The sequence below is a fragment of the Macrotis lagotis genome, chromosome 4 (genome assembly GCF_037893015.1).
Source record: "Macrotis lagotis isolate mMagLag1 chromosome 4, bilby.v1.9.chrom.fasta, whole genome shotgun sequence".
Lineage (NCBI taxonomy): Eukaryota > Metazoa > Chordata > Mammalia > Peramelemorphia > Peramelidae > Macrotis > Macrotis lagotis.
In genome coordinates, this window is record NC_133661.1 from 21,691,722 (window position 1) to 21,752,669 (window position 60,948).

General features: G+C 39.4%; 1 protein-coding gene across 3 annotated transcripts; it reads left to right on the top strand.

The window, feature by feature from the left end:
* The first annotated feature begins 16,921 nt into the window (after positions 1-16,921).
* On the top strand, positions 16,922-59,120 carry CDK1 (cyclin dependent kinase 1). Of its 3 annotated transcripts, none has more exons than XM_074232312.1 (9): positions 16,922-17,155; positions 20,838-21,000; positions 44,090-44,149; positions 47,045-47,201; positions 47,981-48,104; positions 50,183-50,353; positions 53,289-53,452; positions 53,554-53,695; positions 58,786-59,120. In XM_074232312.1, the coding sequence occupies exons 1-9, from the start codon at positions 17,147-17,149 to the stop codon at positions 58,882-58,884; spliced, it is 1,089 nt and encodes a 362-aa protein (XP_074088413.1). In that variant the 5' UTR covers positions 16,922-17,146; the 3' UTR covers positions 58,885-59,120. The 3 variants fall into 3 exon arrangements, with proteins under 3 accessions (XP_074088413.1, XP_074088414.1, XP_074088415.1); XM_074232314.1 differs by lacking the exons at positions 16,922-17,155; positions 20,838-21,000 and adding exons at positions 38,510-38,580; positions 39,606-39,817; XM_074232313.1 differs by lacking the exons at positions 16,922-17,155; positions 20,838-21,000 and adding an exon at positions 38,503-38,580.
* Positions 59,121-60,948: the final 1,828 nt, after the last annotated feature.

Consider the following 60,948-nt stretch of genomic DNA (forward strand, 5'->3'; position numbering starts at 1 on the left):
CCCCTTTGGTGTCTCTCTGGCACCTGGTTCTCACCTGTAGCTCCAAGACCCTAGAGCATATACTGGCAACCACAACCAGGAAACCATCTCGGCAAACAGGCTAAACCAGGTTGGAGATAACTGATGGACTTCAAACTTGTGGATCAATTGAAGAGATGTCTATCCCAAGCATGTGAACCAAAAGTCCAAAGAACTGGTGGGAATATTAAGGGGAATTTGAACTCAGCTCCTCTGCTTCCCAAAGCCTAGTATTCTTTCCATGATACCTGTAAGCACCTTAAAAACAGGCACTAGTTCAAGTCTATTTTGTGTCTCAGAGTCTAGTACTATGTCTAACACATAGTAGGTACTAATAAATGATTGGTTGCCAATGACACCAACACCTTAAATAACAGAATAGAATTTAAACCTTTGTCCCCTGACTCAAAATTGAGGGTGTATGCTATTATGCCATTCAAAGCCTTATATCATTGAATTCTTGGAGTCCCATTCTATGGGGAATGGGTGACCATCAGGTGAACATCTTGTCTAACCATAGAAATATCAATAGCCTTTTCTTATAATATGTCTGGAGCTACCACAAGCTATGGAGTATAGGTGGAATGACCCAGAGACAGAAAGACAGACTGTCTCTGACCCCACTACCACCATCACTTGACCCTAGGCATGTCACTTAACATCTCAACACTCCAGAAAAATTGCAGATGAGCACCGGAAAATAGCCCCTCTTGGTGGAGAGAAGTTTCTCTTCAGGGATTTCCTTATGCCAATGAAATTACAAGTCCAGACCAAATCTTTCGAGTCAGACGAAGAAGAAAACAAAAAGAAGCCAATTACTACAAAATGGTTTGTGTCTGCAAGAAAATTCAATCAGAGGGTAGAAAAATAACTCTGATTATAAAACCTCAGTTGGCTGCCGAAAAATAAACAGCACATATGAAAAATATGTCTTAAATAGGAGAAAGATGATATGTTTGGGAGAGACTTCATCAGCAGAAAAGATGTCTCTTAGTTTGTCTTTTTTATTTAAAAACTTATTCACAGGGGAAAAAGTTGAGCAGCAGTTTTCAATCCTGTGGCTTCTGGCCTTCCTCGTGTATGGTACCCAATGATTAGTTACTCCAATTTCATTGCTGGACCAGGTTTTTTGACTTTGTTTTGCTTGTCTGCCCTCTTTTAAAGGTTAATGGGTTTGATGTATAGAGTGTCTGTTGACTGGTTTTCCCAGGATCTCAGCATCACAGACCTGTCAGGAACCTCAGAGGCATCTGTCCAACCCACTGTAGCTGAACATGCATGCTCTCTCTCTCTCTATAATGCCTCTCTCCCAAGTGGTATTGCACACCTCCCCTCACGAGAACATTCTAGTGTCAACAGGACAGTATATGTAAAGTTGTTTGCAAATCTTAAGTAACCAATAAATGCTAGCTATTATTAGCTCTTAGTAAACTTTTCCTCTTAAGGGAGGTGGTGTATAATAAGCTTTGGGCTAGAATTCCTAAGACTAATTCCAATCTGCCTCAAGCTCTTAGGGCAAGTCACAGATACTTTCTAAACCTCAATTTCCTCCTCTGTAAAGTGGGGACAATAAATTACACCCCACCTCTAGGGTGGTGGTGAAGTTCAAATGAGAAAATGTATGGAAAGCCCTTTTCAAATCTCAAAGTCCTGTAGAAATATGAACTGTTCTGCATTTGAAGTCAAACATAGAATTCCATGGCTTCAATTTTGAATGTTTCTTTTTCTTAATTCCAAATAAAACATGGTTACAGAAACATCTCATCTAGTGGCTGACTGGGAAGCGGGGATTCCTGTGAAATTTGGCATGGGGACTGATGGTGAACTGTTGATTTTTAAAGCCTCGTGGGAAAATAGTTACTGAAATAAGAGTCCCATAAAAATGTTTAATGGTAGCAGTGACTGATTCCTTCACCTTCTGCTTTTGTTTTTTAATAAACGCTGACACATCAATTCTTACTGGGCAAGGACTTCCATCTGTGAAGGAAACCAGAAATATCAGACACAATGCCACTTACCAGCTATGTGACCCTGGGCAAATCATTTCTTTTCTTCTTTCTCCCCCCCCCCCCACTCTCACTTTTTCTGTTTCTTTCTTTTTTCTGTCTCTGACTCTCATTCTCACTTTTTTCTGTCTCTGTCTTTTCCTCTGTTTCTGTCTATCTTTGTTTCTCTCATTTTCACTTTTGCTCTGTCTTTTCTCTCTCTCTCACTCACTTTTTCTGTCTCTGTCTCTGTCTCTCTTACTCTTACTTTTTCTGCCTCTGTCTCCCTCTCTTCCCCCCCACCACCACTCCCCACCCCAGCAACAAGGAATCAAAGGAACCAGAATCAGGAAAACCTGAGTTAAATTCAGTATCATTTTTTTTGGTGAGACTATGAGACATGTCCAAGGGACATGTCCAAGGTCACACAACTAGTAAGTATCAAGAGTCTGAGGCTGAATTTGAATTCAGCACCTCCAAGATCAGTGCTCTATCCACTACACCATCTAGCTGCCTCCAGAATCCAAACTTAACATTTATTAGCAGGGTGACTCCAGGCAAGTCACTTAAGCTGTTTGCCTCAGTTTCCTCAATTGTAAAATGGAGATAATAGCACCTACTTCTCAGCATAGTTGTGAGGATTCAGTGAGACAAAACCAGTAAAATACTTATCAGAGTGCCTGGCACATAAGCAAGTAATATATAAATGTTAATTATCATTATTAATGTGGTTGTTATTGTTACCTGGACCTCAGTTTCCTCATCTGTAGAATAAGGCATTTGGATGGGATAATCCCTAAGATCCCTTCTAATTCTGAGTCCTATGATCCTATTCTTCTGTCCAGACCTCAGTTTCCCCTTATGGGGAGAAAAGGAGAAAGCAGCCAACTCTACCTTAGGGCTAAAACAGCAGAAACAGGAAGTGAACACAATTTGCCAGCTCTCTTTTTCAGTCTTAACGAATGAATCACATGAATCCCAGAAGGGATGGAGCAAGCACAGGGTAAATGACCGTGGTTTACTTTCTCAGTTACTATCTCTCTTACTTGTTAGGTTGTCACCTAAGACAAAGTTGGTGTTTTTTGCTGATGACTACCTGTATAACCCTGGACAATTCATTTCCCTTATATAGGACTTACAGTAGGTGCACTAGGGATGATCCAGACCCAGGTATCTGTGATTCAATGTCTTGGATGCCTGGAATATTTTTCCTCCTGCCCTCCACCTCATTCAAGGCATTCCATGTTCTGCCGAAGTCCTTTCCCATCCTGTGCTTGGGGTTTACCCTCCATCTACACACTGTGTCTACATGAACCTAAATATTTCCATGTTTTCTCAACCTCCCCCTATTATCCCAAGACTACCTTGGGAACAGGAACTTTTCCAGGATCCTGAAGGTGCTTAATAAATTGGCACATAACCAATACATTTCATATTTGTTCATTTTTCCCCAAAGGATTCAGTCAATGTGATAGGCACTGTGCTAACTGCAAGGGGCTACAAAGAAAGGGAAAAGATAGTCCTTACCTTCATGGTGCTTACAGTCTGATGGGGGGAGACAACATGAAAATAACAGTGTACAAATAAATTGTACAGAATGAATTGGGGATTGTTTCAGAGGAAAGGCACTAAGGTTAAGGAGGACTGGGAAGGGAAAGGCTTTCTATGGAAGGTGGGATTTTAACTGAGATTTGAAGAAAGGCTGAGAGGCAGAGATGAGGAAGGCAAGCATTCCAGGGGTGGTCATTAATTTGTCTTCTTTAAAAAATTCCTGCACTGTCAAAAGGGAGAGGGGAAGAGGGATCAGAGTCTAATAACCTACATTACCTGCTCTATGTGTTTCTTTGACCAAACAAAAGTAAAATATTCGTTGATTAAACTTGTTGTCTATGATATAACCATTCTGAAGAGCAATTTGTAAGCCAAAGGGCTATAAAAATCACACATATTCTTTGAGCCAGCAATGCTACTATTAGGTCTGTATCCCAAAGAGATCATTAAAAAAGGGAAAAGGACTCACATGTACAGAAATTGTGGGGATGACCATCAATTGGATAATAACTGAACAAATTGTGGTATATGAATGTAATGAATACTATTGTTCTATAAGAAATGCTGAGCAGGCAGATTTCAGAGAATCCTGGAAAGACTTACATGAACTGATGTTGAATAAAATGAGTAGAACCCGGAGAACACAGTACACAGTAGCAGCATTACGTAATGGTCAACTATGACTGGCTTAGCTTTTCTCAGCAATATTATACTCAAAACAATTCTAAAAGACTCATGATAGAAAATATCATCTATTTTTCAAAAAGAATCTTGGAGTTTGAATGCAGATCAAAGCATAGTATTTTCACTTTTTGTGTTTTTGTTTTTTCTTTCTTGTGTTTTCCCCTTTTGTTCTGATTCTTCTTTCACAATATGACTAATGTAGAACTATGTTTAATATGGTTGTATAGGTATAACCTATATCATATTACTCTCTGTCTTGGGGAGGGGGAAGGAAAGGGAGGAAGGGAGAAAAATGTGGAACTCAAAATCTTGCAAAAATGAATATTAAAAACTATCCTTACATTTATTTGGAAAAAATAAATCTGAAAAAAAAATCTGCTGGCATTTACTGACTTCCTCCATTCAAAACCAAAAGGGTTAACAAAGAAGCAGGAACTCCTGGGTCCCAGTCTTAATACCAACCTGTGACTTTAGAAATTAGCCAAATCACTGCTCTCTTCAATGAAGTCAGTTGAATCTCTAAGACTGAGTTGGCTGGCAATTATCCATCTGTGTGGGTAGAAGGAGCTCTCTAAAAGAATAGAATCATAATTTCAGTCCTCCCCAAATTTTTTTGTAAATTAATCTCTCTCAAAGAAATTTATTGCTCAATGAATTTGAAATTGATTACTTTTCTTGCTGAATTAAAAGAAACCTAAAGATTCAAAAATAGAATAGCAGATTGGATTTGGGATCAGAGGACCTGGGTTCAAATACCGCTTCTAAATGACTTCAAGTCACTTCATCTCCCTGGGTTTCAGTTTTGTCATCTATAAAAGGAAGAGATTGGATTGTTGATGGAGTTGTGAACTGATCCAACATTCTGGAGAGCAATTTGGAACTATGCTCAAAGAACTTTAAAACCACAAATATCCTTTGATCCAGCAATACCACTATGAGATCTGTATCCCAAAGAGGTCATAAAAAAGGGGAAAGGACCTACATATACAAAAATAGTTGTAGCAACTCATTTTGTGATGGCAAAGAAGTAAATTAAGGGAATGGCCATCAGTTGGGGAATAGCTAAACAAGTTGTGATGTATGAAGGAAATGAAATACTGTTATTCTATAAGAAATGATGAGCAGGTGGATTTGAAAAAGACCTGGAAAAACTTATACGAACTTATCCTGAATGAAATGGGCAGAGCAGAGTGACATTGTATATAGTAAAGGCAGCATTGTGCAATGATCAGTTATGATAGACTTAACTCTGCTCAGTAAAAGAATGATCAAAGACCATTCCAAAAGCCTCATGATGAAACATTATATTTACAACCAGAGAAATAAATATAGAGTCTAAATGTAGATAGAAATTAAATATTGTCACTTTTAAAATTTTCTTTTCTATTTTTCTTTCTCATGGTTTTCCCTTTTTTTCTGATTCATCTTTCATAATATGGCCAACATGGAAATATGTAAAACATGATTGTACATGTGTAATCTATATCAGATTACTCACTGTCATGTGAAGGGAGGGAGGGGAGGGAGGAAGAAAAATGTTGAACTCAGTTCAGAAAGAGATGAATGTTGAAAACCATCTTTGCACATAATTGAAAAAATAAAATACAATCTCATTAAAAAACAACTAATGCCAAAGAGAATGTGTCTTTGTGGCCCACCACAGGAAATGAAATGAGTATCTCCTTTCTATGAGATCTCCTTTAGGCAGCCATGTCCAGAGTCATGAGAACTGGTCCTAGACTTGGGTCTACAATGCCAGATCACTTTAAACTTCATAGTCTGGGCCTCCCAATGCAAGACACATGGTTAACATTGGACAAAATGCAACTTAAAACACAAAGCACACTTGTCTAACCCAGGATTTCCTTACTCCTTAAAATGATATACTCTACCTGCTTATGTTTTATCTGAAAGGAAATGAAAACATATTTGACTTTGAGAGCATTGTGACACATCTGGATAAATTGCAGAACCTTTAACATATTACAAAGACCCAGGACTGCAAAGCATTTTGCCTTAACAAGGCTAAAGTTTTTGGTAGGTTTGGTGGTTTATTTTTAACTTTTTAGTCTCAGTTTTCCTGTCTAAATTAAAATTATACTTGCACTGTCTCAGAAAATAATAATAAAGAAAGAACTGTGGAAACATTATAATTCTAAATAGATACTCTTAATAATAATAATAATATTAGTAACCATAAAAGCATTTTCTTTGTCACCGTTACTCCTCGTAAGAAAGCAAATATGGCCAAGTTTCTAGAGAGCTAGACTTGGATTCAGGAAGACAGGTTTCAAACCTACTTTGCTTTTCCTAGTAGCTGTGTGCTACAGGCAAGGCATTCTTTGAGTTATTGATATTGTGCCCTCAGGAACTGACTGATTCATCAAATGTCAGAGAACTGACTGCTCTGAGTCGGTTTTGTGTCCTGAAGAACTCTACATTACTGAAATCACATGTCTAGACAAGGATATGCAGACAGAGAAGGAAAGAGTTAAATAGCAGAAAGAGACGGAGAAATAGAGGGAGAGAGATAAAGTGGATTAGGTAGATGGAGATGGAGATAGAGAGAGATAGAAATATAGATAAAAACAGAGACAAGGGGCGGCTAGGTGGCACAGTGGATAGAGCACCTGGAGTCAGGAGTACCTGGGTTCAAATCCTGCCTCAGACACTTAATAATTACCTAGCTGTGTGGCCTTGGGCAAGCCACTTAACCCCATTTGCCTTGCAAAAACCTAAGAGAGAGAGAGACAGACAGACAGACAGACAGACAGACAGACAGACAGAAAAATACATCAAGAGAGGAAGAGAGAGATATGGGAAAAGAGATGAAGAAATAGAAATAGAGATGGAAAGATATAGATAGATAGATAGATAGATAGATAGATAGATAGATAGATAGATAGATGATAGATGTAAAATTGATCAATCAATAAGTTTTAAGTGTGTAGAATGTTCCAGGTCCTATAGCAGGTCTAGATGACACAAAGACAAAAATGTCTACCCTCAAGGAGCTTATATTCTATCAAAAGAGATTTCAAATGTAAATATAAGAAAAAAAACAGAGGGTGGCTAGGTGGTGCAGTGGATAAAACACTGGCCCTGGAGTCAGGAGTACCTGAGTTCAAGTCACTTAATTCCACTGCCTTGCAAAAAGAAAAAGAAAAAAGAAAAAGAAAAAACATACAGAGTAATTGAAGTGAAGGGATTTAAATTTCTTGAAGGTATTTTTGTCTTTTGATCTCCATGACCTAGGACAGTACATGGACAGTGTTGAACAAAACATATTTTAAATTTAATTGTATTTCTTTTTCATGTTTTATTGACTCTTTCTGATCTAAATGCAATCTTACCTATCAAAAATGCCCTTTTAGTCTGGACCTTTCCAATGTCTTGCTGTATTATGTCAGGTGTATTGTTTAACCTCTTTTGGTTTCAGTTTCTTCATCTGTAAATTTTAATAGTGCCCTGTCTCACAAGTATAGATGAATTCAGCAAAGTGGTAGTAAAATATAATGGAAAATCCAAAGTACTTCCCAAATGCCTGGCAACATTTCTGAAGGATGCGTTCCCATATTGAATTAATTCTTAATTGGTTCATGTGGGGAACAGAATAAAATTGCAATTTCATTTCAAATAATTCACTTTGCTGAGTATCACACTTGACAGCTAAAACATCTAGAGTCTTATCCTTTGTGGTTCTCTTGAAAGACAAAATGTTTAACTAATGACCAATCTCTCTAAATTATCTGAATCTTTAAGTAAATGTTAACATTTACCATGTTAGTGCAAGGGCAGTGATGAGGGGGCTGGGATGGGGAGGTGATTCTCCAAACCAACTATTCATCTTTACCCAGTGTTTTGGGGATATTTGTCATCTCTAACAATTCCAACCATGCCATCCATGGCTATTCATCCTACATTATTTTTATCCACCATGTCCTCTCATAAATCTGTCGCAGGGAGTCTATCCAACATAGTGGGGACACCTCTCACTTTCTCTTAACACCACAAGATTATAAATGGAATGGTCATGTCGGCAACCCTTATCACAGATTCTCTCTCCTTCTCCTTCTTTTGGGGGTCATATTTTTTTCCTGGTGGCTCAATTCAGATTGTGAGCTCCTTTCGATAGGAAAACTGAGACTTAAAAGTTAACAATAAACCACAAAACCTACCAAAAACTTTAGGTTTGTTAAGGCAAAAAAGAACTCTTTATTTATTTATTTTTAAATTTTTATTTAAGGCAACAGGGTAAGTGACTTGCCCAAGGTCACACAGCTAAGTAATTATTAAGTGTCTGAGATCAAATTTGAACTCAGGTCCTCCTGACTCTAGGGCTGGTGCTCTATCCAATGCACCACTTAGCTGCCCCAAGGAACTCTCTTTTTACCTTTTTTATATTCTCAGTACTTATCATAGTACCAGGCTTATAGTAGGCACTTAATAAATGTTTATTGATTGACTTACTTACCAAAGTGGCAGTTTCTGAAGAATTAAAGTTGAGAGTTATGTCAAATGCATTAAAAGGTACATTGTGAGTGCAAGTAGACTACAAAATGTTATGAATATTAGATAGATTTCCCCAAGAGGCCATTTGGCTGTGGAGGCCAACTGCCGCCTTGTTTAAGCCTACAAGAAGACAACAGGTCTCTCTATTAATTATCCAACAATCAAGTTGGATCCAACAACCAAGCCTTATTACTTGCTCTTTGGTGCTTATTGGAGTGTTATCCTTTTTCTCATCCATTCGTGCTATCATATCCCTGCTGATCACAAAAGAGCACTAAGTCTGCAAATACTACCTAGGTTGGATGATAATCACCTCCTCTACCACTATTATCTCCACTACAGTAGAGCCCACCCAGTTGAAGTACTGGCAGAACTGGCAGCTGTTAAAAAGAGGCAAACAAGTTTAGAAAAAGTCTCCAAGTCATTAGTTATCCCAAGTAAAATGGATTATCTTGGAAGATAGTGGGTGTTGCAAGACTCAACATTTACAAGAATAAGACAGGTAATCATTTGTCAGGATGAACAGGGACATGTGGAGGAAAATCTTGTTCCAATGTAGGCTGAATTCAATGTATTTGGAGGTCCCTTTCAATTCTGAGACATTGTAAGTTTGTGAAGACTTCAAGAAAGATTTAACAATCCTAAATCATTGAATCACAGCCTCTCATGGTTAGAAGAGACCTCAGAGGTCTCTTCTGTCTATCCCAGGCCTGATCAAATCCTGCTGCAACTCATAATGATGATGATGAAGATACCTGAAGATACTTGTCATTGGACAACAATGAAGCATTTAAATTTTGTAACTCTTTAGAAATATTATTTTATCCTTATTATAACCCTGGGAGGTAGAATCTATTATCATCCCTATTTTACAATTGAGGATACTGAGGTAAACAGAGTTTAAGTGACTTATCCAGGATCACAAATTCAGTAATAAGATTGAATTTGAGCTCAGACCTTCCCATTTCCAAGTCCATTCTTCTATTCGATGTGTCACCTATCATCCATAACAAACCATCAAACAAGTCTTTGCTTGAAAACCCCTAATGAGGGAGAACTAATTACCTCCTGAGACAACCCAGGCCCCTTTTAGAATAGTTCTATTAAGAAGTCTTTAATTACATCTAGCCTAAATCTGCTCCTCAACAATTTCCACATTTTGCTCCTAGTTTGGCAAGGGGTAAGGCAAGAGGAAAGAAAACAAGTTAAAACAAATTGAATCTCTTGTCCACATAACAGTTTTTCGGTTAGGGAGGCTCATAATATTTTAGAGATGGAAGAGACCTTAGAAAGGAAACTGCACCTCGTTCATTTTTAGAGGAAAACACTTGGGGTACGTGAAGGGGGGCAAAGAAAATAATGCAGTTCTCACGAAGCCACAAAGTCAATATAAAGAACTCGGTCTTTGAGTCCAGACATCCTGATTCTTGTTGCCCCCACAAAACAGCTGACTGTCTCCATTTATATCATTGATTCAAAGGCAACTCTCAAATCCCTCTTCCCCAACCTCTTCCCTAGTTTTCCTTTCTCCAAGATAAACATCCCAAGATCATCCCTTGCATGGACTGTTTCCTATGCCTCTGAGCATGCTAGTCAGTGGGAATTCCAAATAAAGTCCTCTTCAGGCGAGGATTCCACAGAGAAAAGAGAGTTCAAGGATCAGAAAACACTGAGAGACATCACATCCCACTGAGGGCAATGTATACCATGGAAACAATGTAAAGACCAACAGACTGCCTTCTGCGGGGTGGGGAGGGGAGGGAAGTGAGATTGGGGAAAAATGATAAAACTCAAAAGAAAGAAAGAAACTGAAAAAAGACAACATTGAAAGAGCAGGTAATAGGATGAATTAGATTGTATTATGGTCTTTGTTAGCTACTGAAGTTGAAAATTCATAATCCAGGGACACATGAGGTGATGAGTTCTCTCCATATTGAATGAGAATGAACCACCAGACTCATACTCGAAGCTTTTCTTGTTTAGTAGGACTTAATGGGAAAGGGAGATACAGAGTAAAACTTTGAGTTCAGTTAGCCATTCACTTCCTGTCCCCCCCCCCCCAATTATTTTCTTTATTCATTTTTTATTGCAGGGTGGGGCTTTCAAGATCTAAAGAGGGAAGGGAGGGCTAGATGGTGTAGTGGATAGAGCATCAGCCCTGGAGTCAGGAGGACCTGAGTTCAAATCCAACCTCAGACACTTAATAATTACCTAGCTGTGTGACCTTGGGCAAGCCACTTAATCCCATTGCCTTGCAAAAAAAAATATTTAAAGAGGAAAGTTTGGAACTTAAAAAAATACTGAAGAAAATAACAACTTAAAAATTGTCCAAATGGTAAAGAAAGCATAAAAATTCACTGAAGAAATTAATACCTTAAAATAGAATTGATCAAGAAGGGGGGGAAAGGGTACAGAAGCCACCTAAAGGAAATAATTTCTTAAAAATAAGAATTGGGTAACTGGTAGCTAATGATTCCTTGAGACATCATATAACAACAAAACAAAGCAAAAAAGAATGAAAAACAATAGAAGAAAATGTGAAATAGGGAAAAATGGAAAAACTCCTGGAACACTGATTGAGGATAGATATTTAAGAATTATTAAGAATTCTATTTGAAGAGATTATAGAGAAAAAACTGTTCTGATATCTTAGAAGATAACATAGAAGTTTATGAAATCCACTGATCATCTTCTGTCAAAGATCCCAAAATAAAAGCTCCCACAAATATTGTAATCAAATGCAAGAGCTTCAGGTTAAGGAGAAATCATTCAAATGTTATGGAACCACAGGCACAATTTTTCAGCTTTAGCATTTAAGAAGTGGAGGGCTTGGGATATGATATTCCAGAAGAAAAAGCTAAGATTAGAAGCAATCTAGTGAAACTGAGTAAGATCCATCAGGAGGGAAATAATATTTAATGAAATAAAGGACTTGTAAGCATTCCTGATGAAAAGACCAGAGTTAAATGGAAAAAAAATAAGATATTTAAACACAAAACTCAAGAAAAACACAAAAAAGGTAAACATGAAAGGGAAATCATAAGGGATTTAATAAAGTTAAACTGTTGAAATTCCTAAATGAGTAGATGATACATTTAAGTCCTAAGAAATTTATCATTATCAGGAGAGATAGGAGTCTATAGAGACAGTTTTAAGGCATGGGGGGTTTTGGGGGGGGTTGGTTTTTTTTAGGTTTTTTGCAAGGCAAATGGGGTTAAGTGGCTTGCCCAAGGCCACACAACTAGGTAATTGTTAAGTGTCTGAGATCGCATTTGAACCCAGGTCCTCCTGACTCCAGGGCCGGTGCTTTATCCACTACACCACCTAGCTGCCCCCAAGGCATGGGTTTTAAGAAGAAGAAATCAAAGCTATCTATACTGAGAAGAAAAATATTTTAAATTACAACTGATTATAGAAATGCAAGTTAATATAGCTAATATGAAAGAAAAGGCAAATGACAAATTCTAGAGGGGATGTGGAAAAATTGGGACACTACTGTACTATTGGTGTAGTTGTGAACTGGTCTAACCATTCTGAAGAATAATTTGGAACTATGTCCAATAGGCTATAAAATTTTGCCTTCCTTTTGACCCAGTAATGTTATTTCTAGATCCCAAACATATCACAGAAAAAAGAAAATCAACTTCTCTGAAATAAAATCTTTATAATAGTGTGTGTGTGTGTGTGTGTGTGTGGAGACTCAGATTTGGAAATCATGGGGATGCCCATCAATTGGTACATGACTGTGAATGAATACTACTGTGTTATAAGAAAAGACAAGCAGGATGGTTTCAGAGAAACCTGGGAAGACGTATATAAACTCATGCAAAGTGAAGTGAGTAGAACCAAGAATTCTTTGTAAGTAGCAACATCAATATTGTAATGAGCTTCAACTGTGAAATACTTAGATATTCTAATCAAGATAGTAATCCAAGACATTTCCAAAGGACTCTTGATGTAAAATACTATCCACCTCCAAAGAGAGAGTGCAAGTTGGAGAATATTTTAAATTTATTTTTCTTGCATCATGGATAATATAGAACTATGTTCTCCATGATTTCACATGAATTCACAATGGGTAAGGCAGGACTGGAGAGAGGGAGAGCATTTGAAATCTTTTAATAGTGAATGCTAAAAATAAACAAGCAGTAAATTTTTTACCAAATAAATTTTACATTACACTCAATTTGGATCAATGTACAACATGGAAACACTATAAAGACTGCCAAAGTACTTTCTGTAGGGGGTGGGGGAGGGAAGTAAGATTGGGGAAAAATTGTAAAACTCAAAATAAATAAAATCTTTAATAAAAAATAAATAAAGTTAACTATAACGATAAAAAAAATTTGGGGGGGAAATGTTTAACAAAAGAAAAAACAACAGATAACATAAATTTGTTGTTTTTCTAATTCAACACAAATCCCACAGTTATTTCTGTTTGAATTTGATGCCATTGGTTTAGAACTCTTTCTCTTCTTTCATTTCTTCTTCTTGAAACAAGTTTTATGATATAGCTGTGTCTTTTTTAGACTTTCTTCTTTAGGCTAATCTTTGCATTAAAATCCTGAGTCACTCAACAAGAATTCATTAAGTGCCCATCATGTGGCAGACACCATGCTAAGCTCTGGAGAGACAAAGAACAGCAAAAACAGTCCTTGCTCTCAAGGAGCTCATAGTCTAATGTGGGAGGCAATATGCAAATAACTATGTACAAACAAGATCCAGAGGGGATAAAATAGAGATAATAAACTGAGAGAAAACACTAGCATCAAGGAGGGCTGGGAAAGAAGAAGGTAAGACATGAGCTGGGACTTGCAGGAAAACAAGGAGCAAAGATGAAGAAGGAGACAGTTCTGGTCATGAAGGGAAACTGAAAAAACTCTCATATTTTAGGAGCAGAAGTAAAATGACCAGAATAATTTCAAAGTGAAACTAATTCAGATTTGTCCTGATTTTTAATCTATACAAATTTCACCTAGTCATCTTCATTTTCATTTAGCTTAGTAGATACTATCGTCATTAATTAAGGATTAGGTTGGAAGGAAAGGAAGGGGAAAGAAGCAGATATTAAATGTCTATGTGAGGCACTACACTGAGCACTTTACAAAAATTATCTTATTTGATCCTCACAATCCTGGGATGTAAGGGTTATTATCATTGTCCCCATTTTATAATCGAGGAAACAGACTGGCAGAGGATAAATGACTTGCTCAGGGTTACTCAGTAAGTGCTTGAGGCTGAATTCGGTCTTAGGTCTTCCTGATTCCTGGCCCAGTAATGAATGATAAGGAATAGGAAACATGTTTTATTTTTGTTTTTTTCCCCTTAGAACAGAGGACCTTTATTACCATTCAAAAAAAAGACCATCTGGTAGAATAAAACCAAAACAAAATATTAGACTTGGAACCAAGAGAACTGCATTTGAGTCCAGGATTTCCTTGGGTCACTGGGCTTAGGGTTAGAAGGGACATGAGATAGTGTAGTTTAACAAGTCCCTAATTTCAGATGAAGAAACTGAACCTGAGAGTTGAGTGTTCTGCCAAAGGCTAGACCCTTAGGGAGAAGGGAGGGAATTTGACCCCAGTTTGAAATTACTTTGCTTTGACTAAGCATCTCTCTCCAATTGTGTTATCCCAGGAAAAGATAAATTCCTCAAAGACAAGGAGAGATTTCATTTTGAATCTCCACCAGCCAGTACAGTATCTGGCACATTAATAAATATTTATGGAGTTTAGTCCTCTGAATACAAATCCGATTTTCTCTCTGCTGTGGCAATCTGTAAAGCTCTATCACTTACTGGCTGTATGAACTTGGCCTCAGTATCCTCATCTGTAAAATGGGGACAATATTAACTGTTCTATGCCCTTCAAAGGATTATTGTTTGTAAAACTCCATAAATATGATTGAAGAAATTGTACAACTCAGTATTAGACTTAAAACTGGAATTAGGGCTAAAATTAGAATTAGAATAACAAATGGGAACTAGATTGATCTGAATATTTCCGTTACTGTGCATGGAACTCCTAGCAGACATGAAATATAAGATAACAGTTATATGACAGAATCTAAGAAGCTAAAGGATGGATTATTCCACAAGGTCAAGTCGACATTCATTACAGGGTTTGTTCTTTAATAAAAGGGTTTCACTTTCACTAGGTAGGTGATGGTGACTCAGGGTGGGTGGAATTTATGTTGGATCTGCCCAAGGGGTGGGTAAATTGCACATTTCTCATCCTAAGGTTATCTACATACAGGGCTGCCACTTCCATCCTGCCAGCCCCTGTTCCTGCACACACAACCCAGTTTTTTCAGTTTCCCTTCATGACCAGAACTATCTCCTTCATCTTTGTCCCTTGGTTTCCTCAGTTTCCCTCATGGGATGGAATTCCCTGATGGGAATTCTAGCCAAAGAAGACACTCATGCATTTTATGTATGCTCTTTGGAGGAACTAGAGGAAAAGAGTCAAATTTACAGAGAACCTATGTGGGAGCAAGGGTTGGAGCTAGTAAATAAATGTCTTTTCCTTTCTTACCTCCTAACCACAATGGCTCAGATGCCACTATCCACATGTCCTGGGTTGTTTTCAGGAACTTGGTCCTATTGGTATGCAAAAGGTAATAATGGAAATGCTTATAAGAAATCATTAGAGTATGTGGGTGAAGGGGGATTCTTCCAGGAGGAACCCAGTTGTCCTCAAATAGTATATTTATTTCTTATTATTACAGGTAATGTTGCTGGATCATAGAGGGATGTAAAGTATAAGATGTACACTTTTGGGGGGAGCTAGAGAAAAGGAGCCAAATTTACAGAGAACCAGTGTGGGAGCAAGGGCTGGAGATTGTAAGGATGGGTCATGTTGTATTCAGATGCACTGATTTCTGAAACCTCTCCATTCAAACCAACAAACTGGGGAGATTCCCTAAAATGCCTTCAATCTCCTCATTCTCTAATCCATCCTCGAAACAGCTGTCAAATTGATGTTTGACGTACTCCCCTTAAGAAACTCCAGTGGCTTCCTATGTCTCTAAGAGAAAATGTATACCCCTTAGGTTTGGTATTAAAAACTTTTGGGGCTTGAACTTCAACTTATATTTCTAGATAGTTTCATAATATCTATACCTTACCTTCTAGCTAAACAAGAAATAGAACAAATTTTAAAATTCCAATTAAACACCAAAATGGAAATCCTGAAAAATCAAAGGAAATATTAATAACCTTAATAAAATTAAAAGTTCTGCCCAGGGAAGCTAGTGTGCAGTGGTTAGAGCACCAACCCTGGAGTCAGGAGAACCTGAGTTCAAATCTAACCTCAGACACTTGAATCAGCTGTGTGTGATTGGACAAGTCACTTAACTCCATTGCTTCACAAAAATTGAACAAAAAAATCGATTAGAAAAAGTTCTACCTGATACATAATAGGTGATTTATAAATATTGATTAATTGATCAACTGTGATCTTTCACAAATCATTTGACCTCTTTGTACCTCAATTATTTCATTTATATAATGGGATTAGTATAAAATCTACTCCAGAGAGTTTTTAAATTTATTTATTTTAATCTTAAAAAGAAAAAGAGAAAAAAGTGAAATATTTCCATGTACAGAGCAGAACATAGAGAAGATTCAATATAAAACCATGAATTTCCAATTCAGACTGTGTCTTTTTGAAAATCTATGTAATATGATTGTACATTTACAACCTATATCAGATTACTTGCTGACATGGGGAAGGAGGTAGAAAGTTGTGGAATTCAAAAGCTTACCAAAAAATAAATGTTGAAAGCTGTCTTTGCATGTAATTGGAAAAAAATGAATAAAATAACATTAAAAAGGAAAATCTATGTAATAAATGCTTTAAAATTTTTTCAAAGTCACACAGATTTTCTGGGCTTCTTACTAAATTTTCTTTGTTTTTTTTTACTGTGCACTTTTAACATTATTTTCTCCCTCCTTTTCCAATTCACCATAGAGAAGGCTATAATCAAACACAAATACAGATATATATAGTATATGTGCATATATAGTTATATACACACACATATATGGATATATAAAACCACACACAGAGTTTTTTTGAAGATCAAATGAGATGCCATAGTCAAGAGCAACAAAAATGCTATTATGACATCATCATTATCATCAACACCAGCACCAGCACTATTATCATCATCATTGTTGTTATATGACAATTAAACTCATAAGAGTCAATGAGATTTTCAAAGGAATTAGTTGAAAAAGAAGAAGAGAACTTATCATTTAACTTTCTGTCCATTCTTTCTCTCAGCTTCAGCATCTATAGAAAAAGAGATTTGTGCCAGATGAAAGCATAGTATGATGGAAAAACCAAGGATCTGAGTCTTTGAATTCCAGGTTTTCAATTTATGATCATGGGAGCATGGAGAAGGTACTTTCCCTCTTTCAGATTTCTTAATCTATAAAAAAAGGGGTAGGGGGTGGAGCTTCTAAGATTATTTCAAATTCTAAATCTATGAAATTGTGATCCTTTCTAACTCTAAAAGCCTATGATAATCTGCCACACTTCTCATTAACCAAGTGAGTCTCAGTTTTCTGAGCTATAAAATGAGGAGGAAGGAGTCGAGGACTTATTCCAGCATGAGATTGATAGTCCTCTATTGTTCTGAGTGGAGATTCCTAGTGGTTGGGGGATGTGTCTAATGCTCAGCTATTTGGGGCTATGCTTTTCATTTTATTTCTGCCTCAATTTTCTCCGGAGCTAACAATTTTGGTGTTCCAAGAATAATGAACAAATGATCTATTCTAAATACTCTAGTATTAGCCAATGAGTCAACCTTGTTTTACTGCCTCATTATTTAAAGAAAATAATAATACACTTGCTTAGCTCTCGATGAAAGCATCATTACTGAGTAAAGCATGAAGTCATTGGTTTTTATCATTCCTAATCAATTGAGAATTATTATGTTAGATTAAGTTATAAATTTAATATATCATGTGGACATGTATATATTTTAACAATATAAGTGGTTGTTATTAAATTACTGCACCATCTGGAGCCACAGAGATTGAGAAGGGTAATGACTGGCCCACCCAGCCCCATTAGCAATGGTGGCTCTGATTTGATTATTGTTCCCAAAATAAGAATAAGAAACCAGGACTAGGTGGGGTATACTCAACTATAGAGCAGAAGCCAAGATATACCCATGGGTAGGTCTGGTTTTCCTGGTGTTAAAAGTAGAGACATCATAATATAGTGACAGATTGGCACATTAGTTAGCTTGACAGCTGTTTTATGAATCAGGGACATCTGGCTTCAAATCTAACTTTTGGCAGATGCTGACTGTGTGACCCTGAGCAAGCTACCCAACTTTTCTTTGCCCTAACTCAAGATTTTAAGTTGCCAAATCTATTGTTGCTTGCTATCTAAAATATAAATAGATAGATGATAGATGATAGATAAATAGATGTAGAGATAAGAAGATGGATTTTAAATTGCATATGTAGATAAGATTTACAGTGCCAACAAAATTACAGGACTGAGGCAAGAAAAGATGATATTACTTGATTTTCCTCTTAAGATAATTCACTAAAGTGGGAAGAGCAGTGGGTTTCCTAAGCAAAGATCTGGTTTCTGACTGCTCCCTTGTTGGCAGTTGGCATTTCAGTCATGATTCCTTATCTTCCTTAGTATATTGGGGTGTCTCAGTTGGCATGCAGGGAAGATTTAACGATGGAGGCAAAAACTAGGGAGAAAACACTGAACCCCACTCTCATATGGTTCAAAGAAGGAAGAATTAATTATTACCTTATTATCTGCCTTACTTTGATCTTAAGCCCTCCTACTTCTCTGATGGGTAAGATAGATTTCCTTACCCAATGGGGAATATTATATATATATATATTATATATATAATACATATATATATATTCATGGATATAGATATAAACCCATATATACGTATGGACATGGGGGTGGGGGAAAGCAGATTAAGGGAAGCAGTGGTCAGAAGCAAAAGTGCCTTGCTATGCCCTCTGAGTCCATCGTCTGCCCCTGGAATATGAGTTTCAAGTTTCATCATGAGTCTTCTGTAATTGTTGTTAGTCATCATTGAAAACCTTTTTAGGGTCAAAGAATCTCTAATCTCAAACTGGAAAAGATCTCTAAAGCCATTTTTCAGATGAGGAAACTGGGTCCAAGGAGTTTAAGTGAATTTTTCAAAATCACCCAGGGAGTTCAAAAGCAGGAATTGAACCCAAGGCCCTTGATTCAGGAGTTACTCTTGTTTCCATTATATCATGTCAGCTCCCAAGGCCAAGTGCAAGGGCAGTTAGGTGGTACAGTGTATAGAGCACTAGTTCAAATCCCACCTCAGACACTTAATAGTTGCCTAACTGTGTGACCTTGGGCAAGTCACTTAATTCCATTGCCTTAAATAAAGAAATCAAATTAACCAAGGCCAAGTGCAGGCACTACCTCCTCCATGAAGCTCTCCCAAATGCACCCCAGTTGAAATGGATTTCTCTGTCCTCAAATTTACTACTGCTACTACAACAGCAGAAGAAATCTCTATAACACTTTAGATTTCTGTCTTACCCTCAATACTACCAACAAGTCAGTGTATGTGCCTTGTTTCCCTTTTAAGGTTGTAAACTCATGAGCAGGACCTTTGTTTTCCATGGCTATATTCCCCGTATTTTGGACATGTTGTGTGCTTAATAAAAACTTGGTTTCATTTCCAAGGTCAAATCTCCTCATTTTACAAGTGGAGAAAACTCAAGGGAGTGAAGTCATTTGTTTGAGACCAAACAGGTAGTAAGGGACAGACAAAAAGCAAAACTGGGATTCTCCCCCTGAAGCTCCTGATTGTTAGGTCATTGATTTCTTTATCATATGATCTTGAGACCCAGATTTCAGTCCCATTCCTCCCACTTATTAGGTGAGCAGGTTTGCACAAGTCATTTAACCTATCCTAACCTGAGTTTCCTCATCTATACAATGGGAATTACATTTTCTTTCACTGGCTTCTTTATAGAACTGTTGAGAGGCTCACATGAGACTGTCTAAGAAGTAATAAATCAACACACATGATTTCATTTGAGTCTCTTAACAACTCTACAAAGGAGGAGCTTCATTTTATTATAAAGGTTTCCATCTTACAGATGAGATGAAATGAGATGAGATAGCTGGGCATTGAGAGATAAAGTGACTTGTCCATGATCTCAAAGAAAGAAAGGCTCAGAGAGAGGATTTAAACCTAGGTCTTCTTCACACCAAGTTCAACATGCTATTCACTGTGCTTTATACATGCAGAAATGTGTTAGAAGCCCAAACTGTCTATGTCTGTCTGTCTGTCTGTCTGTCTGTCTGTCTGTCTGTCTCTCTCTCTCTCTCTCTATATATATATATATATTATATATCTGTGTCTCTATGTGTGTGTATAGATATAGATATAGATATAGATGTAGATAAAGATAAAAAAGGAATTTATTTTTTATTCAAGTAACTGCAAATAGGAAATCAGAGAAGGGTTCAGTCTGAGACTACCCCTTCCCCCCACTTTGGCTGGATTTCCTTCCCTTAACCCTCCCAACCTTAAGGTTACTAAAGGAGGGAACTGCTAGAAGTAGAGTTGGGCAGTTCCCCTGGGGCCCACTTCCCCCAAAATGTCACCTTTTAGTAAACCAGATCTGGGGGTCCCCTATCTCCCCAAACCCTCCTTATGATGATTTGAGGAGGATGAGCAGGATGAATAGAAAAGGGGTAGAGGTAGATGACCATGAATGAGAGCCAACAAAACTACATTGTTGAGTGTCTGGAAGACACATAATGTATTCAGAGGCAGATTGTGAATCCAAGGAAGATGTAAGCACTTCCTATGGGGAGAGGGAATGAAGGGAGTGCATTGAGGAAAGAACTGGAGAGGAAATAGCCTTTCAAAACAAACATTCTAGAAGCAAAAATCACAATCCTAGGAAGGTGGGTCCAGAAGGAAATGAATAGGATTGTAAAGTTTCCTTTCTCCTTAGATCTTCTGAGCAGAAGGGAAACAGAAGGATCAGACCCTTTCCTTTCTCCTTAGTTGCTTGTCAATTAATGCCTCATACCGCAGGCTCCAGCCCAGTGCCATTCCAGTTTGATGCCAAACTTGAGACAGATGAGGATGAAGAAGATAAAACTGAAGAGGAAGATGAAGAAGATGAACCTGAGGATCTTACAGATTCAGAGGAAGAAATGGAAGAGCTTGGAGGGCCCAAGGGAGGAAGATATTCCAGGTAATATTTATGTAACTTCTTTTTTTCTTTTTTTAGGTTTTTGCAAGGCAAACAGGGTCAAGTGGCTTGCCCAAGGCCACACAGCTAGGTCATTATTAAGTGTCTGAGACCAGATTTGAACTCAGGTACTCCTGACTCCAGGGCCGGTGCTTAATCCACTACACCACCTAGCTGCCCCTATTTATGTAACTTCTAATCTCCACCATGGAGGACTGTTGAGCAGGAGCTGGAGTCTGAATGTGGAGCTCTTCAGTGGAGAAAGATGGAGGAGGAATGTCAGGGTCGTATTCCCTACCTCAACGGAAGAAACTTGTTCCTACTTGTCTTGGTAATAAAGACATTGAGGAGCAATTCCCATCAGAAGAGTTGTCCAAGATGTTGAAATCCCAGTCTCCCAATTATTTGAGTTGGTGATTTAAACATTATCCTTGGTTACAGTCTTCTGTCCTGGGAACAGGCCCTCCCCTATCTCCAAAGAAGGACCCAGTACCTCCCCTGCCCAACAGCCTCCTGGAGAATGGAGAAGCCACTGCTGCCTCTATTTCCTCCATTGGGAGTGTCTCCTAACACCTTGAGGTTTCCTTACAATGACCTCACAATAACCTTGAGCTATAGGTGCTCTTATCTCCATTTTACAGGTGAGGAAACTAAGGCATACATGATAAGTGACTTGCCCAGGGTCATGAAGCTAGGAGGTTTCTGAATCTAGCTTTGAACCCAAGTCTTTTTTACTCTAGACCCAGAACTCTATCCAGTATGCAGCCCAGTTCTAGCAAAAGAACTGGCCCAGGAGCCATGATAGCCTAGATTCAGATTCAGCTTCTAATAGTACATGTCACTCAAGTCACTCTCTGTCCCTCTCTATTTCAGGGCACATAGGGTTCTACATTAATATATGAAATTCCTCACCAAGATCAATGATCTAGAGTTGTGACATATGACCTTAGAGGCCGTATAGTCCAATACCATCATGCAACAGATGAAGAATCTGAATAAAATGCCTCCCCAAGGGAACATAGGTAGGATTTGGCAGAGTCAGAATTAGTTTTCAAATCTCATTAGCTTCTGCAGTAATATAATCATAGATCCTATTTTTTTAAAAAAAGAATAATGGTACCAAGTTAAAGGAATTTTATTTTTTCACTGTTAATAGTATTTTTCCAATTACATGTAAAGATAGTATTCAACATTTATTTTTTAAAAATTTAACAGCAATAGCAATTGTGGGAAATGATTATAGTAATTTGCTATTTGATAAAACCAAAGAGTCCAACTATTGGGATAAAAACTCTCTTCAATAAAAACTGTTGGGGAAATTGGAAGTTAGTAGGGAAGAAACTTAGATTAGACCAACACCTCACACCCTATACCAAGATAAGATCCAAATGGATCCAGGATTTAGACATAAAAAACAATTATTATAAGCAAACTAGAAGATCAAGGAGTAGTTTCCCTGGCACATCTATGGAAAGGGAAGCAGTTTATGACCAAGGAAGAGATGTAGAACATCATTAAAACAAACTAGATAATTTTGATTAAATTAAAAAGATTTTGCACAGACAAAACCACTGTAACCAAGATCAAAGGAAATGTAGTAAAGTGGGAAACAATTTTTGCAACTAGTATTTCTGACAAAGGACTCATTTCTAAAGTATACAGAGAACTGAGTCAAATTTTCAAAAAAAAAAAAACAAGCCGTTCCCCAATTGACAAATGGTCAAAGGATATGGAAAGACAATTTACAGCTGAGGAAATCAAAGCAATCCATAGTCATATGAAAAATTGCTCCAAATCATTACTTATTAGAGAAATACAAATTAAAGCATCTCTGAGACCACCTCAGGTGTTTCAGATGGGTCAATATGACCAGAAAGGACTATGATCAATGTTGGAAGGAATGCACAAAATCTGGGACACTAATACATTGTTGGTGGAGCTATGAACTCATCCAACCTTTCTGGAGAGCAATTTGGAATTAGGCCCAAAGGGCAACAAAAATGTGCAGACCCTTTGGTCCAGCAATACTACTACTAGGTCTATAACCTGAAGAGATGATGAAAAAGGGTAAAAATATCACTTGTACAAAAATATTGCTAGCAGTCCTGTTAGTGGTGGCAAGGAATTGGAAATTAAGTGAACCTCCTTTTATTAGGGAATGGCTTAACAAACTGTGGTATATGTATGTGATGTAACACTATTGTTCTATTAGAAACCAGGAGGGATGGGAATTCAGGGAAGCTTGGAAGGATTTGCATGAACTGATGCTGAGTGAGATGAGCAGAACCAGAAAAACGCTGTACACCCTAACAGCAACATGGGGGTGAGGATCAACCTTAATGGACTTGCTCATCCCTTCAGTGCAACAACTAGGGACAATTTTGGGTTGTCTGTGATAGAGAATGCCATCTGTATCCAGAGAAAGAATTGTGGACTTTGAACAAAGACCAAAGGACCTTCAAATTAGGGGAAAAACCTGTTATCTTACTATGTAATTTTTCTATCTCTTATACTTCATTTTTCTTACTTAAGGATATGATTTCTCTGTTATCACATTCAACTGAGATCAATGTATACCATGGGACCAATGTAAAGACTAATAGAATGCCTTTTGTGGGGGGTGGGGGTAGCAAAGCAAGAATGGAGGAAAATTGTAAAACTCAAAATAAATAAAATCTTTCAAAATGATAAAAGAAAACAATAATAATTTAAATAAAAATGGGAAGTGCCTAATTATAGGACCATAATAAAAAAAATTTAAGTTCCAAATTTTTCTCCCTCCCTCCCCTAGACAGCAAGCAAAGTGATATATTTTATGCATGCAAAATCATGTTAAAAATTTATCCATATAGTCATATTGTGAAAGAAGAATCAGAACAAAGGGGAAAAAAATCACAAGAAAGAAAAAATGAAAATATGCTTTGATCTGCATTCAGATTTCTCTGGATACGAATGACATTTTCCATCATAAGTCTCTTAGAATTGTCTTTGATCACTGTACTGTGGGGAAGAGCTAAATCTACTTATTATACATCATCACACAATGTTGCTGTTACTAACTTCACTCAGCATCAGTTCATGTAAGTCCAGGTTTTTCAGAAATCCATCATTTCTTATAGATACAATATACATTCATATGGTTTAGCTTGCTCAGCCATTCCCCAATTGATGGATATCCCCTCAATTTCCAATTCTTTGCCATTGCAAAAAGAGCAACTAGAAATATTTTTGTATATGTGGATACTTTTCACTTTTTTTATGATCTCCTTGAGTTATAGAGCTGCTAGTGATATTACTGGATCGAAGGGTATGCATAGTTTTTAAAATTTTATTTTTAATGACTTCAAATATTTTATCCCAATTACATGCTAAGATAGTTGTCAACATTTATTCTTTTGCAAGCTTTTGAGTTCCACATTTGTCCCTTCCCACCCCCTTCCTTATGGCAGCAAACAATCTGATATATAGGTTGAGCATGTATAATTGTATTAACCATATTTCCATATTAATCATGTTGTGAAAGAAAAATTAGAACTAAGGGGAAAATATGAGAAAGAAAGTAAAAAAGGTATACATGATTTTATAGCTCTTTGGGCATTAGTCCAAATTTTTCTCCAGAATGGTTGGATCAGTTCACAACTTCACCTACAATGCATTAGAGTCCCAGTTTTCCCACATCTCCTTCAACATTGATCATTTTCCTTTTTTTTGTCATTTTAGTCAATCATGATAGGTGGAATGTGAAAACTTAAGTTTTTTTAATTTACATTTCTCTCATCAAGCATTTTTTCAAATGATAGCTTTAATTTCTTCATCTGAAAACTTCCTGTTCATATTCTTTGAACATTTGTCAGTTGAAGAATGATATTGTTTCTTATAAATTACTTATTTCTCTATTTTAGAAATAAGGCCTTTATCAGAAACACTGCTTATAAAAATTGTTTCTTTCTGCTGTCTTTCTAATCTTGACGGCATTGCTTTTGCTCATGCAAAAACTTTAAATTAATGTAATCAAAATTACCCAGTTTGTATTTTATAATGTTCTCCGTCTCTTATTTGTTCATAAATTCTTCCCCTCTCCATGGATCTGACAGATAAGCTAGTCCTTGTTCTCCTACCTGGATTATGGTATGACTTTTTATGTCTACAGTCTGTACCCATTTTTACTTTATCTTGGTATGGGGTTGAGATGTGGGTCTGTGTCTAATTTCTACCATGCTCTTTTCCAGTTTTCCCAGAAGTTGAGTTCTTATCTGAGAAGCTTGAGGGAAACTTTAAAAAAACAGGCTTTTTAATTTTTTTATTCTCAAGAAGCAGGAATTCCTCAAAGGAATCCCTTAAAGAAATCTGTCTAGGGACAGCTAGGTGGTGCAGTGGATAGAACACTGGCCCTGGAGTCAGGAGTTCCTGAGTTCAAATCCAATCTCAGACACTTTCTAATTACCTAGCTGTGTGGCTTTGGGCAAGCCACTTAAGCCCATTGCCTTGCAAAAAAAAATCTAAAAATATCTGTCTCCAATATCAGTAATAGTAGTACTAGCTATTAACATTTACTTATTCCCTGTCAGATATGATGCTACCCGCTTTACAATCACTATCACATTTGATTCCCACAACAACTCTGGGAGGAAGGTACTATTATTATTATTCCCATTTTACTGATGAAGAAAATGAGGCAAATCGAAGTTATGTGATTTGTCCAGGGCTACTGGTTAGAGTTGAACTGAGGTCTTCCTAACTCCAGGCCCAGTGCTCTAACCATTGTATCCTCAGTTAAATGTTTATTTAAATGCAGATCAGTAATTGCATGTGGATATTAAATTCAGTATGCCTCTGAAGTTTCTTTCAACTTGAAGATTTAAAAACTAATGAATATTATTTTGTCAAAGTTTATGGCTCACTTGCAAACAAGTGAGAAATTTATCCTTTAAACATGCCTAATATATCCTTGTCTTTCTTAAAAAAGAGGTAGAAAACCAGTCTGCTTTAATTGTAACTTAGCTAGAGAATTTTGCAAAAACTTCTCCTTAATAAGTCTTAAAAGTTAGACAATCAAAGCATATATATGTTGCCCCCTAACATGGTGATGCTCTATTTCTGATTTCAGCTTATGCTTAGGCAGCTGAATGTAGTTTCTGTGCCTTCCTTCCTGGCTGTACTGGTACATGTTGGAGTCATTTCCATTTTCATTGGATGTTGCAGCAGGCCCCTTCAGAGCCTAATGTACTGCTCATCCCTCTTATTGTATTTGGAGATAACATATTAAAAACAGTAACCTAGACTCTAAGTTTTATGTTGACAACCAACTCTGCTGGGAGAACTTAACTAATGATCATTATAAAAGCTCTTGTTTACTTGTGTCTGATTCTCTAATCTTTGGGGTTTCCTTGGCAAAGATACTAGAATGGTTTGCCATTGCCTTCTCCAGTTCATTTTACAGATGAGGAAATTGAGGCAAACAAGTTAAATGAATTGCTCCATGTAATGACTTACATAGCAAATAAGTGACTGTGGCCAGATTTGAACTTAAGTCCTCTGGATTTCCGACCTATATCTGCATACAGTAGGAGTTTAATAATTGCTTTCTATGCATATAATATTTGCTTTCTCATTATATATAAAAATGGTGTTTATGTTTAGAGATGCCATAGTAAAATGGGACAAATCAGAAGATCTGAGTTTAATTTCTTTCTTTCTCTGCCATTGAAGGTAGGTAAGTTACTTTATCTTCCTGGGTCTCAGTTTCTTCATCTATAAGATGAAGGGGCTACAGTGGATAGCCTCTGGGGTCCCTTACTCCTTTAAATCTATGGTCTTATGATCCCTGTTTTCCAGTTTTGTAAGGAAATTCAAATGAGATAATTAGGTCAAATGCTGATCTTACAGTGCTCTGTCAGCTTTTATTAGTTTGTTATTTCCAGAGTTGCATCTCTTCTTTTAGCATTTTGTTAATTCAGTTAAATTCAATGAGCACTTATTCAGCATCTCCTACCTGTCAGGCACTGTGTGAGACTTGGGTACCAATTCCCCAAGTGGGATCTGGGCAGCAGAATAGTTAAAAATGTTTAACAACTGGTTGGGGGAGGGCTGTACCCGGGACAGACTATTCTTAACATTTTCTCTATTACTTTCTTAATTCCAGATAAATAACAAAATGGTAAATCAAGTCTTCAAATGTAGTTTGCCAGTTTTCCAAAATGAAAATACTCATATAGAAAATTTAAGAAGACTCTTTTTAAAAAAAATTTTATTTATTTTGAGTTTTACAATTTTCCCGCAATCTTACTTCCCTCCCCCACTCCCCCCATAGAAAGCAATTTGTCAGTCTTCCCATTGTTTCCATGTTGTACATTGATCCAAATTGAGTGTGATGAGAGAGAAATCATATCCTTAAGGAAGAAACATAAAGTATAGGAGATAGCAAGATCAGACAATACGATATGTGTTTTTTTCCTAATTTAAAGGGAATAGTCCTTGAACCATGGAGTTCAAACTCCATGGTTCTTTCTCTAGATACAGATTGTATTCTTCATTGCAGACAGCCCCAAATTGTCCCTGATTGTTGCATTGATGGAATGAGTGAGTCCATCAAGTTTGATTATCACTCCCATGTTACTGTTAGGGTGTACAGTATTTTTTTGTTTCTTCTCATATCACTCGGCATCAGTTCATGCAAATCCCTCCAGGCTTCCCTGAATTCTTGTCCCTCCTGGTTTCTAATAGAATAATAGTTTTCCATGACATACATATACCAGTTTGCTAAGCCATTCCCCAATTAAAGGAAATTTATTTGATTTCCAATTCTTTGTCACCACAAACAGCTGCTATGAATATTTTTGTACAAGTGATGTTTTTACCCTTTTTCATCATCTCTTCAGGGTGTAGACCCAGTAGTGGTATTGCTGGGTCAAAGGGGATGCACATTTTTGTTACCCTTTGGGCATAGTTCCAAATTTCACTCCAGAAAGGTTGGATGAGTTCACAGCTCCACCAGCAATGTATTAGTGTCCCAGATTTTGTGCATTCCTTCCAGCATTGATCATTGTCCTTTCTGGTCATATTGGGCAGTCTGAGAGGTATGAGGTGGTATCTCAGAGATGCTTTAATTTGCATTTCTCTAATAAGTGATGTTTTGGAGCAATTTTTCATATGACTATGGATTACTTTGATCTCCCCATCTGTAAATTGCCTTTGCATATCCTTTGACCATTTGTCAACTGGGGAATGTTTTTTTTTAAATATGACTCAGTTCTCTGTATATTTTAGACATGAGTCCTTTGTCAGAAACATTAGTTGTAAAGATAGTTTCCCAGTTTACTGAATTTCTTTTGATCTTGGTTACAGTGGTTTTGTCTGTGCAAAATCTTTTTAATTTAATGTAATCGGAATCATCTAGTTTGTTTTTAGTGATGTACTCCATCTCTTCCTTAGTCATAAACTGCTTCCCTTTCCATAGATCTAAGAGGTAAACTACTCCTTGGTCTTCTAATTTGCTTATAGTAACAGTAGACTCTTAAAGCTGATTTGAGCTGACTCCAGCATACCCTTTAGGCCAGGAACTCATGGATGATCTCCAAGATCCTTCCAGAAGGTCCAAGGATGAAACTTTTTATAATAATACTAAGATGTTTTCATTTTTAATATCATAAATATAAATGGATATAACTCACATAAAAGTTCTTTGGCATCCTCAATTATTTTTAGGAGTATAAAAAGATCTTGGACCAAAAAATTTGTGAACCCCTGCCCCAGGGGTGCAAAGACAAAAACAAAAATGCCTCTGCCCTCTAGAAACTTACATTCTACTGTGAAAACTGTAATATGCTTAGAAACTGGTCTTCTCTTGCCTTATGTCATTTGTTTCCTTATCTTAAATAAGAATGTCAGTGTATTTTAATTGTTTAAAGCTTTAAAAATTTAAAACTTCTCCAAGACTTTTAAGGACTTTGTCTTAACTCCCCCAAACAAACCACAAACTCATTTTTCTTTCATCTTATATTCCTTAATACTAAAGCTTCTCCTTGCACATGGTAGGTACTCAATAGTTTATGAATGAATGAATAAATGGTGTTTTTAAATACCCATCGGACTGGAGTCCCAAAGTCCATTGCTATGGAAACTGGTATCTCATCCTCCACAGGCTCTGGGTGGGGCATTCATTACTATTCACCAATGAGGAGAAAGTTGATACCAATGCACTCCTGGATGGGGATCACATCCACCTTATTTCCCAGTGTAGGGAGCCTAGATTTTTGCATCACTTTTAAACACATAGCCAGAGTTTTATTAACTTACCTTTGTCTATCATAAAGCTAAGCCATTGAAGATATCCTTGGCTTTACTCTTAGTAGTGTAGTTTTTGAATATTATTACAATAGAAGGGAAAAACGTTAGAAGGTGAAGAAAATGGAATGCTTCTAGATCCAAAAGGTAGTAGCTTCTTTTTGTATTTTATGATTTGTGTCTACTACCCTCTAGTGGAATCCTAAATCTTAGAAGGATGTGGCATCATTTCCAAATAAGTAAATGTGTTTTCATATACTCTTTCAATTCTAAACTGACTGGAGAGAAATTTGGGTCCCCCACCTCACTCCATCCCTTTCTTGACTTGGTCTAAGCATCAAACACCTCCTTATTATAATAACAACATCTTTATTGAAGGATAATACTAGTAATGCTTTTGTTGACATAGTAGAGCACTGGACTCAGATTTGCTTGCTCTGTGACCCTAGGCAAGTCATTTAACCTCTGTCTACCTGTTTCCTTATCTGTAAAGTAGGGATAATACTGGAAGAAGGCAACACATACACACAAAAAGATAAATATAAACATTTTTTGGAAAGTATCTACCTATGTAACTGCACTACTCAACAAATTCCAGTGGGTCCCTTCTTCACTCCAGTATCAACTATAAAATTCCTAATTTGACATTTTTACAATATGACCCCTTCCTGTCTTTTCACTCTTTATTCCCCTCACTCAAGACATTCGATCTCCTCTCTTGGTACAGACTATCCTTTCTACCTTCTCACCTTTACCCCTTAGCATCCTTGGCTTCCACCTTCCTCAAACAAACTTTCTTTCTCTCTCCAGTCCCCAGCCTTCCCCTCCACTGGATTACCTTCCATTCATTCTGTATGTATTTAGGGATTTATATATTGTTCCCCCCATAATGATGTGAGTTTTCTGGGGGTAGGAATTGTTTTTTGCCTTTTTCTATACTTAGCAGAGGGTGATTAATAAGTGCTTGGTGGTGGAGGAATTTTCTTTGTGGCTTTACTCATTCCATCTTCTAAGAACAGAAAGGATTCCCTTCTTCATCTCCAACTGTTAAAGCTATTTACTTTTTTCAAGGTTCAAATGTCATTCTGTCTCTTCCTGAAGCCTCCTGTAACTCTCTTCCTTACCTTTTTCTCTCTCTCCTCAAACATCTCATAGCACTTTCTCTGAGTCTCTCTTTTGTACTTAGTCCATCTTTCTTAGTTACTTGTCCTTGGGTGTCCTTGGGAGGTCCAAGAATGTCTTGCCCTCCCTTCCCTTATTCTTCCCATTAAAAGTCTAAGTCTTTGGGAGAACAGTCTGCATCCTCATGGATAACTTTAAAGGTTCAGAGTTTACTTGGTCCTTTGCCTGATCTATGGAATAATGATGATGTTTGTCCTTCCTTCTTGAAGAAGATGATGACATCAGGGAAGTGATACCATGACAAGCACATGAATTGGATTTAAATGAGGAGGTAGGTAGAGTGGATAGAGCACCAGCCACGGAGTCAGGAGGACCCGAGTTCAATTCTGACCTTAACCACTTAATTAATACCCAGCTGTGTGACCTTGGGCAAGTCACCTAACCCCATTGCCTTGCAGAAAAAGAACAAAAAAAGTTTTAAAACCAGATAAACTGGAAAGGGAAGTCCTACAGCTCTTTTCATGATCCTGAAAATATAAATTTTAAAATGTCCATTGAATCCCAGAGATTTACAAGTTACAAGTCTGAGAGCTGAGATGTAGCTATGGGGTGGGGGTGGGGGACAGTCTTCTCTGTTGATCAAAGCCAAGGCTTTTTTTTTTAATACTTTGTCAAAAAGCATGAAATTCCTACTTGTAGATATTAGACTGGGTGAATTCTCACTGCATTATTTTATTTTCTCGATGTAATTGGTACATTGCTAGAAGAGTTATTTTTTCATATCATGGTATACTCCATTATTTGATGCCAATATTATTTGATTATGGAGAGTAGCTGCTCTGGAATGCAAGTTTATTATATTTTACATTTAATAACATTTTGTCAACCATTCATAAACATGAGTAGCTATAGCCCAAGTCAATATATCAGAACATGGAGCACGGAACCCTGAGAATTTTTGAATTTATCTTTATTTGCATGGAACACTCTGTGCTTTCTCACTCTCATATAGAAGGCAGAGTCAATTGGCAGATTCTGGTTTAGCCGTTTTTGGCTAGTAGATCCTTGGCTTTCTTCATGCAAGCAAGAACTTTTTTCAGTGTCTTTTATATGTTAGGTACCAAGGATATGAAAGGGGAAAAAAGGAAATGGTCTTTGTTTTGAAGAAATTTTTCTCAGTTTAACCATGGAAACTTCTAGGGTGCTCAGAGTTGCCCTTCCTGGATCTGAGGAGCCATATGAGATGACAAGCTGGTTGGGAAGTGGAGGAACAAGGAAGATGGATTGTGAAAGGGCAACTTCCTCCCCTCATTGTGAGAACCGTAGTAAATATTCTAGGGGTGCTACTGGTCACTGTGCTGATTCAGAGAGAGATTCTTTGTAGTTCTAGGACATCATCTAACACTCATTTTCAGTGAGATCGTAGATCATAGGGTTTAGTGCTAGAAGGGACCCTTGTCAGACTAGACCAATTCCCTCACTTTACAGATGAGGAAACTGAGATCCAAGACGGGGGAAATGACTTTCCCAAGGTCCTTCAAATAGTAAGTGTCAGATGTAATATTCAAACTTAGGTCCTCTTGCTCTAAATCCACCCATGCTCTGATACCTGCCCTAGTCTGCTCTTGAAGATAAATGAATAATTTTCAAATATCTCCTCTCTCAAGAAGGCAGTAGAATGAATAGAGGGGAGAATATATTTAACTCAATGCATTATTTAGCTAGAGGAAAATGGGCCAATACTACAGAGTAGCAGGAGGAATTTGTAGGACTGAATGAGTGATTACCTAATCAGGACTACCAGGACTCATCAGAGAAGGAAGGAGACATAGATTTACATGAACATGTATATTGTACATTTGGGGATACCTAGGACTCCTTTTTGCTTATTTGTCTTCTTGTTGTGGAGTGAAATAAATGTACCTTGTAACTGCAACTATTAGCAAAAATGTTTGCACAAGACCTGGGGACCCTTTTATCCACTTTCTGGGAGATCTCAAGATGAGATGGAGTTCAATATTCTCAGGGGATCATAGAATCATAGATTTGAAGCTGAAAGGGATTTTAGGAAGTCCTGAGGCCAACCTCTTATCTTAAAGATAGAGAAACTGAGGCCCAGAGACAGTAGATACCTTGCCCAAGATCACAAAGAAAATGGTTGGCAGAATCAGGACTTGTAGACCTTACCATCCACTTACCCTGCCTCGGTCCTGAGGATGTCCAGTCCTGGATTTGAGCCACAGATGTAGACTAAGGACCACTGGACCTTGCCCTGCCCCACTGCTGCTGCCTTAGGACTTTGAGCATTCCCATACATTCTGCAATGAAATTAAAAAAAAAGACACATGATTGCAGTCTGAGCATCCCTAAAGTCAGAACTGATCTGATCTGATTTTTCTATTTGTAATCCCAATGCTTCTTACATAGAAATGACTTAATCCCTACTTTTCCAAGTCTCCAATGACTAGGCTGGAGCAAGACAAATTAAATTCTGAGGTCCCCAGGGGAAACTAAGTGGGGCCATAAAACAGAGAGTTTTGGGGAAGTTTATAATTAAAAAAATACTAGCATTTCAAAGTATCACCTCCCATCCCATAGAATCTTCATTTGTTATTCAATTGCTTTAGTCTTATCTGACTCTTCATGACTCTATTTGGTGTTTCTTTGGCAAAGATACAGAGAGGTTTGCCATTTCCTTCTCCAGATAATTTTGTAAATGAGGAAACTTAGGTAAACAGTTAAATGACTTGGTCAAGACCACATAGCTACTAAGTGTCTGAGGCCAGATTTGAACTCAGGGAAATGAGTCCTCCAGAGTTCCTTGTACTGTAGCACCACCAAGAGATATATTTAAGCAAAACAAATAGACATAGAACTAGTCTGAGAGTTTTTGTTTAATTCTGCACTATGTGGTTTCCTCTATCAAAAGAATGTGAGCTTTTTGAGAGCAAGGACCATCTACTTTATATTCTCTTTGTCCAGGTCTCTGAACATAGTAAACACTTAAATCATTCATTCATTCACTTGCAATCCCCAGACTTCTCCATCAGTTCTTGGAATCAAGATAAACAATTTCATTGTTCTGACAGCTAGAATTTTTCCCTTTAGGTTTTTGTATTGTGAAAATTGTCTCTTTGATATGAGATTTTTTGAGCATCAAATTTTTGGGGTTTTTTTTTGAGCATCAGGTTTTTGTTTTTTGAGCATCAGTATTTCAAATTACTCCATTTGTTAGTGATGATGGTGCAGGGAGTCAGCTTTGGAATCAAAGAGACCTCCTTCCATTCCTGCCTGAGACCTGACTGGTCGGTGTGTCCCTGGGCAAGTCATTAGCCTGCCTCTCAAGCCCCCTCACAACTCTAAGACTTGGAGCTATAGAATAGTGAACAAGTGAATTAATAGGGAAGGAAGGAGAGCAGACAAGAATTTGTATTGTGCCTATTATGGGTCTTTTTTTTTTTTTTTAACAATTACCTTATTTGAGTCTCATAACAACCTTGGGAGGTAGGTGTTATTATTATACCCATTTTACATTTGAGGAAACTGTGGCAGAGATTAAGTATTACCACGCAGCCAGTAAGTTTGTGGAGCCTGATTGGTACTGTCGACCTGAATTAAGGAAAAGGCAGCTGATATAGCAAAAATTTTGATCTTTAAATTGGGGGAAGGGATTACCACTAGGGTTTCATACAGTAACCGGTGCTGGGAAGTCCAAAAAGGGCATGTGGAGTTCTTATAAAGTATTTGGGTGAGGGAGAGGGGCCGCAGGAAGTGACGTTCTTTCATTTCCCAAGGAAAGTTGTTTTGCACAGCAGTGGAGAGTCCCTAGAGAAGACCGGGCAATCTCAGAGGGGATTGTTGAGAGCATCTGTCAAAAAAAGTCAGAGGCTTCCAGGAATGCTTTCTGGTCAGCCCCAGGCAGCTTTGGGTCTGGGGATGGGAACAAAGCTCCACTCTGGACAGTGAGGCGGGACAAACCTCAGGGATTCCAGGTTCCAGGCCCAGAATGTGAGCTGCTGGACCACCAGCTTCCTCATCAGCTGAGGTGTGTTTGTGTGTGTGTGTGTGCGTGTGTGCGCGCATGCATGGGAGCAGCAGGAAGGAAAGCCTGGCTTCAGAGATGACTGCAGATGCTCTTCAGTTGTGCAACCCTCTACTACCTCCATAGATTTATCCATAAAACAGGAATGCTAGTAACAGAGCCTCCTTCCCAGGGAGTTGTGAGAAGCACATGAGGAAATGTTTACAAAGTGCTTCACCCAGTATCTGGTGCCTTGTAGATGCTCTTTACATACTAGTTACTGTCATGTGTGTGTACACAGACATGGAGATATATGTATGTGCCTTGTTATATGTCCAACTTAGTGCAGTGGATGGAGCACTGGCCCAGAATCAGGACTGAGTTCAAATCCAACTTCAGACACATGCCACTTACTGTGACCTTGAGCAAGTCATGTCACCCTGATTGCCTCACATCCAGGGCCATATCCATTTGTCCTGACTCATATCTGCCCACTGGACCCAGATGCTTCTAGAGGAGAAGGTGACACCCTCCCCCCCAAATCCAACTCATGTGCATGTCATGGCATCACCTCCCTGAAGTCATGGTCTTCTTAGAGAAGGAAGGATAAACTTCCTCATGGGCACATATTGTCCCTTTCATTCATAAACTAGAATTTGCCCTGCCAATCTCCAGCTGGTGAGCACTCCCCTTACAGGATTTTGAATCTTCAAAGAGAGTATTTATGAATATTTTATTATATAACACCTTTTTTGTTTCTCTTTTGGGTTTGAACTGCTAGGAAAATGATGCCCCATCCAAGATAAGCTGATCATCTGAAATCTCATCCCTGTGCAGGAGACTAAGTCAGTCTTGGCTACTCAAGTCCTTCCCACTCCCCCATAGCCTCCCTCCCCTCTCACTGTGTGGCTGGAGAGTTGAGCAGTAAATTCCTCCCAAAGCTTCCAAAGCTTAAGGCAGGTCCAACTCTATTTTCATTGAAAATATTTGATGCAAATCAAAATGAACAGTTTCCTTTTATATCCTAACTGCACTGACCTACAAGAGAAGCAACTGCATGACCCTTCCTTTCTACCCTCCCCACCACACCTAGTGCTTGACAGGATCTGGGGGTCCAAGTTTCCAATTGAATCAACCAATCACTAAACATTCATTTAGCTAAGAGGATCTGGGGATTCAAAAGGAGATAAAATAATCCCTTCTTTCTAGAAGCTTGTAGTCTAAAGGAGAAGACACAATGAAAACAAATATAGATAAAGGCAAACTGCTGTTTTTCTCTTTCCTTCTCAAAGAAGATGATGACATCTGGGAGGTGATGCCATGGCATGCAGTGGATGTGAGGAAGGGGGCTGAGCAAAGTCATCAGCCTCACTTTCTCTGGATCCCTCTAAGTCCAATGGCCAGATATGAATCAGGATCACTAGAGGTGGACATGAGGGGATCGGGGTTAAGTGACTTGCCCAAAGTCACACAGTTATCAAGTGTCAAGTGTTTGAAGTCAAATTTGGCTGGTGCTGCACCACAAGAAAAATAGTAAATGATTAATAGAGAGAAAAGGCCCTGGAATTAAGAAGGGTGGGGGAATTTCCTAGAAAGTCTCCTCCATTGTTTGTGAGGAGAAATAGGCTCTTAATAAACTGATTAAATCATGCTGGGGAGGTCACGAGATGCTGGATGTCAGTTAGGGCAAACTTGATTCTGCCACTTACCATAGGGGTCACCTTGCTCCATTGATCTACATGCCTCTTTTTGGAAAATGAGAGGTTTTGACTTGGATCTCCAAAGGGAGGCAGGCATGGAACACAGGCTCAGGGCAGAGGATCTGGGTTAAAGTTCCATCTCTGTCAGTCTTAGGGCTATTTCTCTCAGTACTTCATCTATAAAATTCATTGCTTTTGTGTGTGTGTATGTGTGTGTGTGTGGTGGGGTTCAATTTCATGGTCTCAAAAATATCACAGTTGCAAGGAAGGAGTTGTGGCATTGAAGGGCCAGCGTAGGTTCAAAGGGCACCTCGGATACTCCCTGAGAGACCTTGGGCAGAGGTAATGAATTTCCCTGGGCTGAGTTGCCCCAGATGAAGCATGGGGGGTTGGTTGCTATGGCTTGCAAAGCAATTTACATACATGTTACAGGCAGAGACATGGCATGATGAGTGCAGCACTAGATATGGAGTCAAGAAGACCAGCATCCAAATACTGACAGCGCCTCTTACAAGCTGTGAGATCCTGCGTGAGTCACTGAACCACTCTTTGCCTTAGTTTTCTTACCTGCAAAATAGATAAATAGCACTTACCTCAGAGGGCTGTTACAGGATCAAAAGAGACAAACAGGAAGCATTACATGAATGTCAGCTTACCATGAACAGACAAACAGGTGAAAAACCTTAGGTATTATGTGAATGTTAAGTTATAATCATGTGATATGCTTTGTTAATAACATATTATCAACATGGAAAGTGCTTGATGAGCCTCACATGCTAGGTAATGTGTCAACATATTATTGATAGATAAAAGGCTTTGTAAGCTTTACATGCTATATAAATGTTAACTCATTATAACATGTAAAGTGCTTTCTAATCCCTTCCTGCTATATAAATGATAATTTATTATAAACATGTAAAGTGCATGCTATATGGATGTTAACTTATTATCATGAGGTGCTTTGCAAATCATACCTGCTATGTAAATATTAACTTATTGTAACATGTAAAACCCTTTATATAAACATTCTGAAATATGTATGTGCAACATTAATGTTAACCCCTATTAACATGTGAAGCACTTTGTAAATCTTACATTCTATAGGAAAGCTATCTTCTTGTCATGTCATATTCATGTGTAAAACACCATACATTTTACATGCTCTATGAACATGAACTTAATGTTAACATGTAAAGTACTTTGAAATGGTACATGCTATGGAAATGTTAACTCACGATTAACATGTCAGATGGTTTATAGACTTTACATGCTATGTACATGTTGGTTTATTATTAACATGCAAAATGCTTTGTAAGTTTTGTGCTAGAATAATATAAACTTATCCTAACATACAAAACATTGCTCTGCAAATGTTCACTTGTTACAAATGGAAAGCTCACATGTTCTATACATGTCAGCTCACTATTAACATGTAAATCCCATGGGCTTGATAAATGCATTAACATGTAAAGTGCTTTGTAAGCCTTACGGCTTTTTATAAATGCTTATATAAAATGCTTTGTAAACCTCACAGACTGGATAAAGGTTCACTCATTAACTTGCAAAGCGCTTGGTAGGCCTCAATTATAATAGTATAACATTGTAATAGATGTTCCCTTAGTCTAACATGTAAAGTGCTCTGCAAACCTCAGTGCTCTATGAATGTTAACTCATTATTGACATGTAAAGTATAAGCTTTGGCTGTTATGAAAATGTTCACTTATTAACATGCAAAGCGCTTTGGAGGCCTCAATTATAATAAATTCGAGCACTATAGCATTAGAATAAACGTTCCCTTAGCGCTCTATCAATGTAACAGCGTGTGCACTGCGCAGACATGACCGATACGTAACTGCTAGCGGCGCCCTGCGGCCCCCGGCCCGGCCCGGCCCGGCCCGGCCGCGCTCCGTACAGTCCGGCCCTACTACGGGGCCGGCCTCGACGCCCTCCCGTGCCCTCGGCGTGGCCTCCCGCGGCCCGCCGGGCGCTCCGCGTCTCGGGCCCGCAGAGCCGGGGCTCGGGGTGCGCGCCCGCCCGGGCGGCAGGACGGGCCCGGGGGCCTCGCTGGCTGCGGAGCCGGCCCCGGGGGCCCGCGTGCCGGCCTCCCGCTCCCGCCTCCCGCCCCGCGGCTCCGCGGTCCGGGCCAGCCCCGAGCGGTGGGCGGAGCCGGGCCGAGCGCCAGGGCGCCTGCGCCAGGGCGCCTGCGCCAGCCCCGCCCGCTCCGGCCCCGCGCGCCGCCTTTTCGCCGCAGTTTCGCGCCGCCGCCCCCCCGGAAGGCGAGCGCGGCGCGTCCGGGCTCCGATTGGCCGCTTTGAAAGTCCACGGGCGCGCTGATTGGCGGAGCGGGGACACTTTAGCGCGCTGAGTTTGAAACTGGCCTCAGTCGGCGTCCCCGGAGCAGAGGCGGATCAGACGCTGCCGCCGCCGCCGCCGCCGCTCCGGCCTCCGTCTGCGCAGGTAAGCGGGCCCGGGCGGCCCGGGGGGCCTGGGGGCGGCCCGGGGCCGCGTGCGCGGCGGGAGCCCCCCGGCCTGGGTCTCCTCCGGCCCCCTCGGCCCCGCGTGTGGCCCGGCCGGGCCTGGGCTCCCGGCGCTGCGCCCCCCGGGCGGCCTCCCCGCAGGCCGGCCCCGACCCGGCCTAGCCGCCGGGACTCGGCCCCACTGCGCCTCGGGGGCCGGGCCGGGCCGGGCCGGGGCGCCTCGGGGGGCGCTGTCAGCCGCACCCCCAGGTGCGGGGAAGGGGAGCCCGGGGCCCTCCCTGGGGGGTGCGACACCCCTTGTGGCGGTGCCTGGGGCCGCCAGCCCTGGCCCCCAGCCTCCCCGGGCTCCGCCTCCCCCCATCCCCCAGTGGGGAGCCGGCCCGGCCCAGGCCCCCGCCCCGGCTGCCCCGCCGCCCTCGGTGGCACGGCCCTGGCACAAGTGACTGAGCCGCTTTGAGGAAGGTTCCAGAGGCCGCCCAGGTAGCGCCACCTGGCCCGCCGGTGCCCGCTCCCCGCGGCCCCTCCCACATTTGACAGCTCGGGCCTGGGTAGGCATGGGAGGGACGCCTGGCCCTTTAATTTTCATTTCTCAGATTATTGGTGAGTTGGGGCATTTTTTTATTTTTGTTTTTTTTTTGCAAGGCAGCGGGGTTAGGTGACTTGGCCGAGGTCGCACAGCCAGGCAATCATTAAGCACCTGGTCCAGATTCAAACTGCGATCCTCCTGACCCCAGGGCCACATTGTACTACCCAGCTGCCCCTGCTGCATTTTTTTAAAGTATGATATTGGTGGTTTGGATTTCTTCCCCAGAAACACAGTTGTTCATAGACCTTTTGGTGAGTTATCACTTGGATTCCTTCCAACTCAGACGTGTTATTTTATAGGCCCGGGAGCTGGAGCCGGCCTGGCTAGGCTCAGGGTCCGAGCAGCTAGTGAACTTCGTGGTTTGCATTTAGGACTGAAGTTATTTTTTGGATGCTTATTTGATGAAGTTTATTTTACAGATGAGGCAGCTGAGGAAGAGTAACTTGATCAAGGCCAAAGTAGCCAATAAGAGAAGCAGTAGATGAGCTCCAAGTCTTCCTGCTGTTAACAGGGGACTGGGGAAAGAAGCCTTGGCCCGCCCTTGACTAGAAGGTCTTCTGGCTGCTGTTCCTTTGAGCCTTTCAAAGGAAGAAACCAGGCCTCAGAAACTTGTCCAGGCTTACCTCACTAGGTAATGGCCAAAGTAGCATTTGGACATTAGTAATCTAGACTTAAAGACTCTCCTGGGCCAGTTTTATAGGGCAACCAAGGTACTTTGCAGTAAGTGGAAGTGGCTGCCTTCCTTCTCCTAAAAAATGGTAGGAGGTAGATGGGTGGCTAATGCCTGTGAGGAGATAACTCTGGGATACTTGACTATTTGAAAATTTTCACACTCAGGAAGCCAAGTTAATCTTGTCCTGACCCAATCTGTCAAATGGAAGAATTTTTAGCTAATTTTTCAAACTTGAACTAATTTAATCAGTTTCTCTTAACATCTTAACAGTTTGGTTTCCAATCTCATCATTCTACATAAACCACCCTCTCCAAAATGACCATTGATCTATTATTTGCCAAATCCAATGCCCTTTCTTAATCCTTGTCTTAGTAAATTTCCCCTGTCACCTCCAGAATTAAAACCAAAATCATCTATTTGGCCTTCAAAACCTTCCAGCCTTTCCAGTTTTCTTACTTCTTGCCAAGGCCTGGTCTTTGTCCACTGTGTTGGAGTTAAGTAAAGTGGGTCCAACTGTGGCTGATAAGGCCACTATGAGCTTGGGCAATTCTCCTGAAGATTGGACACAAGTAGTCCCTAATCCAGCAACCCTGGCCTCCTGACCATTCTTTTAAGAAGACACTCTGTCTTTTGCTTAGTATTTTCTCTGGCTGTCCCCTCTGCCTCCTCATCTCTACTTCCTGGCTTCTCTGGTTTCCTTTTAAATTCCAGCTAAAAGCCTGTCTTCTACAGGAAGTCTTTCCCATCCCCTCTTAATTCTAGTGTCTTGCTCTTATTTCCTAGTAATTCTGCATATAGTTTGTTGACTCTGAATTATATGTAGCTTATTGCATTTTGAATCTAGAGGAAAAGGTTCTACATAGTACTCTACAAAATTAATGTTAAAAAAAATGGTATCCAGTTATTCATGATACATCCTCATGGAAATGGGTGTGAAGCTGGAAGTGCCTGAAATCATCCAGTCCAGGGTTGTTCAACCTTCCTTTTAAATATTTTTATTGAAACAAGACAATATATTTTGATTTGCCATTTTAGGGAGAGCTCTGTAGCTCAATCTCATTTACTGAAGCATTTAGTAAACCCACAGGGGCTTGTACTTTGGACAGCCCTGACTGATCTAGTCTAACCTCTTAATTTTGTGGACAAGGAAACAAGAACTTGGCTACCTGAGAATCCAATTCAGTTCCCTTTTACACCTCATTGACCTTGAAATTGGATGGATAAGCAAAAGTGTTCTCCATCAAAATAACTGAGGTACATTGTGCCATTGGTGGGTATTTGATTTGGAAGCCAGGAAGATTTAGGGTCATGTCTGCCCCTTGGTACAATCTAGTTGTGATGATGGGTCTGTCACTTAAATCTCTTATTGCTCTAGGCCAGAGGTGTCAAACATTCTGCTCATGGATTAAAATATAATTGAGAAATATTTAACAAAAGTAAATACAATAGAATGTCAAAAAACCCACTGTATATGCCTTAATATGAAAATAATGCTAAAAATGCTAACCATCATTGAACTTTGAGCAGATCATAAATCTCAAATGACTGCTGACTGATCAAGGGTTGGTTACTGAAAGTTATACTGACTGGTGATTTCTTAGAAATAATATTTGCTCTTATTAACTCTTCTGTTACATTCGAATACTCAAAAGTTGTTGTAGACAGTGTTATTAATTGGCCTAATTTCAAAATTGTTGTCTTAGGGAATAGGGAAAAGAGGAGAGAAATGGGGACCTGTGGGCAAGGAGGATAGCCAGAATGCATATACACCATTTATTCAATTCGGCTTTCTTCTATGTGCGAGATTTGCACCCCAAAGCATTTATAATGTGACATCAAAGACTACTGACCCCAGATCATCAGATACAACAAGAATGAAAAAGTTTAAAATGTGAGAAATACAAATGAGACAGAGGTGCAATGTGAACACATGCTATTGAAAAAATGGCTCCTGTAGACGTGCTTGACCAGGATTGCCACAGATCTTCAGTTTGTAAATTATGCAATATTTCCAAAGTGCACCAGGACCAGGGATGCCTAGAGATAGGGTTTGTGGGCCCAGTTCTATTTGAGTTTGGCATTGCTGCTGGAGGTGACCTCCTTCCTGTGCAATCACATCTTGGTTTGTCATCATTTAAACAACAAATAATTGAATAAAGTTCTGTCTTGCTCTGAGAGTGGAAGAGGGAACACAGAGACAAGATTGTCCCCTACCCTAAATGAACTTACATTCTATTTGAGAATGAATGTATATAATGTATAATATATAATATATAATGTATATACACAGATCATAAAATACAAAGTACTTCCAGCATCAAGGAGACACTAACAGGAAATATTGGTCCCTGAGCTGGTCAGTGAAGAGAGATAGGGATGCTTAGAGCTGGAGATGAATAGGGAGAAGAGCCTTCCCAGCCTAGATAGCATGTAGAGTTTGGGACAGTCTTTTGAGGTCATGAAAATGGTAGTTGAAATATTTTTTCCAAGTGCCAGTTCCATGTTTTCCATCCTACTGCCAGACTCCCTACTCTTTCCATGTGTATATAAAAAGACTAGACTTGATTATTACTGTAGTCCATAGTTTTCTGTGTAATAAAATACTGATATTTGTACTTTAAAACTAGCAGTTTACCCCCTGAAGTTTGTTTTTTAGTAAAAAATGTCAGCTGCAATTTCAAACTTGATAACGGGTTATTTTGTTTGAAAAAATTTTCATTTTTGTTAATATTATATCCTTCATTTTTGTGTTTATATCTTCTCTTCCTGTATATAGAAAGTTTTTTTTTTTATAACAAAGATTAAAGGAGAAAAATAGCAGCTAAGCAACTAACCACGTATAAGGGCTGGTTAAGCTGACCATTGAGGACCCCTCCCACTGTCAGATTTTGTAACATTTGATAGTATATGTGATACATCATCTCCACTCTTGTGTTATAGGGAGGATAGTGCATCTTTTCAACTTTTCTGTGTGGCCCAAGGCAGCTCATTATATTTATACAGAAAGTTTGTTTGGTTGGTTTTATTCACATAGTTGTCAATGGGTGCATTCTTTCCCTGGTTCTGGTTTCTTTTTTGCATTAGGTCATATGTTTTCTATTGTTTCCTTGCATTCTTGTTTATGTATCACTATAATTTAATTTTATTATTAACAGAATAACAGAATGTTAGCTGAGTTTTTGAGATATGTTAACATTGAGAAAACTCTGACCCAAATATTGTCCAAGGTCATGAAGCTTGAACAGCAATGCACTTAACTCTTTTAATTCTCAGTGTTCTGAAGAGTTTATCAGTACTTGATAGTGTATTAGTCAAGGGCGCCCCAGGAATGTCATTATAACTTTCTCCTTTATTGATTTAATGAGTTATTACCACTGTTCTTGGCTCTAATAGTGATAACAAAAAGGGGGATCTCTCAAGGGGGATCTCTCTCTCTCTCACACACACACACACACACACACACACAGACACTTCTTGAATAATAAAATCACCTATTAATTGCATGCTAATATACTTTGTCTTTTGAAAACCTTAACTGTTACATAAAATGGCAGGTATTGTGGGGATCATGACACAAGCAAAGGAAAAAATGCAGAATAGATCCTTTCGGATGATAGTAAATTATTGAGGTAGTATGAGATCCTTTAGAAGATGAACTTTGAGTCGGATAGTAAATTATTGAGGTAGTATGAGATCCTTTAGAAGATGAACTTTGAGTCAGGAGTTCTGGCTTTGGAGGACTCACCAGAGCCCTCATCTTTGTGGGCTTTAGTGACCTCCTTCAGATGCTCACTGATTGGCCTTCTATACTTCTGCTTATCTTATTTGATATGGGCCAACTAATCTGAATATCCCTTTTTTAGGTCTTTGGAAACTGCTAAGTAATTCTTAGTATTTATTATCTGAACTTAATAGTGAGAAAAAAAACAACCTCCACCTGACTGTTTGACCAGAGTTATAATAGGGAGAGAACCTGGGCTTGGTACTTTGCAAGCCCGCTTTCTCTGTTCCTACCCTAAATAGTTAAGCTGTTTTTCTCCTGTGGGGACCCAGGTGAAAACAGACAAGATTGGACCTTGGGCTCACATGTCTGACAAGTGTTGGGTGGGATTTGAATCTAGATCTCATTGACTTTAGGGTCAATGGCTCATTAACACCTAGACACTGGATTCTACTGCTTTTCCATTTATTCATATGGTGAGGAGTTACTTGCATTTTTTTCCATTTCAGAACTTCCAGCTTATTGGATAGCTATGGAGGACTACATGAAAATTGAGAAAATTGGAGAAGGTGAGTAATTTGTGTGATTTCCAAACTGATAAGATTTGGGAGGGGGGACCCTTAATACCTATTCAAATTAATCTTAATGCCCCCAAAAATCTAATGTGGAGAATAACATAAGAGTATTCCTCTTCTCAGCTTCTCTATCTTTATCTCCCATATGAATATACTTATTTATGAACCCATCAATCAATAATCAACATTTGTTAGTTGCTTGTCCACTTGAGACTGACTATCCAGAAGAGCAACCCTGTCCCGAAGGAGCTTCTTCCGTCTGGAGGCAGGGACAATATAGAAAAGAGAATGATTTCTGAGTAGAGAATGTCAGCGGTCCTGGGAGCAGGATGGGCAGCATGTGGCAGCTGGCCCTTCCTCCATAACAAAGCTCGGTCTTCTGTTAGGTGGCAGAGCGGTCCAGACAGAGGGGTGAGCTGGGGAAAGAACAAGGCCAGCTGACCCAGCACTTCAAAGGACTGCAGAGGACAGCTGAGACCAGAGCCACTGGGGCCTGGGGAGGGGCCTGGGCAATAAGAAACCCAGGTTGACCAGTGCTTGAGGAATGTCTGATTGGCCTGTCTGGGAGGCTCCCTGCATTGCCTGGAGTGGGAGCCCAGGCAAGAGTGGTGAGGAGAGCCTGAACCTTGAGGGGGCTGGGGGTGGGGGTGAGAGAAAGGGGCAGGCCCAGGATGCCACAAGGCCCTTCTCAGCCATCCTTTATGAAGTATCTGTTGTGGACCAGGCACTGGGTTCAACCCTACAAAGAGACAAAATTCAAACTTGTCCCTGCTCTCAGGGAACCCTGAAGAGAATAGCAAGGATCCTGGAGTGTGTTGATTTAAATTTCCTTTTATTCAAAGAAATCATAGTTCATTTTCCCATTATTTGATCTTCTGTGCCTTTTAGAATTCCTACTTTAATAGCACTATTTCAGTGAAAAACAAAAATGAACTATTTGAGATAAACTGGAAGTACAAGAATCAAAAGTAACCTTCTGACCAGCCTGAATGTTACTGACCTCAGAAGGGGGGTGGGTGGAGTTGGGCAGGCTGGGCCACCTTGGGTGGCTAGAGGATCTGAAGGTCCCTCCCTGGAAGAGGGGTTTGGCTAGGCCTGCAAAGAGGCACATTTAGACCTGATAGAAAGCAGAACAAGTGAACAGCCCTGTCCTCCAGGGCTTCTTCTCCCAGGGAAGGTTCCCTTCACTAGAGGCCTTTAGGGAAAAACAGGATGCCTACTCAGTTTTTGGTCTTGCTTCAACTCTGTGATGCCCATAGGTTATACTTTACAGTGAGAAAACACTCAGATTTGAAGTAATCTTTGACTTGCCATTCTTTCCATCCTTTTATTCAGTCTTTCACAAAGTCTTTTCATTTTCATGATGTATTCTGTTCCATCTCCATTGCCTCAACCTTTGTCTATATTGTGATTGCTGTGTTGGTGGAATATAGTAATCCATCATTGTCATCTTCTCTGGCCTTTCCTTGTCCTGACCTCCTCCAAGTCACTTGAAACCATTGTGAGTTTGATTGCCATAGCCGAGTTCACAATTTCATTGATAACTTCTGTTCATGGAGGTATACTGGTTTCCACTTTTCTACTATAAATCACATCTCACCCATTCTGCCTGGTTTTCAAGGCTATCTAGTCCAAATGGCCTTCCTTGTAGCTTTACTATTCTTTAACCCAGACTTTCTTTTCAAGCTGTTCTCTTTAGTGTCCTCCTACAGATTGGGTTCTGCTCCTTTCTCCTTTGTTCATGTTCATAAAGTACATTCTTCCATCATAGCTCTCTTTTTTGAAACCCAACTAAGGTCTTAATCCCTTCCGTGGAGGCTCTTTACTGATGGCTCAGACTCTGTGGTTGTTCTCTCCTTGTGACTTCATTTTCCCAGATGCCTGCCACGAATCCCCTCCTGGGTGCTTCATGATCATGCTTCTGTGCTATGTGCATCTACCTGCCAGTTGAGAATTCACTTAGAGGAATAAAATTCCAGTTACCCTGATTTAGGCATTTGATATCCACCTTTCGAGTAGCTGAAGAGCAGGCTTAAGTCACATGTGGGATTTGAGCTCCAAGGACTTCTGAAAACATCTGGAGGGGGAAGTCTGGGGCCTTTCTGAGGTCATTCCTACCTCTGAAGAAGTTGGACAGAACTTCTGACAAGGCCGCCACTGGAGACCAGGATCCCAGGATTATCCTAAGTCTGTTGGGGGTCCCTGCCTCAAGTCTTGAGCCCCACTCCACTCCAGTACAACTTCTACTCAATTCTCAGTCCTCTTCCTTAAACTGGAGGCTTCCTCATGTCACTCCCCACTAGGTTGCAATTTGAAGCCAGGTCTTGACATTTGACAGGGTTTTATTGTGATAGAAATCTCTTTAACTGATTTAAACATTGTCACCTTCCTAAGCCCAGAATATCTCTGAACATTCACTGTTTGGTTTTTTTTTGGCAAGGTAATGGGGTTAAGTGACTTGCCCAAGGTCACACAGCTGGGTAATTATTGAGGTCAGATTTGAACTCAGGCCCTCCTGACCCCAGGGCCAGTGCTCTATCCACTGCGCCACCTAGCTGCCTCTGAACATTCACTGTTATAAAATGCCACAGTTGCATACAGTGAATATCTAGTCTTTGCCTCTCACTGGATAGATGCCCTGTTCTCTGTATTAAGCACCTTCTATCTTTTGTGTAGGGGAAATCATCTCCTCAATAAAGAATAAAAGCACAATATCCAAACAGGTGTTGGATAGCCCATCATTTACACATTCACTGGAATAAAGAATTATTTTGATGATTTAGAATCTTTTTTTTTTTTTGAGGCAGAAGTGGTATTTTTGTTTTGTCTTTTCAGTAACAGTTTTTGTTTTGGTAGAAGACAAACATTTGACTTAACTTGGTGTTTCAGGTACCTATGGTGTTGTATATAAGGGTCGACATAAAACTACGGGCCAGGTGGTAGCCATGAAGAAAATCAGATTAGAGAGTGAAGAGGAGGGCGTTCCAAGTACAGCAATTCGAGAAATTTCTCTGTTGAAAGAACTTCGTCATCCTAACATTGTCAGGTATGAATAATATTGTGGGTTGAAAGCCCTTAAAATTTTAGCACCATTTTAAAGCTAATTTTTCTGGGTAGATGTCTTACTTCAAAATTTTCTTAAATTATTTTCTTTAAGCAAAGCTTATTCAGTGTTTTATGAATACAAGCTCTATAGAAAGCTTGGGTATAATTCAAGAATGTCTGTATCTGAACAGGGAACTTTTTATTAGTAGAATATAAGAGAAGGAATATGCCTTACCAAGTTGGCCGAATTGTCATCATATCACTGAGGCTAACTGGCTATCAGTTGTGAATCACTTGATATAGAAATGGTAGCAGTCCTGAGCCATTGTCACAAGAGGAGAGAAAGGTTGTGGAAACGTGTCCAGTGGCTACCTCTCTTATCTCATCCCCATTTGACATCCACTTCAGGAGCCAGAAATGTCTATTCCTTCCTCCCTACTCTTGCAGAGGAAACACCTTGGCATGGGATTCTTTCTTTTGAAAACCCGAGTACCATGGAGACATGGCTCTTTAGAATTTGATTGATCATATGTTAGGATTGCCTGTAGTAGACTTGGAAAAACAACCCCTGAGAGTGAGCAGTTTCTTCTGGAAACTGATCCTGAACAATAGTTTCACGTTTGATCCTTTTTTAGGCTAGTCTTCATCTTATTTATAGGCATATTTCACAGTAAATATCTTGTTTTCCCTTTTGACAGCCTTGATGAAAAGTTTTTGTGGAAGTGAGAGACTAGAAATATTTCTAAGATGTGAATTCATAAAGTTGCTTTTTATTTCTAGCCTTCAAGATGTACTCATGCAAGATGCTAGACTCTACCTCATTTTTGAATTCCTCTCCATGGACCTCAAAAAATACTTGGATTCCATTCCTCCTGGTCAATATATGGATTCTTCACTGGTTAAAGTAAGGCTACTCCTACCAATTGGTTGGTGATACTAACTTTGATTTGAAAAGATTAGGACTCTTTAGGTAGGGCACTGACAGGCTGGAGAGTTTCCAGAAGTGTGCAGAAATGGTGGGGCCATTGAAGGTGTTGGGCAAGTCTAGGGTGCAGGGAGACAGAACCATTATTTTTCAATATTTGAAGGTCTTGCCACATGGAGGAGAGGAATGAGACCTGTTAGATATGACTCCAGAGGAGGGACTGGAAGCACAGCGGGGTTGGGAAGGGGGAGAGGACCTTCCGGGTCTTGACAGCAAGATGAATGTCCCAAAGTGGAAGGAGCTGCTCAGGGAGGTTGGAGGATCACCTTCCATTGTGGAGTGAAAAACCTCTGCAATTGCTATTTGGGTCGAGTTTGCTACTAAGATCCCTTCTAGTTCTGATTCTATAATTGGAGTATTTCTGACTTATTTTGTTCATTTCAAGCTTTCTAGTTCATAATACTTAGAACTTACTTCCTTGTGCCTTTCAAGTTTGAGGAGTCTGAGTAATTTTTCAAGCATACTTTGAAGCAACTATTATACATTAGGCAATATGCTGAGCACTCAGGATAGCACAAGGCCTGACAATTGTATGGGGGTAGAGTAGCCATTTGTCCCTCCAGACCCCAACCCCCTGCTCAGTACAGTTATTTCTACAAAGATAGGTAGATTCTATAGAAGCCATCAGATAGAAGAATGGCACCCTCCAGGCCAACAAGTCTGGAGAGATGTTGTAAAATGGCACCTTGGATCCTTAGAGGACAATACAGATTCCTTTTTTTAAAAATAAAATTGATATTTTATTTTTCCAATTACATAATGAAAAATTTTCAACTTCGAACCGTGCAGTGAATATTGGACATGTACATTTGTATTTAACATGTTTACTTATTAGTCATTTTTGTATGAGAAATTAGGACTAAGGGAAAAGCAAGAAAAACCATGAGATATGGAAGGACAAACGAGAAATTTTTAAAAAGTGAACAGAATATTCATTTAGATTCTATAGTGGTTTTTTGTTTTGTTTTGTTTTGTTTTGTTTTTCATCTGGTTGTGAATGTTAACAGGTCTCCTAGGGCTGTTCTGGCTCTTTGACTAGAGGAGAGGAGCTGAATCCACCAAAAGTTGATCATCTCACAGTGTTATTGTTAATGTGCACAGCATTCTCTTGGTTCTGCTCCCTTCACTCAGCATCAGTTCCTAGAGTCCTACCATTCATGGTTTCTTAAATAATAGTACTCCATAAATTCATATACCATAACTTGTTTCAGATATTTCCCAGTTGATGGACATCCCCTCAATTTCCAATTCTTTACCACTGCAAAAAGAACTGCTATGAATATTTTGGAGACAATGTCAATTCCTAATGAGCTTCTATGTTTATAGTTTGTTACTAGAATTTTGTCCTTTATGGGTTGAAGTCATCTCTTCATGTTTCCCTGGGCCAGAAGACTCATTTATAAAATGAAATGCCTATTGGTCTTCTGTCTTCTGGGATACAATGAGAATTTATTTTTGCCTTTTAACCTTTATAGTCCTGGTGCTTTGAATGGCTACATGAAGATCACTCCTTTATGATGAAGCACTTAGGACACTGATTAGTTCTTAACAAAAAGTTTAACCCTCTTAAATTGTCCTTAACATGGAGCTTTGTTGTTAAGACCCTTTGATTAGCAGTGGTGACCAGCTTTGTTTCAGCCTCAAGAGTATGGCTGTCATTTGTTTCATGCTGATTTTTATAATGGTCAGCACAAAACTATTTCCCCCCAAGAGCTTCTATTGGAAGGAAAAAGAATGAAGTAATGAGACTATTGAATGGGCATATATTTGCAGTAGTGTAACTTCAGAAAGGCAAATGTCACTATGATTTTGCTCTATAAGCAAGTTTTTGGGATGATGAACAAAAAATGATTATCATAGACTTCAATGAACTTCCTACTTATGGTTAATATCTTTTGATTTCTTTGAGTTGATTTAAACTGTAGAAGAATTCAATCCTGCAGCCATTTATTAGCAAAAAGACTAAATGTTCTAATTTATTTTTCCTTTTTCTTCAGAGTTATTTGTACCAAATTTTACAAGGCATTGTCTTTTGCCACTCACGAAGAGTTCTTCACAGAGATTTGAAACCTCAAAATCTGTTAATAGATGATAAAGGTGTAATTAAGCTCGCTGACTTTGGGCTTGCACGGGCCTTTGGGATACCTATCAGGGTCTATACACACGAGGTAAGGAAAGTTCAAAGAAGTTTTTCTTAGTAGATTTGATATTCCTAATTATCCTATGAATTCGTTTTCATTTGCTTTAAAAAAATTCTTCACTTAGAGGGGAAAAGAATGTTCTATGTTCAAGTGTCTCCTTTGCCCTTGTTTAGTGGAGTGTTTATTGACTAGCAGTCAGGAGACAAAAGTTCTGCCCAGAGCTCTCCTTATTAGCTTGCTCACCTTGATCAATACTTCTTCCTCTGCCAGTCACTATGTTATGGGGCGGGCATCCAGAGAGGAAAAAAGTCAGTTTCTTTCCTCAAAGAAGGCAGACAAGACAAAAAGGGGGACTGGGGCTAGGGTGGGAGATGCCGCCCAGCAAGGCAGCTCATGGACAGTGAAGAGTCCCCTCTGGAGGCTTTGGAAGGAGTGTGGGGTTCAGGGGCAGCCAGTGTGCTGGGAGCAGAGGGGAGCTGGAGGCAAGGACCCAGCAGGGGAGGTCCCATCTCTCTCTGGCTGCTCCTGAGGGTCTCTGTGAGGCCTTCATTCAGTGTCAGTCAGCAAGCATCAACCCCACCCCAGAGGAGCTCACTCCTGTTGAGGGAGATGAGAGGAGGCATGAGATAGATACAGGAGCAAGGACCGGTCATCCTAGGTGTGGGTACTCTGGGGGCTGAGAGGGGAGGAGGGAAGGTTGCTAGTCCAGTGATTTAGGAAGATCAGAGCCCTGGGGGTGCTTCAGGGAGGAGGAGGCAGTTTGTCTTTGTGGAGAGCAGGGATAGGGAATAAGAGAGAGAGAAGGGATAAGAGGATAAGAAAGAAGTAACTTGTCTTGGGAAGAAAGACCGTGACCGGCCCTTCCTTGGAGACCAGAGTGAGGGAGCAGACAAGATCTGAGGACTGAGATGGGTAGGTTGGAACACCAGGGACTCGGATGAGTGGCTTCATCTTTGTTGGGGGGGGCTCAGTAGATGGGCATGGGGGGCATCTGAGCGCTTGAGGATATGTGGGGAGGAGCAGGACAGGAGATCTGGCTTCAGTGAGGACCAGCAGTGAGAGCCGCTGCCTCATCATAACCTCCTCTGCCCTCCGAGGTTTGGCTGTGTGAAAATAGAAATGAAGGGAAGGGGGTGTATGGTGGGGTGGCAAGGCGTGATGGGTATGAGAGGAGAGGATCTTGAAGAGTACCAACAAGTACATCTAGCCCCCCTGGATGTCCTGGGAAGGCGCTGAAGGGTGAGGGGAGGTCAGAGTGAGGACAACAGGGAGGGGGTGTGAGGTGAAGGAGGTCATAAGAAATCGGGAAATCTGCTTATTATTGCTTATGGACACATGGAAGAATCGTGGTTCTTGAATAGGATGCAAATAGAGCGCTGAGGGGAGGTCTCTGACTGCACTGGCAGGAAGTGAGGGGTTCAAGGGGGTGGTTAGGCCTGGGAAGGAAGTCAGTGTTGGCAGAGGCGTGTGCAGGGAGACCGAGACAAGCAATGTTCTCCAGGGAAGGATCACCAAGGATATAGGGGCTGGGGAGGGGGCAGGGTCTGCAGGCAGGATTCCAGCTCCTCCCCTGACATCAGTGATGGGTGATACCTGAGGAAGGATGTGGGCCAGAGGGATCATGTCCAAGTTCGGCTGTCCATCAACCCCATCCACCCTCCAAGTCATTCAAGCCCCTGAGCCCCAGTTTCTTGTTCTGTAAAATGAGAGGCTCGGTCCCATGGCCTCTTAAGTCCCTTCTGGCTCCAGAAGGATGACTCTGCTGAACAGCCTTGACCTGGGCTTGACCAGAGAGGGTGGGGCTGCAGAGCAAGGATGGAAGGACTGGGCATGATGGACGGGTAGACAGGAAGCTCCAGACAGATGGGACTGGGCAGCAGCTCTGACCATTCCGGAAAGCTTAGTATGGCTTCTGTGCCCTCGGCTAAACTCCCCATTTAAAGGAAGCTCTCTGACCCAGATGGGATTAATTAAAATTTGGGACAGTCCCGGCAGCTGAGAGCTTCAGCCTTGAAGGAGCTGTTCCTGAGGGCCAGAGTCTGTTCAAGTCTAAGCTTCTGTGGGGCCAACTTAGAGAACCATCAGAGGCCCCCAGGAGCCAGGGGTATGCTCCCTCATTCTCCACTGGGCCCTGTTGAGACCTAGTGCTCTTGTTGATGAGGGAGACATTTTAATGGGGGGTTTCCAAATTTTTGCATCATTTTTGCGTTTGCCTGCATTTTTCTTGTGGCCTGTAAACAGGGACTGCCTGGTTATGTGGTCTGTACTGTAGCAGTAATACCTAGGCCTTGTTCTCATGGCATATTCTGTATTTATTTTTAATTTCTACACATGAAAAAAAAAGTACTATGTCTCTAACCTAAGGGAATTTTTTATTTTTGTAACTGTCTGCATTTATATTATAATAACCAATATGCACGTGATCCTTTAGGAGGAATTCTTATAAAAGAATTGAGGGTCAAATCATGCTGGCTGCCCTGTGTGTGGTCTTTGAGCTGAAGAATGATGTAACATTTAAGAACGATGTAAACATTTTAAACTAGAATAAGACTTTATTTAGGGGCAGTTAGGTAATGTAGTGAATACAGCACTGGTCCTGAAGTCAGGAGGACCTGAGTTCAAATGTGCATCAGACATTTAGTAATGACTTAGCTGTGTGACCTTGGGCAAGTCACTTAATGCCATTGCCTTGCAAACAAAACAGAATTAAACTAAATAAAACGATTTTATTTAAATATATGAAAGCCATGGGGTTGTTCCTTGATCCTCAGAAAACTGGATGGGGCTGACAGTGTCCTGACCTCTCTGATAACTACTCAAAAAGAGGAAATTCTTTATGACTTTTCCTTTATTCTTTTGAGTGCATGCCAGATGAAATGCATGCCAATCCACAAGTTTTGCCATTTCCAACAAGGAAACATGTATTTTTTTTTTGGTAAACCATTTTAAATTTGCGTCTTAGGTGGTCACACTGTGGTACCGGTCTCCAGAGGTGTTGCTGGGGTCGGCCAGATACTCCACTCCCGTAGACATTTGGAGCATAGGCACAATATTTGCCGAATTAGCCACCAAGAAGCCTCTTTTCCACGGGGACTCTGAAATTGACCAGCTCTTTCGAATCTTCAGGTATTTGGGGGCAGAAAACCTATTATGTTCTGTTCTGTTCTATTTTTTATTTATTTATTTATTTTTTAGGAGAGTATATTTTAGCTAACTTTGTCTTGCAGGGCTTTGGGGACTCCTAACAATGAAGTGTGGCCAGAAGTTGAGTCACTGCAGGACTACAAGAATACATTCCCCAAGTGGAAACCAGGGAGTCTGACATCACACGTCAAGAACCTTGATGAAAATGGCATCGACTTGCTCTCGGTGAGTAGTGGGCCCTAACTCACAAGGGGCTTGATGTTTAACCCAGTTGTGGAAGTTCCTGCTCTCTGTAGATTTTATTGTTTTATATTATATCCAACCTACATTTTAGATGAGTATGTTAAAGTGTAATATACCACTATATATAAAATAGCATCAAACTGATTTCTGTATTGAAATAGTTTATTTAGGACTTTCCTGTGCTTTGTTTTAGTTTTTGCTTGTGATTTTTGAGGGGGGCAGATATGGTTGGGTTTTTTGTTTGTTTTTTTTGGTACAAGAAGTCACAACCATTTTTACCAGGGACCTAATACAATAAAAAGGATAATGGTTTTTTTGGTTGTTGAATCTAGGAGGCTTATTGTACTTGAACTATTTGGAAGAATTAAATAGGGAAAGTAAGGTAGTAAGAGGAATATTAGGCAGTAAGTATAGAAAGATGTGGGTTACCTGGACTAGGAGGCAAATAAATGGAAAAACTGGTCAAGTGTTTATTAACTCTTGCCTCCATAATTGGTTATATTCTGGGCTATTTCATGATTCTATGCATAGCTCCTATTTATCTTATTTTGAAATACTGAAAATTATGTATCTCTCTGCTTCAAATGAGTTTCTTGTAAGCAGCATATTGTAGGATTCTGGTTTTTTAATCCACTCTGCTCTTTGTTTATATTTTAAGGGAGAGTTCATCCCATTCACATTCATAGTAATATTGCCCTCCATGCTATCTTCCCTCAGTTTGTATTTTTCCCCCTTTTCCCCCCTTTATCCATATAGCCACCTTCAGTGTGTTTGCCCTCATATCCACCCCCTTCCCTTCCTTCTGTCAGTTCCCTTTTTTTTATCTCCCCCTCCCTGTCTCTGTCCCTCCCTCCCCTTTTAATACTTGAAAGGTAAGATTTTTTTAAGCTAACTAAGTGTGTGTAAGTTAACTTTAAGCCAAGTCTGAGGGGAAGATTCAGGTATTTATCTCCTCCCTTCTTCCCCTCTATTACAATAAGTCTTTTGTACCTCTTAATATAATGAGATTTATTTCTGTTAAGAGGTTTGTTTCATATTATTTATAAGGGAAGATAGAGACTTTAGAACTCTTGCCTGTCTGCTCTTCTCCATCTTGGCTAGAAGTCTTGAAGGAAAAAAGGATAAACTATAAAAAATACTTGTAAAATTGATATTGATGTTTTGGGATTATATTCTTCCTTTCTCCCCTTTAGAATTAGTGCTTATTTCTTTAAGGTCTCTGTTCTATTCATCTGGATCATTCGGTCTCCACTTAGTTTGAGATACTCATGTTCCAAGTACTCATTTGAGTATTATATTGCTTGCCACCTTTCTCTTGAATGCAATAGAAAAGTTTAGCAGATACTCTGTAAACTCTTTTCTCTATCCAAAAAGAAAGAAAATTCCAGTCACTTTGTCATTTAGAACTGCCTTTTCTCCCTGCCAAAAAATTTTTTTGTGGTGTCCTAAGAAATGCTGATTATCTTTTATTTTTACAGCACTTTGTCCCAAACTCTCTCCTTACCCATATGGTGAACCATTCCCTATTTTTTAAGATGAAATAATTTGTTCTTGTACATGCGATTTTTTTTTTTCCTTCCACAGAAGGGTGACTATCCCTGTGGTCCTCCAGCTCCACCTTCAGCTTGTTCACTATGCTTACCTTACCTTAGATTTGGAGTTTCTTGTCTTTCTGTTTATTCTGTTGTTTATGTCAGTTTTCCTCTGTTCCTAGAGAATTCCAGAGCCCCTGTCTTGCTCAGATTCATTGTTCTTATGGAGCAGCAGCTTGTACCATGCATGTATTCATTTCTTTAGATAATCCTGGTCAATGGGCATCTGCTTTGTTGCCAGTTCTTTGATATACAGCAACCGTGATGATGAATATTGGTGTCTCTGCATCTTTCTGTCTCTGCTTCTATCTTATTCCCTTGTGTAAGGCTAGAAGTGGCATCTCTCTTCAAGTCATGGGTTATGGATTCTTCAAGTTTTAAAGGGATATTCATCAGGCAGGAAGGAGGAGGCTATTCTTGTTATGTTGGACTGTCGTCCCCCCCCCCCCCCCCCAGTTGTGTATGTGTTATTTTTAAAATCCTAGGGGATTCAGTTTGGAACTTTGCTTATTTTTCATTTTCAATATCAAAAGCAAACAAGATAGCCTCTATCCTCAAAGAGCTTACATTCTAATTGAGGAAGAAAATATATAAGGCCCAGTTGAAAAATGGGAGGGTAGGCAAAGACAGAAGGGGAGTGCATAGGTTGGGTCAAACAGCTGTCAAGAGAGACAGGAGAGTGAGTAGAGTAGCTAGTGAAGTGAACTTAGCTGGGGTCCCTAATGAAATGATGTTCTAAGTCCAAAAAATTACCAATTTGGGGGGGCAGCTAGGTGGTGCAGTGGATAGAGCACCGGCCCTGGAGTCAGGAGGACCTGGGTTCAAATCCAGTCTCAGACACTTAATAATTACCTAGCTGTGTGGCCTTGGGCAAGCCACTTAACTGTTTGCCTTGCAAGAACCTAAAAAAAAAAATTACCAATCAACACAACAGAACATAAGGGAGAACACACAGAAGCTTTTAATGTAAACACTATTAATGAATTAAGTGTATTACTGAACAAATTTTTACTTTTTTTATATATAATGAATGAGAGAAGTTTTTTGGCATATTAGAAATGATAAGATTCAAAAATAATGACCCCAAATGCACTAAAATTGAAAAGTTGCACTTTGGGTGGTAGCGAAAACTAGAATCAGGAATTTGATTCTATTGAGCAGAAAAAGACTAAACAAGTTGTGATGAAAAATTTAATGGCATTTTACTGTATTCCAAAGCTATAAGGAAAAATATTGAATACAGAAAGCATTCTCAGTGTGAATTCATGTAACCTGAAATGCTCAAAACCAGAAAACAACAGACACAATGGCACCAACAACATCTAATGTCTATATTATGTGCGTATACATAGACTTTGGAGCACAATGTTCATTTGAACTTCTCTTCTAACCAACATTATTCTTTTTTTATTGATATTTTATTTTTACAATTGCAAGTTATGAAAGTTGAAACATTCATCCACATGCATATGCATATTTTTAAGTTACATAATTTCCTTCCACCCTCCCTTCCCACCCCCCTCCCCTCAGCAGTGAACAGTCTGGTGAGCATATACATTTGTGTTGAATTTGTTTACAGATTATAAAGAAAACCAGGAGATAGGAAAGAAATACAGAAGAGAAATTTTAAAAAGTGTTCATGTTTTGAAGGTTTTTTTTGTTTTGTTTTTCTTCCTCTGGGTGAGAATAGCATTGTCTATAGCAGGTCTTCTAGGGTTTTCCCAGCTCTCTGAACTGCTGAGAAGAGCTGTGTCCAGGGTCTATCAACTCACAATACCACCATTATTCTTTAATCATTTATAATGATTTGTCTTTCACTGCTTGTAGATTTTGTTTATTTATTTGTGAGAATTTGTGCATAGGGTCCTAATCTAGAGCCAAAAGAAGTGTCTGTGAGACCCTGTTTCCCAACCCCTTCATCTGATGGGTGTGAGCCCAGGACTTGGGAGGCCTTAAAGGAGAGTCCAGAGGCAGACCCCTCTTTTCTCCGGGCTCTTTAGCGGAGAGGATTCCATTATCCTCAGAAGAGAGGGTTGGAGTCTAGGTCCTCATGTGCTTTGTCTCCTTGGCTTTCCAAGTTGCCCCTTTGTTAGCCAAAGATGTGCTCCTTTCTCTGACTTCTCCCCCAGTAAGCATGCCCCAAGTCTAGTGTTTTTGGAGTGCCCCTTTGGGCTTTAATCCTCCAAGAAATAGTAAAATGCTGTGGATATGGTCTCAGGGATGAGGAGTCTAGCTTCTCTGAAGTCTTGCAAGGTTTGTTTTAGTTTGATTTTTTACATGCCATGATCATTTTGTGGAGATATATGCATATACATATAGATCTTATCTCTTTATATGTACATACCCACACATACTTCATTCTACAAGTCTTTCTTGTCACAAATTAAAGCAGTAAGTTGAAACCAGCTTTCTGTTGTGATCTTGGGAAGATATCAATCACCTTATGAACAGCTCCCCCCACAAAACCCCAAAATACATAGTCCCCTCCCCGAGGAAAGGAGGAAAGTGGTTTTGGATGATCTGGCTGTATTCATTTCCATTATTGCAGGCACTGGATGTTGTTCTTCTGGCCCTGCTTCTTTCAAGCAATAGCAGTTAATAAAAATAATTGTATTTTCTCACTCATCATTTCTTAACGGTATGATAATGTTCCATTACATTAATATTCATCAGTTGGTTGCAAAGGAGCCCACAGTCATTGTTCATTCCTGTCTTAGTAGTGGTTCAAATTGCAGGGGCCTTGTGTTTATTCATCTACAGATTGCATCTATGTGATGATTTCAAGGCAATTCGGGTTGGCCTCAGGGGTCTAATGGCACTTTCTGGTCAATCTAGTACTACTTCAATTTGAACTAAAAAGATTCCTTAGCTCTTTCAATTGTGTAAATTAATTTTTGTCTAATATTAAGTCAACTCCCTGGAATATGCATGACCTGGTTCCCTCTCCCTCCCCGCCTTGATTCCTTTTGGTTTAAGAATGTTAGAAGCAATATTGAAAAAAAAACTGCAGTTATGAGCCACAATTCTTTCAGAAGAATCTTCAATTGCTCTTAGCCAAAAAAAGTGAATTGTTAAAATTAAATTAAAATTAAATTAAATTAAAATGTTAATCTTATTTTTCCTGGCCTAAATTTATATTCCTTTTTGTAAATTATGAGCCTGAAATGTGTATATGTTTGAACATAGAATTAACAAGAGCAAAAAAGTATTGACACTTGAGGTTTCTTAGCACTAATGAACTGGGGGAGGTGTTTATTTTATTTTAATTAGTGCTCTTGGTTAAGAGAGGCAAGGATGGTATTTAAAATTCCCTGGAGTAAGACTTTGTGCTGTGGATTGTTTGAATCTTACAAAGGCTTTTTAATATTAATTTTTTGCTTGGTGCTGATGGACATTAACGTAACAGAAAACTTAAATGATCTGTTTAGTTTCATTGGTATAATAATTTCCTGAATAAGTTTCTATTTCTTTCTTTTTCAGAAAATGTTGGTCTATGATCCTGCCAAACGAATTTCTGGCAAAATGGCATTGAACCATCCATATTTTAATGACCTGGACAGTCAGATTAAGAAGCTCTAGTTTGTCCAGCCAATGATCCCTGGGTTTTGTATCAAGAATGAAGAGTCCTCTTGTAATATTAAGTTCTGTCAGCATTTGTCTTTATATGTGTGTTTCCTTTCTTTGTTGTAAAATTGAAACTGTCCTGTTTTTCCAAGGTGTTGCTTAAAACTGTAAATATCATAATGAATAATGCTCTTTGTAGATCTCATCAATACAGCTGCTTTGTTTTCTATAAATAAAACTGTAAATCCAGATTGATGTGCAGGGCTTTGGGGGGAGTTGAAGCTAATTTTAAAACAGTATTCTCCTAGAGTTTTTGCATGTTTGAGATGTTATTTAGGAGCATAAATCAGGTTCAAATTTTATTATGTTATATATCTTAAGACCCTTCCCTGGGTATTTGTATATTTAAATTGAATTCTGATTGCCTACAACAATGTGAAATTTAAATTTGTCTCAGCTTCAAAATCAGCCGCAGTGAAGGGGAAATAAGGGTATAGGACTTTCAATAATCTGCCCAATTAAAAACCTAAAATGCAGTAATTAAGTTTAGATCAATCATATGTTAGGATATAACATGTATACATAGGTGGCTTTCCCATGGCTTTCTACTTGATAACTCAGAATACAAGAAATGTGCATTTGGCAGTATACCTCAGTGCCTTAAAATGGGGGCATTTTAAAGGCTCCCCATAGCAGAAGAGCATTTGGCAAATTCACCAACTATCTGTCCTGACAGTTTTAGTTATGCAGTTGTTTGAAAGGATTCCTAGGCTTCTAATAGAGCTATCGACCATGGGAAGAAGTTGGCTTAGTAAAACTTAGTAAACATAATTAGCATTTCACTTTTTAGTTAAATTTAATGAAGTACACCATCTTAACTAAAACAACTATTTTTCATAATGAAAATGTATATTTAAATAGAATAATGCCAGAGACTAGTGATTGGATTCTTTTGATCATTGACAATGTTGTTCAAAGTGAATTCCTAGTAATTTTTGGTTCTAGGTATAGATTTACTTTCTGAAAGAGTGTTGATGGGTCTTTTTGAGGGAGGTTTTAATAAGAACCTAGATGATACTATATTTACAGCAGGCCTTGAAGCTGTTTTTCCCAGTCACTGGGCTAGATAGACCCTCCTTTGCACTCTTCCCTGTCCTCTGCTCTACCAACAGTTTATCATGATCACAAAAGCATCCTTTAGCCACATAAATAGCCCTCATTTCTTGGGTTCTTTGGGTTGACTCTGGGCATTTGTTTCTTGTCATGGGTATCATTTAGCCAAAAAGGATGACTTCTTTTGGCCCCTCTCCTTAAGAAGTTAAGATAAATTGGCTGTGTTTGCATTTGGGACATGGACCTTCCACTTTGATGGTTTCATTTCATTACTAATCATTTGGTCATGGAGTTACTCTGAAGCTCCTTTGTTCCCGATATATAGACCATGCATTTGGGGGAGAGGGAAGACCAGGCAGGTTTTCCATGTTTTAGAAAACAACCTTTTGGAACAGTTACTTCTTTATCCTGATCTGTATGAAATGGATAATTTGTGCATAGTTCAACATAAACTAGAAAGGTGAGTTGCAGTAACCTAACCCAGAAGTTAGAAAAGTTGAGATTGAATTATAATACTAGGTTGGGAACATTTTAGCTATATGTTGATAAAAGAATTTCACTACATGAAATTTAGCTTTAGTATGAATGATTCTGATGAGCACTTGGGGGGGTTTTGAGCAAGTGCCTACCATTAAGAGATCACAGAGGGATCTCCTTTGGCTTCACTTGATCAGGTGGAAGGCATTACTGAAAGCCTGTTTTCAGGTTAATACATAAAGTTTCAGCATCTGTTGGTTGAATATAGAAGAATGAGAGTCACCCTCTACTTTTATTGTATTTGTTTTAAAAATAAGAAAATAGAGGCATAACACATGTTCTGCTGAGAAGTATTACTAACTGGCACTTTACATGAGATTTCAGTCATGAGGGATGGATAATAAAATTGCAGTTTACAATTATATTGATGAATGTTACTTTCTTGAAATAACTGTTATGATTTATTTTCCACATAAAACCAAATTATTT

What these genes read in the sequence shown, in the direction of transcription:
- CDK1 (XM_074232312.1), top strand. An exon ending in TGGATTCTTCACTGGTTAAA is followed by an intron (nt 48,105 to 50,182) that starts GTAAGGCTACTC and finishes CTTTTTCTTCAG; the next exon opens with AGTTATTTGTACCAAATTTT. An exon ending in TCAGGGTCTATACACACGAG is followed by an intron (nt 50,354 to 53,288) that starts GTAAGGAAAGTT and finishes TTTGCGTCTTAG; the next exon opens with GTGGTCACACTGTGGTACCG.